At 39.8% G+C, this 72,089-nt stretch overlaps 2 protein-coding genes across 3 annotated transcripts; one reads left to right on the top strand and one right to left on the bottom strand.

Moving 5' to 3' along the window:
* Nucleotides 1-19,509: 19,509 nt before the first annotated feature.
* Nucleotides 19,510-20,417, top strand: dio3a (iodothyronine deiodinase 3a). The gene is given in 2 exon segments (XM_020919576.2): nucleotides 19,510-20,183; nucleotides 20,185-20,417. Coding segments are annotated over 2 exon segments (777 nt in total). The 5' UTR covers nucleotides 19,510-19,530; the 3' UTR covers nucleotides 20,309-20,417.
* An 18,834-nt stretch (nucleotides 20,418-39,251) lies between these two features.
* Nucleotides 39,252-71,633, bottom strand: LOC110155432 (protein delta homolog 1). Of its 2 annotated transcripts, XM_055158240.1 has the most exons (6): nucleotides 71,506-71,633; nucleotides 71,107-71,183; nucleotides 70,916-70,979; nucleotides 69,510-69,640; nucleotides 61,393-61,534; nucleotides 39,252-42,234 (listed from the first exon to the last, which is right to left on the bottom strand). In XM_055158240.1, the coding sequence occupies exons 2-6, from the start codon at nucleotides 71,171-71,173 to the stop codon at nucleotides 41,433-41,435; spliced, it is 1,206 nt and encodes a 401-aa protein (XP_055014215.1). In that variant the 5' UTR covers nucleotides 71,174-71,183; nucleotides 71,506-71,633; the 3' UTR covers nucleotides 39,252-41,432. The 2 variants fall into 2 exon arrangements, with proteins under 2 accessions (XP_055014215.1, XP_055014211.1); XM_055158236.1 differs by lacking the exon at nucleotides 71,506-71,633 and having other exon boundaries at nucleotides 71,107-71,491.
* Between the last annotated feature and the right edge of the window lie 456 nt (nucleotides 71,634-72,089).

The following is a 72,089-nucleotide window of genomic DNA, read 5'->3' as shown; positions in this document are numbered from 1 at the left end:
GCCTTCTTAGGAGTTCTTCTCTCAAACTGAAGACACTTGTGATGTCATGTGGTAAAACAGGAAGTGCTCCATTGTGTTTTTGACCTCATACACCTACATATTTTCCATTATTTCAGCCTTGGAATTGCGAATCTCTACTGAACTAAAGGTAATACGTAGCCATAACCTTAAAACAACCCCTAAATGGCATCACAAGGTGGAACAGAGCATTTTGAGCTTTGGAAATGTAGACAGACTAATTATAAAGGATTACTCAAACATGTGAGAATGAAACAAAACACAACTCCTGGTATGTTTTTGAGGAGGTAACAATATTATAATCTGACATTAAGCTCATAAGAGTCAGCTTTGTGTAATATCGGACCTTTAAAAAAAAGAACACTTTTTTGCACTCTAACTTTCCACTCCAGACTGTGCAGTGAGCTCTTTGTTTTAGATAACGTAGACAAATAACTCAGTTTACTTAACCTTCCTGTGACAAAGAACATTTCCTACTGTCCAGGTGGTCTCGTGCAGTATCAGGAGGAGCTTCTGAATGAGGAAGATGTGACGGTCTGTAAAAGTTAGCTTTGGAGAAGTTTTACTGCTGACAACAGAGAAGGATCAAATCCCCAACCACCTGGCTTTGTGGAGTATCCTCTTCTCCTCCTCTTTTCCTCTTCAGTGAGACATGCTGAGCCAGAATTATGACTTGTCTGGCAAATCCAAAATCATATCTCTTTATATTTTGTATCCAGATCAATATGAGTCTGGTCCCTGCAGCCTCTGTCTCAAGCCAAATGTAATCGTCCAGCCAGATTTGTTTTTTTCAGTGATGCCTGTGAAACAAAGGAGCTCACTGGAAATGTCCTCTGTGCTAATTTATTTCCTTTATTTTTATATATATATTTTTATAGAGAACCTGTATGTGACGTCATGACCTTGCCCTGATCCACTTCCGCCATAGACCTCCATTGTAAAGTTAGCACATTTTCCAGCCGTTCCTTTAATTTTCACATTAAGACACATGGTATAAAAGTGTTGTGCACAGAGCTGTAATCAGCAGAGAGATAAAGACATAGGGGTTCAGTTGCATCAGATCCCGGTTGAAGCTGACAGATGAGACAAGCGGAGCTGCCATCAGTGTGCCAAATACCCGTCAATATTCAGGGGGTCCTCATCTCCGAATTGTTGAGCAATACAGACTCAAATGTGAAAAAGAAAAAGACACCACAGAGGAAGTCACAGACAGCCTAAACAGCTGTTCATTTTATAAGTTGATTCGACTTATAAAATGAGCAGCATTTAGCCTCGTGTGAGAAATGCTACAGTCGGACTAGATTCAAACCAGAGTCCTTACCCAGTGGGAGCAGCTCTGGTTCAGGCTGGACTCAAAGGAGCTGGAGCGGGGCGTGATGTTAGGTGTCTCAACCCAGAGCGGCCCGCCCGGACCTGCAGTCCACAGTGCATTCTCGCTCACGCGCAGACGATGGCACAGAACTGCCCAGACCCAGTCTGTTGCGCACTGATCTTGCTCGCCCCCATCTGCAACCAGGACATGGAGGACGGAGCCTCCAGACCGATCTGACCAGTGCAAGCTGCGGTGAGTGCTCCTGTGTCTTTAGCGGTGTTACCCAAACTCCAGGCTGATGTGCGGTGAGTTTGTACAAAGTTCTACATGCGGTTGTTTTATGAGTTCATGGTGATAACTTGAGATGAGGACGGCCAGCAGTTTTAAAGGGGAACATAGAAACCTTTCGCAATTGGGGATGTGATTGGTTAATTGAGGGCAGCCCCCGTATTTTGCTCACTGGCTGCCATAAAGCACAGACAAGCCATGTTACCAGAATGCTAGCTACCATCAATATGGCGGCCCAAACAAAAGTGGTCACGTGACTGCAAGTTCTCTATACAGGCCTATAGCATGTACATCTCTGACTGCCTAATCCACATGTCAATCACACCCATCTGAAAATGGGGAGACTCAACAGTGACCAGACTCACATCTTCGTAAAGTATTGAAGAAGAGAGAAGAGATGATTTAACAGTAGTGGAGCTACAGTGTCCTGTGACATCCTCTATGGCCAACATTAACGACACATGAATCTTGAGAATATTTGTGGAGGAATACCTTGCATCTTGTACTACGATTATGAATTAACTGAACATTGATTTAAGATGTACAGTACAGACAGCTCGCCTTAGTGAATGTACAGCATGTAACAGGTAAAGGAACTGGGTACATCCTGACGTTGAGCCCTGTGCAAGACACATTTTAACTCACATCCACATCACAGCTGACTGCAATAGGAAGGGTATCCAGTGTAAAAAATGCATTTGCTTCTATTCATCAGCAAGGCCTTATTTAACCCCACGTTTATGGCCTGTTGCCTTATTGGATTTCACTTTACAATTAGGTTTGTGTTGCCAAGAATGTTCCACTGTGTGTGTTTCATAGCTGCTCATTCACCACAGTTCCTCGTGAAGCTGAGAGCAAGTGAGGAACAGCCAACTTCTTCTGCCTGGATTTTTGAAGAGAAGCACTCGTTTCAGAAGTGGGCTACATCATTTTTCCACATTTTCACATTACATTACATTACCATGTGGTTGAATACATACTTAAAAAGCTTCTGAAAGCGCTGCAGAAGACCTTTATTCAGTCACTCCTCACCCTCTGTAGTGGTACGACCGTAGACTGTATAAAGAGGTGAACAAAGGGAGTCTGAAGTCGCCCATAGCATTCAGCTCCAGTCAAATGAAAGTCACCAAAGTGAGCAGTGAATAGGAGTATTGAGTTATGGCGAAAATAGTGAAGTAAAAACACCAAAATCATGTAGAGCAGTTAATACAAACATTTTAAGACCAAAATGAGGAGCCTGACAGCAGCAGTAACAGAGGAAGAGAAGACATTTTTAAAATTTTTCAAAATGAAGCTGGAAGCGTGGCCATGCTCACTTCCTTTCTGGAGCAGGTTAGCTGTGTCCATTTATTTGTACAGTTTATGGGTAAAATGAAAACACTGTTACAAATCTGTGCCAAACACTTATACACTAGAGATGGATTTGAACTGCCAATCGGCCACAACACTGACAGTTTGAGCCAGTCTATCATTTTTGGTCCATGGAGAGTTCCATAAGTCGCATTATCAGCAGTCGGCCTGTGGATACTTGTCATTAACATCCCCTGGGGCTGTGAGGCTAACTTTAAGCACTGCTCTGTCTCAGGCTTATTAGACTTTAGTTTTAGTTTTAGCACAATCTCACTGACTTATTTGGAACTACAACAGATGAGCTGATTATTTGCTCTCTCACACATGCAAGCTAGCATTAGCTAACAGGTTTTTTTTTTTTTGTTTTTTCCCCCCACAGTTTTCACAGGCTCCCCCCCCACCGTGATGTCACTGCAGATGATCAGTAAGTGTATTCTGTGAAACTGAAGCCCAAACATGACATGCACTGTGCATGTTTCCATACAACCAAAACAATATAAAAATGTCCAAATATCTACGTGACACTCAAGAGAAGAGACAAAAGACCCTGTGTGTCCAGTAGAGAGGAACTGGAGTGACCAGCACCTGCCTGATGGAGCCTGACCTCTGTGGGCTTTTTCTATGTGCTCATGTGCACATGAAAGAGAACAGCACCAGGAGAACACTCAGCATCACAGGGTTTCACTGAAACCAAGCTCCACCAGGGGTCGGCGGGGGAGAAAGGGAGAGAGAAGAAAAAGGAGAGGGAGAGAGGGAGCTGGAGAGAAAATATCTTTTGGACTTATTTGTCCACAGGTTTCGCCCTGTGCTGGTGTATGAGCCTGTGTGATTGTCGGGCAGAAGGCCTCCTGTATTACTGGCCTATAATCACTAGTGTAACTACACTCACACAGTGCTGTGGGGGCAGGGCAGTGCTGTCTCACTCTGACCTCTGGTGCTCTCCGCTGGCTGCATAAAGCTTCTCCGTGTCCAGCATCACAAATGCTGCCAGTTGATGTTTGTCCCAGTGCTTTAGCAGAGTCCTGCAGATACACATCACGTCCTCTTGTGAGCACAGTGCACTGTGACCTGTGGAGGACAGCCAGGCTCAGGGAGCCTCATTCGAGGAACTCTGGCTTTAGTCTAAGCCTGGCACAGGTGTACAACCTACACACTGAGGCCAAGAATGTTGTATTATCCAGAAGTCTATGCATGTAACACTCGAATGGAGGGGTCTTCTTAAGCCTCACCCTTCCTAGCCACCACCTGCCCATGCATGGCTCCCATAGGCAGTGGCGCCCGTGGGCGCACAGACAGTCAGTAATGAGCTCAAATGGGCCACAGTGTGGAGTCACACAAGGACACCTCCCACATGTGTCATAGAACAGACAGAGTGTACGGCCTGCTATGTGCTGTATATGTGCTGTATGTCCACATTTAGCGTGCTGTGAGACTGATGTATGTGTAAAGTAAAGTCCTCACTTCTCATTATGTTCTGTTTTCACTTTCACAATACTTGACTGTGACTGTGAGTGATGAGGAGAAGCCTCATCAGAGAAAATCAGCTTTGTTTTCCATGGCCCTCCTGCTGTTCCACTTCATATAGTGGATATAAGGTCTCACTGTCATGACACTAATCATCTCAGATTCCTCTCCGGCTGCACTTGTCAGCACAATGCCTCCGAGTGTCTGGATCTACTGACACTGGCAACTAAACAAAAGTGTTTGGATCTACTGACACTGGCAGCTCCACAAAGGTGCATGTTTAATTGTACAAACACATTTTGTCCTTCCCTTACAGTGACCCAGTCCAGGCACAGTATTGTACGAGTGCAAAACAGCCTCTGTGTCATCCTCGTCTTTGGTGTCTGCCCTCAAAACCCACTTTCTCATAAGAAAATATTCTCTTAATGTTAAAGAAACACAGAAGCCAACAGAGTGTAGCACAGTTTTACTGTGTTGAAATACACCACAATCTATGCTATCAGCTTCAATCCTTTTCCTTTAGATCCAACAGAAGAAGTCTGTCATGGAGAATAACATGTTGACGTGGAGAACAACATGTTGACGTGTCACAGTGGCGTATGTGTGTGTTTATGTTTGAACCTGCATCCTAAGGACACTTTTCGCTGAGCTGCAATGGTCATCTTTTGTCTGCAGTCTACAGACCTACACACACACACACACAAACACACATGCCCAACATTCTCCGCCACAGGTCATACCCTTTTGTGCTGGTATTGAATGGAAGAACATAAACACCCGAGAGCACAAACTACACATGTGGGTAGCAGGTCAGCCGCTCTGTAGAGACATTTAGAGGTTATATTTATTACAGACAAACTAAAAACTCACAATGAGGAGAAACTGAAAACAAAAGCGTTAGTTATGAATGAGGCCAGACTGCAGTTTAAAAGCTTGCTGTTTGCCTTCCCGTAGTGGGCAGAGCTATACTGGTATACTCTCAGATGGGGGTAAGGGTAAATTCACAAATGTTGAAACTGATCATTTGTATTAGTGACCAGACCTTAGAACTCACTATACTGCAACGGGAATTCTGACACCCTTGGGGATTGTTTGTGTACGTTTTGCAAACCTTTTATTTTTTCATCATTGAAAAAAAAGTGTTATGTTGCAGTTAGAGCTATCAAACCAGATAATGTTATTTTTGATCATATTTTAAAATGGCACCTTCAGCTCTCACTTCACCCTCCCATCTCTGTGCTCTGTCCTCTTTGGTGCCCATTGACTTCCATTATAAACTCACTTTTTCAGCCTGCTATAATGAAGACATTATATAATGTGATATCATAAAATACCATCTCAACCTAAGCTTCTGGGTTGAAAATTTAATAATTTGATATTTTTCATGAGGTGGCCCCTCTGGACCCCAAGGGGCCCCTATGCTTTTTTATATGGAGGTTCATCTGAAGCTCTCCTCTTTTATTGCAGAACCTTGAAATACATGATTGAGGTCACAAAACCCGAAATGTTGCTTTAGCTCATCATTTTTGAAAAGGGAGTTAACAGGGTCACAGAAAGGGTACACCTTTCGCTTTGACCTCTTTCTTTAGGTCTTGAGTTACATAAACAGAACAGAACACTGAACATCAGGGGTGTATGAACATGAACACATGGCCAAAAAAAAAAAAAGTATTTTCCCTTCAAGACTCTTGCTGAATTTGCCCTTACTGTATTAATGTAATACTTTTGTGTGAAGTAGACATGAATCTAAACCTGAATGAAGGTCTATTATCAGAACGGTCCACAGTCAGACCTATCGCAGGTGGCTTTGTTTGTGTAGACTTAATCAAAACAAGCCTGACTCTGCTCCTGTGATCTCATCACTTTACATCCAGCCAGTGCTCCAAGATGCTGGTAGAGGTGGAATTGTGGGTGGGATATATCTGCAAACACACAACTGTTATTCAGCACATGAACCTTGAGTCTGCAGCAGCAGAGATGCTCTGTGACAGTGACCAGGACAGAAACTGCAAAAGTCAAACTGTTGGTCATGTTACACAAAAACATCAGTGTGAAACGGCTCTCTCCCACACGGCTTCTGCGGATGAGAGCTTCAGTGAGCTGCTGCTGGGACCCGGGGCCACTCTCTTCAGACAGAGCACATATTGGATCATATTCTGTAGGTAAAAGACAAACTCTCTGTAGATAATAAAACAATCTAATGATCAGTAAAACTAAGGTTTAGAAAAGAATATGAGAATATTTAAATTGACATGTTGTTAATATGTTTATTATTAAAATAAAATCAGAAGTTACATTTAATTGCATACTCCTGCAGTAAATGTACTATATGTAAACAGTGCATGTGGCACTGAGCCATGGTAATGCCAATGGTTTAAAATGAATCTGCTGCTGTGCAAAACACAATAATGCTAGACATTTCTTGATATGTTTAAACAGAAGACAATTAGAAAAAAGGTTGATCCACTCAAAGTATAAAAAATGGTTAATTCTGTCTTTTTTTATAGCACTTTTTTTGTCAGAAGGGGTATGAGTGTCACATGGGAGGAGCTCGGAGTAGAGCCGCTGCTCCTCCACGTCGAGAGGAGCCAGTTGAGGTGGCTCGGGCATCTGTTCCGGATGCCTCCTGGGCGCCTCCCTCGGGAGGTGTTCTGGGCATGTCCCGCTGGGAGGAGGCCCCGGGGAAGACCCAGGACACGCTGGAGGGACTATGTCTCTCGGCTGGCCTGGGAACGCCTCGGGGTCCCCCCGGAGGAGCTGGAGGACGTGTCTGGGGTGAAGGAAGTCTGGGAGTCCCTGCTTAGGCTGCTCCCCCCGCGACCCGGCCCCGGATAAGCGGACGAAAATGGATGGATGGATGGATGGATGAGTGTGACCAAAAATATTGAGGTGTCAGAAAGTTAAATATTATTGACCTATACAGTGTTGTGCTGTCATCTGAAAACCAGTAATAGGGCGTCAGAGAGAACATGGTGTCTCAAATAGAAGCACATAAACCGTTACTTACAACTCAAGGTATGTTTTATTTTGAATGTAAAACGAAATTTTATCAGTGTACTTTCAAGAAAAGAAAGACCGGAAGTGGTACATAAACTCATCTGAGTGAACAGTTGAGGCCTGTATTGAGTGCTGGAGTCTGCAGTAATGAAATGCTTCTTTGATAAGCCCCATGTTGCTCTCACTGTCCTCACATACGTAAACAGGTGGTGTGCCCGGCCTCACCAAACGGATGATTATATCGACTGCAGTTGCTCAGATACACAGTGCCCCCTGGGTCTTCTGCGGCGGGGCATCTGAGTCGAGCCCAGACACTGCTGCCCTTTGAAGACCGGGGTCAGAGCGGGTGACACAGCGGTAGGTTTATCCAACGCCAGCAATTCCTCATTCAAACTTGACATAAATCTACGCTAAGGTATTTCACGTTTTCTCTTTTGCTTTCTAGAAGGATCAGCAGACAACGCGACTGCTTTCCCAGACCTGCGCTGTCCTCAATTGAACCGTGCTTCTGTGCCAAAAAGCTTGCCAAGTTTACGGGAGGTAAGCAGCAGGTTACGAAAGACCCGACAACTTCTCACAGCTAATTCAGACGTGTTGAATTTCCATCAAAACACTGCATTTTTCAAGGCCGGGATAATGGGGTGTTAATGGCGTTTTAGCGAGGCTTGCACTGGCTCTTGGCACAGGGGCAGGTGGAGGAGAGAGAGTGGTAGCCTGACGGAGGATGACTCAGCGCTGCAAACGGGAACAGTCATCTCTCTGCTCCTGCTCGTAAAAGGAACGCATTACACACTAACTACATCCCATTCACAACGCTCAGGTTTCCTCCACTCAATCACACGGGAGGCGCTGATAGTGCGTGCGCGGCGAGCTGCGCCCCAGACCAGCCGCACTGCACCGGAGAGCTTTACAATCAGGGTAATGACAACAACTAGCAGGCCAACAGTGCACTTCCTCTTTCTGGCTTTGTAACTCGAAGCAGACAGCACCGAACATGCTCATTTGTAACTTAAAGATTTTGCTCAGCTACACTAAAAACATTTAAGTCCAGTTACTTGTTTACTTTGGAGCTATGTTTTAATGTGATTTTATTGTGACATTCCAGACACATTTGTTTATTTTAGGACGTTTAGATGTAAAAAAAACAAAACAAAACTCTACTATTTTTCACTTTGTTGCGCTAAATCGGCTGTATCTGTGATTAAGTGGATAAACAGAGACTGGCTTTAGCACATGTATTTAGTTTTCGAGGAAACAGGCTGAGGCTGGCTCTACAACAACAAGTGGCTAAAAATAAACCATTCATCGGCTCTGTGCTCCGTGCACAACTGTACTCGGCCAGTCCGTAGTGTAACGTCTGTGAGACTTTTGAGTCGTGCTTAAGTAAGTAAATCCGGACAGATCAGAGGGTGGACAGAGAGCTGCAAGTGTGAAGTCACGTGTACATTATTATAGTCTTGTTATGAAAATATTTATTAGGCTCAGAATTTAGGATTAGCACCAACACAAAGACAAAGTACTTTTCTAAAAGTAGTAGTGTCTCCGTTGAGGTTTCCTCTTCATTTGTGAAGCGTTTAATTTGCCACACTCAAAGACTCTCTCTCTTTCTCTTTTTTTCTCTCTCTCACCCTCTGTCTCTCTCTCTCTCTGTCTTTCTCTGTTTCTCTCTCTTTCTCTCTTTTGCTGTCTCTGTCTCTCTCTCCCTCTTTCTCTCTCTGTCTCTCTGTTGCTCTTTTTCTTTCTCTATCTCACTCTCTGTCTCTCTCTCTTTCTCTCTCTTTCTGTTTCTCTCTCTCTCTGTGTCTCTTCATCTCTGTCTCTCTCTTTGTCTCTTTCTCTCTCACTGTCTCTTTCTTTGTCTCTCTTTTTTCTCTGTCTCTTTCTCTTTTTTTCTCTCTCTCACCCTCTGTCTCTCTTTTTCTCTCACCCTCTCTCTCTCTTTTTCTCTCTCTCTCTCTCTCTCTCTCTGTCTCTCTCTCTCTTTCTTCTTCTCTCTCCCTCTCTTTCACTCTTTCTCTCTTTTGCTGTCTCTGTCTCTGTCTCTCTCTCCCTCTTTCTCTCCCTGTCTCTGTTTCTCTTTTTCTTTCTCACTCTCTGTCTCTCTCTCTCTTTTTCATTGTCTTTCTCTCTGTTTCTCCCTGTGTTTTTCTCTTTCTCTCTCTCTTGTTTCTCTCTGTCTCTTTCTCTCTGTCTCTCTCTCTCTCTCTCTCTCTCTCTCTGTCTCTCTGTCTCTCTCTGTCTCTTTCTCTCTGTCTCTTTCTCTCTGTCTCTCTCTCTCTCTCTCTCTCTCTCTCTGTCTTTCTCTCTGTCTCTCTCTGTGTCTCTTTCTCTCTCTCTTTCTCTCTCTCTCTCTCTCTGTCTCTTTCTCTCTGTCTCTTTCTCTCTGTCTCTTTCTCTCTGTCTCTGTCTCTCTTTCTCTGTCTCTTTCTCTCTCTCTCTGTCTCTCTCTCTCTCTCTCTCTGTCTCTTTCTCTGTCTCTCTCTCTCTCTTTCCCTCTCTCTTTGTCTCCCTCTGTCTCTTTCTTTGTCTCTCTCTGTCTCTTTTAATCTCTTTCTCTGTTTCTTTCTCTGTCTCTTTCTCTGTCTCTTTCTCTCTGTCTCTCTCTCTCTTTCCCTCTCTCTTTGTCTCTCTCTGTCTCTTTTAATCTCTTTCTCTGTTTCTCTCTCTTTCCCTCTCTCTTTGTCTCTCTCTGTCTCTTTCTTTGTCTCTCTCTGTCTCTTTTAATCTCTTTCTCTGTTTCTCTCTCTTTCTCTGTTTCTTTCTCCGTCTCTGTCTCTTTCTCTGTCTCTCTCTCTCTTTCCCTCTCTCTTTGTCTCTCTCTGTCTCTTTTAATCTCTTTCTCTGTTTCTCTCTCTTTCCCTCTCTCTTTGTCTCTCTCTGTCTCTTTTAATCTCTTTCTCTGTTTCTCTCTCTTTCCCTCTCTCTTTGTCTCTCTCTGTCTCTTTTAATCTCTTTCTCTGTTTCTCTCTCTTTCCCTCTCTCTTTGTCTCTCTCTGTCTCTTTCTTTGTCTCTCTCTGTCTCTTTCTTTGTCTCTCTCTGTCTCTTTTAATCTCTTTCTCTGTTTCTCTCTCTTTCTCTCCCTCTCTCTCTTTCTTGGTCATTCTTTGTTCATCTTTTCCTGCTTGAGGACCCAGACTTTCTCGTTTTCCTTTAAACTAAACCTCTGATATTTGCTTTGATAAAAATGATTGAATTTGTTGATTTGTGATAAAGCGTCTCCGTTTCTGTAAAATGGACTGAAGTGGGTTAAACAGAGAAAAGACCTGAAGTCACCTCGAAGCCCGGCCCTCTTCTCAAACTCCAGGCATATCATTAAACACAAAAGTCCAATAATAAACCTCTAATATTACAAAAGAATTTCCTTCGTTTTTTTTTTTTTTTTTTTTAAACTCCCTCGGCTCTCATGCGTCACTATCACCGTGATTTCCTTAAACTCTTTCCCACTTTCTTCCGTTCTTCACATCAAGTACAGAATGTTCATTGTGACCAGACGAAACAGAACATTTTTCCTCCCTCTCTCTCTCTCTTATTCTCCCGCTTTCTCTCTCTCTCTCTCTGCTGCATTCGTAGTGTCAGCTCGGGTGAGAGACTCTTCGTCCTCCTCCTCCCTTCCTCTCTCTCCCTGACTCACTGTGAGCGCTGATTGAGTGACAGCTTCCCTATGGCGCTGGATTTATTGTAGCGGTAACACTGAAGCGCACACTGGAGCGTGTTTATGGAGCGCGGGTTTCGAACTTTCTATAAATCCAGAGGCTGAAGTGGAACACCTCGGTTTTGGTATTTTGTGAAAAAAAAAAAAAAAAAAGCTTTAAATGTTCTTGTAAATACTTAAGTTTGTATCTGGGGCCCTCTGCTGGAAACAATAAAAAGTCAAGCAAGTTGAAGAGACAAATTAGCAGCATGGTTAATACAGTACATCAACTAGTTTATTATAAAAGATTTTCTATCCAAAAGACATTTGCAAGACCTTACTCAGGTCCTGTAACTTTTATTAATTTTAAACACTTCATCTTTGGTATTTCTTAGAGTGTCTTAATTGTCCCCATAGATATTACAAAAAATCAAATAACCAGCAGAGGACGCAAGATCTGAATATCTGATACAGTGGAAAAGACGGCAGTTTGTAACGAAAAGCTAAAAACAAGAACTAAACAAAATTTAAAAATCACCAGTAAAATCAAATAACAGCTGACAAAGACACCGAAGGGAGTAGATTTGAAGGAGTAAATATAATTATAGATAAAAATGAATCATCTCAGTCATGTTTTTTTTAATGTATATTGTCTTCTTTTTAGCACATTTATGAAACTTGATTCAAACATGTATGTGAACACAGACTCAGGTCACATCACTGAGGACATTTGTCATCAGGTCACACAGTTCTCAGGCTCAGGGACGCTCTCACTTTTTTCTCCTGGGGAGAATTTAAACATTCATTTAAATTCAAAATAAAGGCAATTCTTAAAGATATTTACGTTATATACTATCGTATGTACTTCACAGTTTTTTTTTTCAATCACTTTCTCTCATAAAGAAAATGACATTTTCAAAACACAAAATACACACAGTTTTATTTATAAATAAAACACAATTTTATTTATCCAAAAGACAATTTAATTTAATCAAAATTCTGTTTTACATTCAAAACTGATCAATCATCCTTCAAAAGTGTTTCACCATCCAAACTCTCAGACTGTGGTTGTGTGTTATTGTGTTTTCTCAGCTCAGACGTCACAGAGAAGCACACAGAGGTTTAGTACAGACTCACACTGGGCGTCACACTTTACATACATGAACTTGGGTCTGCAAAGCTCTATTGTATTTTGTAAAAACTGGAAGATGTTGAATAGCAAATACATCAACACTGCTTTTGTAATATATAATGTATTCTGGAAAATCAGACATTTACACAATTGCACATAAACAGAACAGTCTGTTCTCAAAGCCAAGACCTTCTCCCTGTTTGACTTCTGTGTGAAATCCTTTGCTCTTAGATTTCAGGTGCTCAGAAATGTGTCGTTTTTTTTGCTGAAAGTGAATTTTGTGAGTTTATTGAAAAAACAAAATGAATCCAATGATTGTATGTGCTTCTGAATGAGAGCTGTGTCAAATGTTCTGAGAAAGAGTCTGAGGACTGAAGAGAAATGTTGTGTAGGATTTGAGCTGTGCTCCACTTCACATACATGTTTAACCAAACCAAGTTTCAAAATGTGCTAAAGTGATTGAAAAAAGCTGTAAGCTTTAACAAGTCTATTTTACCCAAAGGAGCCTTTAAAGCTAAATAAAACATAAAAACACAACGTCAGTTTTTCCTAATAAAGCTGTTCTCGTTGAACCCCGGTGCAGTCTATAGGCTCCAGCGCAGAGCCCAGCTGGCCTGCATGTGAAATATATCAGGAATGCACTGACAGAGAGAGAACATGCAGCTATCAGACTCACTGGTCATTACAGTGTTCTGGAGCCTCGGCCAATCACGTGCTGCATCTGCTCCAACTTTGACCTCACAAAACCTTGGCTCCAGCTCCTTCAGCACAGTGCTGCTGAGAGGAGCCAAAAACTTTACTCAGGTAAGAGTAATGTTTATATTACTCAAGTACAAGTCGAAAGTACTGGTCCAAGAAATGATTCAAGTGAGAGGAAAAAAAAGTATTTGGGAAAACTATTACTCTTGTAAGAGTCCGGACATAACATCTGATTTATGATAAAGTTAATTGTAAGGACAAAGCAATTAATAATGCACAAACTCTGGTATTTTCGCAAAATAGACACAAAAATGAGAACATTTGAATCAACATAAAGTTTTTGTCACTTGCAGACTTACATTGGAAAGAGTAACTAAAACTTTTACTCAAATAAGAGTACTGTTTTACTCTCAAATATGTTACTTAAGTAGGAGTAAAAGTATGCTGCTAGAAAAGTACTCTGTAAAGTACATTTTCTTTCAAAAGTTACTCAAGTAAATGTGAATGAGTTCTACCCACGTCTGTCCTTCAGATATAGTCCAATGACATATGACAATGCACAGCGTGTACTGTAAACATACTCCGTGTTCTCTCCATGTCCCTGCCTCCTGCCTTTCAGCTGATTATGGTGGAATTTATGGAGTCAACTTTTGAACTACTCGTACGCTTTTAGGAAAGATAACCAGTCTAGGAGAGCTGCCAGACCTCTGTACAATGTGAGGAAACAGGGGCTAGTGAAGCAGGAAGCACAAGAGATAAAGGATAAAGTCGATTTTTTTTTTCTACTATGATGTACTCTATATGTTTGAAGCATGTAACTATGACATACTATGTTTTATTTTTCTTTCTTTTTGGTGAAGTTGTCCTGAGGTAAACTCACTCACAATTATATTTGTTGTCAAAGTCAAAGATTAATTTCCATCAAAGCCATATCTGACGCTTCATTATTGTGTTGGGTTTTTAATGAACTGTTCCATGTGTAAAAGAATGTGCAGTCGATCCTGTGTCTCATCTTTTTAAAGTGGACCTATTAGTGGTTTTCAGATTCAACACTGTGATGATTTCATACCCTCAGATGGGGGCAAGAGCCAGAGTTGATAACATTGTACTTTGACCTGAAATATCTAAGAGGAAACTTGACAAATGTTGAACCTGGTTATTTATATTACACCCAAGAAATCACTATATTACAACAATAACCCCTATTGTCCTACACCCACTGCTCTGTCCTTACTATGAGCTCCACTTTGATTCCCTTAAGCAGAGCTACATGTTGGACTCCACAGCCCTGTGTCGTCATTTTGGTACAAATGAAGTGATTTCTCACATTAACAACCACCTCGATCTGTAGAATAAAAGACATAGAGAGACTAACCCTGGAAACATCCTCATTTAAATATATTCAACACAATTATATTAATATTTTACTGAAATAAAAAATGACCACACATTTATTTTTTTAAATCAAAGTTTAAACTGTCAGAAAAATGCCTTCTTTGCTTTTAAATTGTCTCTCCATTTTTGATGGAATCAATATCAGGACACAGGCAGAGGGATTCTGATTTACAACTCACTACTTCCTGTATTTTCCAACTTTTGTTTATACTTCACAAACTTCCACTTAACTGAAAATTATGATGAATATTTACCTCAGGTACTATCCCACCAAATCAAGTCATAATTAGAAAAACATGAAGAGCTTACAGAAGCACTTGAAGCTCAGATAATAACTGCAGTAACACTGTATGATCAGTCAGTCCTTGTACGGCAGACTTCAACAGCTTCTGTTCACAGGTATGTTGAGCAGCTCTGCTGGTTCAGGTGAGGACACAGCACTAGTATACATAAATATAGTGTAAGCATGGACCTTGGACATAGGCCAGTCCCTCACGCTCGGAGCAGACAGCTCCACTGTTCAGTTCAGCTCTGGTTCAACATGTTCTGTTCCACTGCGTGTTCCACTGTGGCTCTGCCATAATCCTCTGATAATGGTCTCTGTGCTGATAATGGACTATGCACTGAGAGGGGCAGAAACAGGAACTTTGCCCCTGCCACAGAAGGCTCAGGAGACATGGGGCAGTACATGCACAGAGAGTGGTTGGACAAGAGTGAAGGCAAAACTAATGAGGATCACACAGCAGCACTCATTCATATCACTCAGATCATTGTAAAAATGACTTGATTGGCCGCATTACTTCTGTGGTTTGAACAAAGTCAATGGAGCAGTTTCTTTTGTAAACCTGTTTCAGATCAATGTTACTCTCACAATCATACATGTAAAATATGATTGACACAAAATCATAACCAGTGGTGCTCTGATTACTTTGCAAATCTGATTACTGGCTACTGATTACTCCGTCTGAAAGCAATCTAATTACTAGTCTGATTACGTCTTCAAAAGTAATTTGATTACTCTGTTACTTTGACATAAATTAAACACACATCAGGAACTGACTCATAAAAAGCTTGAATTCTTCACAGTAAAGAAGTTTTCTGTTAGAAGCATTTATTTTAGATCATGATCTGTCTGATTTTCACATCAGATGTAATATAAGTGTTCTTACAGGTCCAGAAATCAGATTACAATCACATTTCAGTATTTGGACATGGTCACTGATAATAACAATAATGCACTGGATTTATAGAAACTTTCAGAACATCCAAGACACTTTACTTTGTATTATTCATTCACTACACCCGAGGGTGGAAAATTAGCCTCGGCTGTCCTGGGATAGACTGACGGGAACAAGGCTGCCAATCTGCACAACACATGTATTCATTACACATTCTGTGTCCTTTGGCAAGTGTCTTGTCAAAGGACACAACAACAGTTTCCACTTAAGCCACTGCTGCTTCATTGTAGCACCTTATATGTCATAGTTTAATAGACAAAAAATCTTAATATGTCTTCATCAAGAGAATAAAGTGATATTTTTCTACACTTGTGCTTTTAATTTGACAGTCCTCACACTGTACATGACACTTGACTGGACTGTGACTCCACAGTCCAGGAAAGGTAAACACACTGAGAAATATGGTTTAGCTTAAGCCACATGCTTTTATCTCCTGTACCTCCCGTCTCCAGACATAATCATCTACAGCTCCGAACTTATGGGGAACATTCACAGAATCCCAAAAATGTAAACTTTTATCTCTGATTTTCCCCGATGTGATCCATATAGGAAAGACGTGAAGCTGTCACCTCTCATTATATACATTTTTTTCAAGTTTTTAATGTAGTTTAAATCCACTTTATTTACACATTTTAAAGTTACAGTAGCTTAAAGGTCTTATATTGCACAAAATGGATTCTTGTGATGATTAAGGTCGTTTTCACACCGCTAGTTCGATTATTTGGTCCGCACCAGGCAATAAAATTGTTATTATGTAGCAAATACACTCCAGTGTGGTCCGCGTTCACACCGGCAAACGAACCAAAACTGGTTCGATTCACGTGTCTCTGTTTCCCCGGTAAAACAGCGAAACCTCCAGTTACCAACACCGATGTTCCTGTTAATACCACGGGCCGTCCTCATCTCAAATTATCACCATGAACTCATAAAACAGCAACATGTAGAACTTTGTACAAACTCACCGCATCAGCCCAGAGTTCGGGTAACAGCAGCAGCCAACAGCGCTCACAGTAGCGCGCAGCTCCTCAGGACGGGGCTGGGGTCTGGTCCTTGGTCTTCTGTTACAAGCTCGTTGGTCAGATGGTCCGGAGGCTCTGTCCTCCATGTGCTGGTTCCAAACGGTGGCGAGAAAGACCAGTGGCGCAATGACAGGGTCTGAGCGGGTACGTTCCGTCGTCTGCGCGCTGGTTCTGTGCGGGAAAAGCAAGAATGCGCTGTGGACTACAGGTCCGGGCGCTGCTCCTGTCCTCCGCGCTCAAGAACCGCGGCTGGTTCCGAGGTGGTGCAGCATCCGGACAGAAGCGTGAGTCCAGTTTGGTTTGTTATATGTTGTTCTGAGCGTCCGTCCTCCGCGCATTTGGTTCTTCCCGGGGAAAGCGCTTCCTCAGGTCAAGGCTCCCCGCTCCAGCTCCTCTGAGCCCGGCCTGAACCGGAGCTGCCCCCGCTGGTTCAGGACTCTGGTTTGGATCTAGTCCGACTGTATTTCTCACACTAGGCTAAAAACAGGGACTTTTTTAAGTTGTATCAATTGAATGGGCGATTGCCTATTGCCATGAAATTATTTGGTTAATTAAAGCCTAAAATAACAAATGTTGGTTGCTGTGTGATCACGGGGAACACCGGGTCGTCTCTGTGCGTGTAGGTCCCGAACAGGGGTACGCACCCCCAATTTTGACTCACTCTGGAGCCACACGTTCGCACACTGATACTTGCTCTGATCTTCGTGTGTTTCATTCTCTGTATTGGCCATTGTTGGTAAAATAATTCGAAAATGAATCGCGGCTGCGTCTGGACAACAATCTGTTACTGCGCTGGAGTCGTACAGCGCGTCACTTCAGGCAGAGGAGACGCGTGTCCCTCCCATGATGCATTTCGAATAGTCTGTTTGTCCATACTGTCTATGGTTTGGACCCGGGTTCGCGTTCATACCAGAGGAACCGCACCAAAGTTGGTCATTTGGTGCGGATTCAAGCGAACCGAGACCACCTCATTTTTGCGGTCTCGGTCCGCTTCATTTGGCTCGGGTCCGAGTCCGATTGACGCTTTCACACCAACGCAAACGAACCGAACTAACCACTTTTGGTTCGAATGGAACGTTTGGTGCGCACCAAATCAAAAACAGACCTGTAGTTGTGTTTTGTTTCATTCACACGTGTTTGAGTGATCCTTTATTAATCTGTCTGCATCTCCAAAGCTCAAAAATGCTCTGTTCCACCTTGTGATGTCATGTGGTGGCAGTTTAGTTCATTAGATATGGGCAATACCAGCACTAAAATTCTCCAAATCATTGTAGAGTCTGAAAACACAGCGGCGCACTCTCTCTTAAATATGCAGAGTTTATGTGTTGAACGTGTGAATAAAACAAAACACAACTCCAAGTATGGTTTTGATGAAGAAACATTATAACACAGATCAGAAAACAGCGTCATAAAAGCTCTTTAAATAAAATATTCAGCAATACAAACCTTGCTATCTGTCTACGGCCTTAACAATCCAGTGGTAGTAACTTTTTTCATTTATAAGACACTTGGAATGGAGCTTGTCTTGTTTGGACTCTCCCTGTGCTGTGTTATAAAACATAGAACGCACATTGTCTCCAAGGAAAATATTGCTTTGTGCTGATGCAACATATAGTTAAACATACATTAGTTCTGGCTACACGGCACATCCAATGCCTGTGGAATGTGGGGGCAGTATGTCTTTATTATTTATGAGCCCAAAAAGTACATGCAGTGAAGTTCAGAATTATAATATTTTCATGGGAACTGTTCAGTAGTTAGTGTTGAGACAAATAGATTTATAGTGCTCAGCTATATTTACTTGAGTAACTTTTTAAAGGTCCTATATTTAAAAAAATACTCTTGTGAGCTTAAGTCATGTTATAATGTTGTTACCTCATCAAAAACTTACATGGAGTTGTGTTTTTTGTTTTCATTCACACATATTTGAGTAAAACTTTATTATTAGGCTGTCTTCATCTCCAAAACTCAAAAAGCTCTGAAACTTTATTACACAGACCTGAAAATAACTTAATATGATCCCTTTAAAAGAAATTGTACTTTTCATAGCACTTTTCTTGCAGCATACTTGTATTCCTATTTGAGTAATATTTTTTATTGAAGTAACAGTACTCTTACTTGACTTGAGTAAATGTTTTGGTGACTTTGATGACTTTGAGTACATCTACAAAGTGACAAAAGCTTTATGTTGGCAATATGAAATGATTTGAACATTTATATGATTTAGTTTCTCTTAAAATAGCAGATATCCACCTCTGTAGATTACTAACAAAGATAGATAAATAGATGATATGATGGGGAGGTTTTTGTGCTGCAGTGAACTTCTAATTATCCACAAGTACGTTCAGAGGGAATCTGCCGCGCTGCGACGCAAGTGGGGTCTTTGGAGGCCTATTCCGTTTTGACTGAGAGACATCTGGTGGCAGAAAGCTCACACTGCACCCTCAGTCAACACCATATTCACATCTTAAAATAAACTGGTTTCTCACTGTGACCTTTGTGCTACGCGGAGTCAGCGTATGGCAAAACTGCAGAGTTTTGTTCAAATACACATTCTCCATTCTAAAGAAAAGTTTGGGTGATTCTCTGCTTTGGTTCAACGATATGGCAAAATACATTTTTGGAGATGCCAGACAATTTGAAAATAATATCACAGAAACATCAGCCAAGAAGTCATAAATACATCCTCCTCGTGCGCTTAACTTTACGCACTTGTTACGCACGGCCCGGGAAAAGCTCAGGCCTGACTCGCACATGACTCTGGACTCTGGAGGTGTCTGTGGTCCTGCGGACTACAAACTTTGGCGCATCTTTTTCGCGCTGTTTTGGCTGCGTCTCAACGCGGTGGAGTTGACGGAAGGTAATCCCCGCCATGTGAGGCCACGGCCCCACTCCGGAGGCGGGGTGTGCATCCTCCGAATGTGCCGGTGCTATAAAACCAGGCCAAAGAGTTGAACCTGAGAGGGCACCACGCCGGTCCGGGGACATGAAAAGGATGGAAGCGGTGAAGAGCGCGGTGGTGTGCCTGGTCCTCCTGCCCCGTTTCTTCATCACCGCACTCATGTTCTGGCTGCTGGACTTTCTGTGCATCAGGAAGCGAGTGTTTTTCCAGATCCAGGAGCAGGAGGACTGTTTAGACCCCCCTCTGTGTATCTCCGACTCCAACCGCCTGTTCAGCCTGGAGTCTCTCAAAGCGGTGTGGCACGGGCACAAGCTGGACTTTCTCAAAGAAGCGCACCTCGGTCACGGGGCGCCCAACACCGAAGTAGTTCAACTGGAGGACCAGAAGCGCGCGCGCATCCTAGACTATGCACACGAGAACAGACCTCTCATCCTCAACTTCGGCAGCTGCACCTGACCTCCGTTCATGGCGCGCCTCAAAGCGTTCCAGAGCGTGGTGCAGCAGAACGCAGACATTGCGGATTCCGTGCTCGTGTACATAGAGGAGGCGCACCCGTCGGACGGGTGGATGAGCACGGACGCTCCGTACCAGATCCCCCGGCACAGGTGTCTGGAGGATCGGCTACACGCTGCGCGCCTGATGCGCACTGAGGTGCCCGGCTGCCTGGTGGTGGTGGACAGCATGGAGAACACGTCCAACGCCGCGTATGGAGCCTTCTTTGACAGACTGTACATCCTCCGAGGGGAGGATCGTGTACCAGGGAGGCAGGGGACCAGAGGGCTACCGCATCTCCGAGCTCAAAGACTGGCTGGATCAGTACAGAGAGAGCGTGGGAGCCACCAGCAAGATCATGGAAGTCTAGTTTACATTTATAACCAAGAACCATGTCCAAGTCTTGTTTTTGAACTGTATTTCATTTTGATTAGATCGTATTGTTAAGTGCTTTTAAAAACGCCACTGAAGAGTTGAATATGTCCTTTGTTTTCAGTCAGTTATTGTATCAGCCTTTGTAATGTCACACAAGTAGACTCGCATTCTCAGGTCAAGATTTGATGTTTAGTTTTAGTTTGATAAATGTTTCAGAATTTGCCAAACTTTAACAGTAAAAAGGTCACACTGTTACTAAAACTGTGCTATTGACTCCTAATACTTGAATGGACTCATGTTGAAGAACAATTTAAACAGTCCTCTTTGTTGGCATTGAAAACATGTGAAATTCACATCTGAGCTCCACACTGCCGTTGGGGATACGACCTCCATTGTCTACAGAGCCTTCCATAGCATTAGACTGATATTTATTTCATTGAACACAGTATTTGTACTTTACTGTTATATTTGTACACAGTTGTGTCTTCTTATGTCTTTGGGATAGTACGACATGTCCCCCCTCTGTCCCCAGTGCTTTTGTGAAGTTCGGCTCACCAAGGGGCCAGTCCCACGGGGTCGATACTGATGTCCTGTACTGGGGAGCTGAGGCTGGGGGCTGTTCTTGTCCTCACCACTATTTTTTTGTACACGCTGTTCCAATTTATTGATATATTTTTCATACAATAAACACTTTTGATCTATACTGATACTGTTACTTCACTTAAAATGCCTATTTGTAGTATGACCATTTATTTATAAGAATGTGTCCTTAGTCGTGTGTTCTTATACATCACAATCCAGTTAAAGGTACAGTACGTGACTTCCAGTAGTCGTCTCCATAGAGATGCTATTGCTTTGCCTTGAATATTTCACACTGTGGCATTACATGCATCTATTTTGTCCGTGGACACTGTGGAAAGGCGACGCTGCTCAAAGTAACAATACAAGTCACAATTTAAAAACACATGGACTGAATATGCATGAGATAGTTAATGATACACTGCGGAACATTTCAGACAGAACAGTAACTTCTCTATAAGAAGTTAGGACATTTTAACTAATCAGTCCACTTTACACTTTGGATAATAAGAACAAAATCTGAATTATTGAATTAGAAGCGTAACATTTGTTGAACCTGACATAGATATTGGGTGAAAGGGCCTGTATTTAGTATTTCAGTATTTATTTACAAAGACAGCAAATAATAAATCTCAATTGTGACATATTTAGAAGTGATTTATTTACATTGGCTCAACGTATTCTAGAAAAATGCCTGTCCTGATCTGACCCGTCACCAGAACACTTTTGTACATTATGTTCTTTGTTAGTGTTTACATATATAGGGCACTGTACCAAGGCAGGTGTAACAAGTCAGATATATACTCTGTCTATACTCTACGACTTATTTATTAATCAACTTTAGACATGATTTAAAGGCACAATTTATTCTGTCTATGTATAAAAATATTATGTTTTTGTTTTATTTGGTAAAACTTAAAAATATCTACCGCTACAACTTAATTAGTTCTAAAAAAGCACAAACAAAGACTTAAGAGCTTAGTATGTTAGTATGCGGGGTTATACTATAGTGGAATGTTCAGCAGTTACCATGGTGACACAATACAGGCACTAGCAAAAAAAAAAAAAAAAAAAAAAAGCTTTAAGATGGTTGGACGTTCAGCAAAAAAGTAAATAGTTGTAGTTGTTGTAGTTCCAGCTAAATCAGTTCTTTATGGTCAAAAAAGCTTGGGTTAAATTGTTCTTCTTCTGACAGAACGGTGCCCACAGTTAGCGTCACATCCCCATTGAACACTGACGACGACATCAGCGGCAAAGTACATATTAATTGAGTCTTTGTTTGTGCTTTATTCAGACTCATTAAAGTGCAGTTATGTGGTTGGATGGCTCCGGCGCATTACGCTAGAACAGAACTTACATTTTCTTTATCCCCACCAGAGCAAAATTACTTGTTCAAATATTGCAACATAAACATAATTAGTAACATTTGACATAAGATATTGACAACGCCCAGTCATACAAAAAGATCAGTCAGCAGTCGCTAAATAAACTTTAAACAATTGTGTCCCTTTTTGTGTCTGAGCAGCGTGTCCTTGGTTAACCCTCAGTGCTGTAAGTTACTTTGAGGTGAATGAGTGAGTCATAAGTCCGGCGTTGTACTCTACTGTACTTTCTCTAGTACTGACAGAAGACTGAAGTACTCTAGAGCTTACCCGGCTAAAAAATGCTCAGAGGCTTAGATTAGTTAAAAGTTTGGAGTTGAGTGACTTTTAAAAGTTGGTGTGGAGAGAGGGGTGAGGATTGTTTTATTTTTATTTTATGTTATTTTATTTCACTTTTTATTTTATTTATTTATTTTTCTGTTTTTGTTTAGTAAAATATATTTTAAAAAACAGTTTAAAGTACTACAAGTATTTATCATAAAGATGCACTACTTTTTCTGGTGGAGGGTGCGCTACCTGCTTGTCTCATGGGGGAGCTGGTTATTGCATTGTCTGGAATGTTACACAGTATGGCATTAAACATATCTGTCAATTAGAAGTGTTTTTCTTGCCCCAAAAAGACTTGATCCAGCTTGCCGCTCCACAGATTTGACTTGTAACCTGCCCTTATGGCGTCAGCAATTTGTCTCTATACTATAACAACAATTCAGGCAATCCACTGTCATCTCCATGGAGACCAGAAGTTACATATTGCAATTTTAATTTCAGATTATTCAAATTTGCTTCAGTGCATAACTTTTAATCTCGAGACAAATTATTAAAGGAGCAAGAATTAGATTTTTTGCATACTTTCTACTAGCCTGATTCATCAGCCGGTTTCACTTTGTGGAAACCATCTGACCTTGCAGCATTAGGATTAGTTCGATTGACAGTAGGTGGGCACTTTTTTAATTTAACTAATCGCTGTTATTTGGTCGAGACGTATGTAACGCTCAATGGTGTCCAAGTAATTGTCGGCTTCACAGCTCTCCTAGTCGATGGAAATAAATGAAATCGAGGGGAGGCACTAGGTGGCGCCAGCCTGGCTAACACTCTACACCCCCAGTAGCTGAATTTTATGTCTGAAATCTTAAAGCTATTAAAGTATTGTCATAGCAACTAAACCAAAATACTCAAATCTAGATTAATATTCTCTGTAATACTTTATGTAACTACACTACATTAACCTTAATAAAGCATGAACAAATACTTATATACCTACATTACGCAAAATTGAGTATTGTGAGAACCTCCTCAAAAACATACCCGGAGTTGTGTTTTGTTTCATTCACCCATGTCTGAGGAATCTTTTATTATTAGTCTGTCTACATCTCCAGAGATCAAAATGTTCTGTTCCACCTTGTGATGTCATATTGTGGTACTTTTTCAAGTTAATAGCTCCTTTTATTTTTAGTTCTGTGGAGAGTGGCAGTTCCAGGGTTGAAATCATCCAATTCTAGTGGAGGTGTATTTGTTTTGCTTTTTCTCTTTGTGCAGCGTATGTACTACATCAGAAGTACACAGAGAGAATGCTGTCAATTAGTGTTCCCCGTAAAGATAGAGGTATGTGAGCGTGTGTGCTTTGACGTCAGTCTCCCACACTGCGGGATATAGGGTACCATGGGGCCTCATCAAACGTCAAATGAAATATATATAAGTTACATACATACTTGATAGAAACAGCTCATGAATTTTGATTGCTGTCCTCATATGGCCATAGGGGGAATTGTGAGAAAGAAGGATATGAACCCGGGTCTTAAGGACAGTGTAGAGAAAGTAGAGCATAAATTGTATAAGAAGGCTGCACTGTAAACCATGCAACTGTGATTTTAATCCCTATATAGGTTAAAAGTGAGTTGGAGGAAAGGTCTATGCTGGAATTTGCTGTTTAAAGGGTCCATATTAAGCTAATTTTCTGATCTATGTTATAATGTTGTTTCCTCAACACAAACATACCTGGAGTTGTGTTTTGTTTCATTCTCACGTTTAAAGAAAAGGAAAAAAAAAAAAAAAAAGCATATTTAGGTTTTAACTTCTTCTCCTATACTGAAAACATGAAAACACTTTGTGATCCATCCATTCATTTTCTTCAGCTTATCTGGGGCCTAGTCACAGGGGCAACAGTCACATCGTCCCTCCAACATGTCCTGGATCTTTTCCGGGGTCTCCTTCCGGTGGGATATGCCCGGAACATTTTCCAAGGGAGGTGTCCAGAAGGCATCTGGAACAGATGCCCTACCTCAGCTGCTCCTCTCAAGGTGGAGGAGCAGCTCTACAGGAGCACCCAGCCACTCTCCAGAGGAAACTCATTTCAGCTGCATGTATCTGCGATCTTGTTCTTTTGGTAATTAGCCAAAGCTCATGACCATAGGTGAGTGTAGGAACGTAGATTGACCGGTCAATCGAGAACTTTGCCTTTCAGCTCAGCTCCCTCTTCACCACAGCTGTTCGATACAGCGACCTCATCACTGCCGACGCTGCATCGATCTGCCTGTCAATTTCACGCTCCATTCTCCAGTATCCTAGACCGTACCAGGGAGGCTGAGGAGTGTGATTCCCCTTTAGTTGGAACACACTCTCCAGTCTCCCTTCTTATAAAGAGGGACCACCACTCAATGTTGCAGAGATGTGTCAGCCAAGACAGGCCCACAACATCCAGAGACTTAAGATTCTCAGGACGGATATCATCCACCCCCAGGGCCTTAACAATGAAGAGCTAGCAAACCACCTCAGTGACTTCAGCCAGCGTGATGGACGAGTCCGCCTCCGAGTCCCCAGCCTCTGCTTTCTTCTCGGAAGATGGTGACAGTGGGATTGAGGAGATCCTTAAAGTATTCGTTTGGTACCCCTCCCAGGGATTCAAAGAATCTCGGGTACTCTGCACTGCACTGCTGTTCAGCTCATAGGCTCACACAATAATGAGAGACCTGTCCCCGACCCAAGGGCGCAGGGATGTCGCCATCCTGTTCACTGGGGTGAACTCCAAAACATGGCAGCTGAACTATGGGCCAACGCCAGAGAAATGGAGAGTCCAGCCCCTTAAGGAGTTGGTTCCAGAGCCCAAGCTTTGCATGGAGGTGAGGCCCACTATATCTAGTCGGTAACGCTCAACCTCCCACACAAGCTCAGACCCCCCCCAAGCAAGGTGACATTCCATGTCCCCTGAGCCAATTTAGATGTCCAGAGATCCAGTTGTTGAAACCCCTGCCTTTGACTGCCGCCCACATCTCTTTGCACCGGCCCCTTACGGATCCTCCTACAGGTGGTGGGTCCATGGGAGGACGGTCTAATATTTCCAATCACTACTGAACTAAAGGTAAAATGTAGCAGTATTACCTATCTCTGCTAAACAAAATGTAAAAAGGTAGCTGTTAACTTGAAAATTACCACTACATGACATCACAAGGTGGAACAGAGCATTTTGAGCTTTGGAAAGACAGATTAATAATAAAGTGTTACTCAAACATATGTGAATGAAACAAAACACAACTCCAGGTCTGTTTTTGAGGAGGTAACAGCATTAAAAGATAACTTAAAGCTCACGTTGCAAGAGTTAATTTTGTGTACTAGAACCTTTAACTGTCAGACTGCAGGATTTGTTGACCTGGTTTATGTTGAATATCTCTGTAATTACTGGGTCTATATCATAGACTGTATTTGGGCTATATACATGAAATGAAAATGTTTAATGCCTTCTCTGTTAGAATAAATGAACAAGTGTTTTTTCACAATAGCTTCAGAAAGTGGTGCTATATTATCCAACTGCAATAATCTTTGTGAAAGCAGTCTATTTTAAAACCCAAAAATGTCCATGGTCATTTTATTTGAAATCCTATATAATTTTAGTAAGAATTATCTGCCTTCAAAATGGACTTTACCTGTCCAGATTTTCCAAGTCCTTTAACCCATTCTCAGCAATTTTTATGAACCTTTTTTGATCTTGCACTTTAAGAAACTGCCATGTGCTGATAGCAAGGACTTGTCTTAAAGTGGAGCTGCTCACTGAATGCCTTTACCTGAGCATCAGTGTGGGAAAAGTCTTGCCCAGGGACACAAGAACAGAATGGAATCTCACAGGTTAAGTTTGAACAATTGAGCTCACAATTGGACAGTTTTTTTCAATAGCTTTGGCACATTTATCAATTGAAAACTTTTGTACTGTGAGATGTACAAAGTGAGAGGGTTTGGGCCACAGTCCTTTAGCACTTGAGAACAGACCTGTAGTGCTGAAGAAAAACAAGCTGAATTCAGTGATCACATTTGTTTGAGAATGAGACCTGAGTCAAGAGTTATGAGGAAGAGCTGGAGAACTGTGAGAACCGATGAAAAATGTTCCAAATGATGTGAACACCTGTGCCTCTGTTCAGACGCCACAAAATGAAAATTTATGATTACGCTTCAGTCCTGATTCAGTCCTGGTTTATTCCTGGTTCAAGTCCTGGTTCAGTCTGTATGCAGCGCAGAAGTCCGGCATCTCGATTGATGTTTCTTCTGATCAGTAAATAAAGCCTTTGAAGTGATGACATATTTTTGACAATGACGTTGTGTCTGTGAATTCATATTCGGACTGAAGAAAGCATAATCATAAATTCATTTTGTGATTGTAATTCTTGATGTCGTAACTTTTCAATTTGTACTCTGATGAATAAAATACACACAACACATTTTATGTACGAGTAGACTCATTTGAGAGTTTACGAATATTTATTTTACGCTCAATTACAGACAAATATGCACAGATTTCTATTCTATGCACACATATATTTCTGAAAACTTTCTTACTCCATGCTAAACCAAGTTCCAAAAAAAGTGCTAAAGCAACTGAAAAAAACAAACAAAACTGTAAGTCACTGCCACCACTGCAACAATTTTTGCTACAGAGCAGTGAAAGCATTTACTGCTCTGCAACATGTTTGACCTGACAGCAAATGAATAAAACAAGTTGGACAGCTCAGGTTCAGCTGCGATAGTTGTGATGTCTATTTTAACACAGTAAGAGCACAGGCTGCACACGGTTCCATGAAAAGCTGTAAATACTCTTTAGTGGCATTTTGTTTACTACTGCATTACGTAACCTCGCCTCAGTAACAAAGTGTGGAGCTGGATTCTAGAGTCTACAGTGAGCATGGACCACTGACCCTCGGCATTCATCTGGATCCCATTTTTAGCTCCCAAACCATGTCAGCGTGGTACCCCGATGAAAAATCACTTGCGGGGGCCCCGGAGCTCAGACCGGCCCAAAACTATTTTCCGTGGGCTAGAGTCGGGTCTTGATGTCAGCCTGGAGACATTACACATTGAGCAGAGCTGTACACAGTGCACTTTTGTTTTACGACTTGCGGGAGAGAAGGGCCCCTCCGCGCTCCTCTGGTTTTAGCCTTGAAGTCGGAGGCCTCTCACTCCCTGGGGTCACTGGCGGGGGCCCCCTCGTGAATGTATGTTTCTGGGAAAGCAAGCACACGGGGACTGTGACAAAGGCCGGTGGTGATGGAGCGGCTGCATGTTAGCGTTTAGCTGGGGGCTCATTGTGGTGTAAATGAAGTCCAGACATATGGCTGTGTGCTCTGTGCTCCCAGTTCCAGGTAGTGGTTCTCAGTGGCTCAAAACGATGCAAAAGGGTCAAATGAATGTGGCAAAGACAATCATGAAAAAGATTTTAAAGGTCCTGCATTTAGTGCTGTCATGCGATTAAAAAAATTGAGAGATTAATTAATTATGATCTGTAATTAATTAATCTAATTAATCTCATTTTAATCTCACCTAAAAAATGCTGAGAAAAGCCTTCAATTTGAGGTATTTTCATTTAAATTCATTATTACATTATTGTGGCAGATCAAAAGACTGATATAGATTTAAAAAAGTGACTTTATAAAGTCATTTATTGTTTAACAAATCTCTCCAATTTGGCTGTTGAGCCCAAGTCTCCATGAATAAGAAACTGTTTGCTGTAAAGTAGCAAAGACGAGGAAATCTGAACATAATAACTTTTGTCTACTTAAAGACAATAAAAAGTCCAGTCTTTCCTTAACCATATGAAAAATATTATTGATAGAGAAATGCTTTATATATGAGATCACTGGTTTTAGTCCTTGTTTTAGTCCTGGTTTAGACCTGCTTTAGTCCTGGTTTAGACCTGCTTTAGTCCTACTTTAGTCCTAGTTTAGTCCTGGAATGGATTAATCCTGGTTTTAGTCCTGGTGTTAGTTCTGGTTTGGTCCTGGTTTAGTCCTGGTTTTAGTTCTGGTTTTAGTTCTGGTTTAGTCCTGGTTTAGACCTGGTTTAGACCTGGTTTAGACCTGGTTTTAGTTCTGGTTTTAGTTCTGGTTTAGTCCTGGTTTAGACCTGGTTTTAGTTCTTGTTTTAGTTCTGGTTTAGTCCTGGTTTAGACCTGGTTTTAGTTCTGGTTTAGTCCTGGTTTAGTCCTGGACTGGATAAGTCCTGGTTTTAGTCTTGGTGTTAGTTCTGGTTTAGAGGCGCACAGGAGGAAGCGCGGTTTACGCCGCGTACGCGAGAAAACACGGTCCACACGCGGCTCACGGGAGCACGTCGGTGTCCGCGCAGTGTCTACGGAAGGAAACGTGGTCCGCGCGTTCTCAGGTTAATGACGATGATGAAGGTGTGTGTTTGTGTGTGTTTGTGTTTGTGTGTGTTTGTGTTTGTGTGTGTTTGTGTTTGTGTGTGTTTGTGTGTGTTTGTGTGTGTGTCCCCTCATGTGGCAGGTCACTATAGGACAGTAGTGCAGACATCATGAGTCTATGCAGGTTGTTTTCACCAGTGACATTTAAGTTGTAGGCGATATTATATTAGTTATTTTCTTTTATATTTCACGTCGGGAGAATAATTTCCAAGACACGAATGCGTTTTTACCTGTGCACTGCTGCCTCTGTTCTACTGGCTCTTCGACCTCGTCCATTGTGCGACTGACGCCGCCAACGTTAACATGACGTTTACATCGTTTACATCGCTCTTACTGCGCGCGTTTTGTGTGGGTTTCCGGCAATGAGTGGAATTACCGAAATAAAAAAATGTATAAATGTGTTTTTTTTGTGTGTGTGTGTGTTGTTGTCCCAACAACACATAAAAACAGGTTTTATAATAAAGCAACTCGCATACAGAAACACTAAAGTTAGAGATTAAAAATGAGATTAACGCGATTAAAAAACATAATGCGCTAAATATGACTGTAATTAATTAATCGCAATTAACGCGATAATTTGACACCCCTACCTGCATTATGCTAAACTGATTATTGTGAGCTTTAGAATGTTTAGATGTTAGAAAGCCTTTACCTTCTCAAAAATGAACCCAGAGTTGTGTTTTGTTTCATTCACATTAATCTGTGTACATCTTAAAATGCTCTGTTCCACCTTGCAGAGATGCGACAAAGTCATCGTTTTGCAAGTCTCAAGTAAGTCTCAAGTCTTTGACCTCAAGTCCGAGTCAAGTCCCAAGTCAAATACAGGCAAGTCCAAGTCAAGTCTCGAGTCACTGGCCCTTAAGTCCAAGTCAAGTCCAATTCGCCTAAACCAAAGTACCAAATATAGCTTAGATTTTTGCAGTTTATATGACTTTTAAGATAAATTGTACTTCAAAAATCTAAGTACATTTATATATGAGTAATTATAGAGTATATAAGAGTTGTAGAAATTAATTTAGCTAATTGTTCCTTTTTAAATGTCTTGACAAGATCTTAGTGTGAATCATTACGGTCAGAAGAGAAAGAATTCAGATTTAAAAGTGCTTCTCAAGTCTTCTCAAGTCACAGGCCTCAAGTCTGAGTCAAGATACAAGTCAAGTTTCAAGTCCTAAAAATAGTGACTCAAGTCGTGACTTGAGTCCAAGACATGACTTGCAAGTCCCCACCTCTGCCACTTTGTGACATGAAAATCCAGGGCTGAAATCATCCAAATGATTTTACTGAAAGTGCATGAAGTTTAAAAACATATTGAAGCATTTCTTGTATTGCCCCATGACATCACAAGGTGCAACAGACTGTTTTCAGTTTGAGAGAAGAACTCAGCCTAAATAAGCAGGATTTCCGTGTTAAATCTGAGTGAATGAAACAAAACACAACTCCAGGTAATGTTTGTGATGACGAAACATTATAAGAAATATGAGACCTGTCACTATCACTACATTTGAAATGTTATTAGAGCTTTATAACACTACAAATGTGTTATTAAGCTCTAATAACGCAAAATACTTTTACTTTTGACTCTTTAAGTACATTTTTAAACAGGTACTATAATTTTACTTATTTTTTGCTCCAGTATTTGCACTTTTAATTAAGAAACAAAACTCAGCACTTCTTCTTCCACTGCTGATTCTAGTTATGTGATGCACAGTAGTTTTCTATGCACACAAATGAGGGCACAATCACGTTATTCTTCCAGCAGAGCCACAATGTTAAGCTGTAAATCGTAGCTAATCAAAGGTGTCAAGACAATTCTTTTTATACGGCCCAACGCGGGTGACACTCAATGAATAATTCAGACGTGTGTGTACAGCAAAGGTCTCCCAGAACAACTATACTGCATAATTTCTATACTGCTATTTCAATGTATCTGTTTTTGTTAGGATGATTTGCAACATAATACCTTCATAGTTTGGACCTTGGTTTATTATAACACGGATGCACGGCAAATGTGAGAAAAAGGCAACTTTCACAATTTCAAAGTAAAGCAGCTTGTATTCATACAATATAAGAAATATCAAACAGCAAATCTTTTCACATATACTGTAATGTGTAATGTATGTAAGTATGTATGTATACATATATATATTATATAATATTGATTAGACTAGTAAATTCCCTGACTTTCACATGACTTTCAAACTTGGGTATGACCTACATACAAAATCAAAGATGTATTAAATTATTCCAGTGGTTGGAAAACTCTAACTGCACGAACCATCGTGCGCATGTTCAAGATGGCTGCGCCCTGTGAGATGCTGGCAAAATCTAATCTACAAAACTAACAAATCTTACTAAATAAACCAGGAAAACGAACTTTTGGATAAAGCACTGTTGGCGATGCCCCCGAAGAGAAACGCGCAGATGGAGAACGACACTGAGGAGATTCGCAAGTCGCTAAATGTGATGACCGGGGAGATGGCCGCAATAACCCACCAGCTGACCAAACTAACAGACCTCGTTGAAGAGGTAAAACAATTGAAAGAAACCATCAGAGAAAAGGACAAAACGATCATGGAGCTTGAGAAGAGGACTGACGACTTGGAACAGTACACGAGAAAGGAGGATGTCATTATCACCGGGCTAAACATTAAACCCAAACGCTCCTACGCCAGAGCTGCAGCGGTGGGCAGAAATGTTGGTGAGGACGCGGAGCCTGGCGATTTGCAAACTTTGGAGGGGCAAGTCGTGCAGTTTCTGAAAGAGAGGAATATTCACCTGGACGCGATCATCATCTCTGCCTGCCACACCCTACCGCGGAAGGACAAAACAAAACCTGCCATCATCGTTCGCCTTGTGAGTAGGAAACACAAAATAACCCTAACCCAAGGAAAAAAGTTGAAAGGATCTGAAGTCTACTTGAATGAGCATCTAACCAAGAAAACGGCTGATATTGCTATTATTGAAGCCCGAATCCTGAAGAAAAACAACAAGATCAAATCGACGTGGACAAGAAACTGTAAGGTTTTCATTCAACTTCACGGAGCCACTCCGGAACAAGCCAAAGTGATACTGGTAAGGGATCGCAAAGATCTTGATCAACTTAGATAATGGAACTCTATTCACCAATGACTTCTCCTAGTGCCTTAGAAATGGAATGGAATGCACAAATGGAACTGGACACTTTTGCATACAGTGACTATAACAGCACAGAGCCAGCTGCAGAGATACACCCTGATTCTAATTTTCTCTCTTCAATTGTTAACAACTGTACTTATATCACACAAGACCAATTTGAAAATAGTGTGAAAATTGAGGGTAAGCTGTCAGTAGTACATTTTAACAGTAGAAGTATGTATGCAAATTTCAACTTTATCAGAGATTATTTGCAACATTTTACACAACCCTTTAGAATTATAGCAATTACTGAAACCTGGTTCAGTGATGATGAAGGCATAAACTTTAAACTTGATGATTATGAATTAATATATAAGAATAGAGAAAATAAAACGGGGGGAGGAGTTGCTTTTTATAGTCATAATTCTATCAACTTTATGGTCTTATCAAATATGTCGCTTGCAATAAATGAAACTATGGAATGTTTAACAGTTGAAATCCCAAATGGGGAAAAAGGAAAATATAATTGTAAGCTGTGTTTATCGATCACCTGCTTCAGATATTGAAATCTTTAATGAATGGATGGAGAAACTGTTTTCTACTGTGAACCACAAAACATTATTTATCTGTGGAGATTTTAATATTGACCTACTAAATCCAGCCGAACTAAAAATAATAGATGACTTCTCTGACTACTTCTCTGTGTAGTATGTCTCTTTCTCCCACGATCACTAAACCAAGTAGAATAACCTCACGCAGTGCTACAATTATTGATAACATCTTTACCAACTTTATGAATCAATTAACCAGTGGCCTCTTTATATGTGATATTTCTGACCCTTTACCTGTCTTCATTGTTTTTGACTATGATCTCCAAAAAATCAAGAAGGGAAAGAAATCAATTTATAATAGAACAAAAACTGAAGAAGATATTAATTCTCTGAACAACAGTCTAATGCATCAGGATTGAAGTACAATCTATAGAGAAACAGACGTGGACCAAGCATATAATAACTTTTTAGATACATTCTTGTCATTGTATAATAAACATTCCCCAGTCATAGAACTATGTGTAAATAGCAAATGTACAAACAGCCCTTGGCTGACTAAAGGAATAATTAATGCTTGTAAAAAGAAAAATAATCTGTATAAAAAATTCATAAAGTCAAAAACAAAAGAAGCAGAGCAAAGATATAAGAAGTACAAAAACAAGTTAACAGACATAATTAGAGTGAGCAAACAATTATACTATAAGAAAATATTATATGAAAATAGAAACAATATAAAGGGAACATGGGAAACACTGAATAGATTAATCAAACAGGGACCTACAAAGTTAACTTATCCTGACTACTTCATTGACAAAAATGATGAAATTCAAAATGCAAATGATGTAGTAAATCAGTTCAATAATTTTTTTGTAAATGTTGGCCCAGAGTTGGCAACAAAAATTCCAGATCAGGTAACTTTACAATGTCACCAAAATGTCGAAAGAAATCCATATTCTATCTTCATATATGCAACAAATGTACAGGAGGTCACAAACATTGTTCTCAAATGTAAAAGTAAACTTTCCAAGGATTGTCATGATATAGACATGGTACTAGTTAAAAAAGTAATAACAACACATACTGTGTTGAAGTGTGGGGGACACTTACCAATGTACACTTCATCCATTGATCATATTACAGAAACGAGCTTTGCGAATCATCCATAAAGTTTTTTTTTATTTTTTTTAACACACCCACAATCTTTTTATTCAATCCAAGCTCCTCAAAATTCCTGAATTTGTACAATATTACACACTGGTCATTTTATTCAGAGCATGCAATAATTTACTACCACGTAATATTCAAAGCTTATTCAAAATGAGAGAGAGAACTTATAATTTTAGAGGGTATGGAAATTTCAAATTGCCTAATGTACGAACTACTCGTAAACGTTTCTGTGTGTCTGTATGTGGTGTAAAACTCTGGAACAGACTGGATACACGTCAAATGCCAAAATATCCATAAATTCAAGTTGTTATATAAACATATGGTTTGGTCACAGTATATGGAGAGTGGGTCATAATATTAGAAAAAATACTGCCTCTGTAGCGCTGGTTTATGTTTGTTGTTTTCTTACCATTGCTGGTATGTGCTGTCCATTACATTACATTTCTTACTATTGCTGGTATGTGCTGTCCATTACATTACATTTCTTACTATTGCTGGTATGTGCTGTCCATTACATTACATTTCTTACTATTGCTGGTATGTGCTGTCCATTACATTACTTGTATTTGTTGTTTCTTACCATTGTCTGTTTCCTTAACTTTACCATTGTTGGTGCACTTATGTTATACTGCCAAACTATAACAGTGACTCTTGTCTGCACTTGTAAATAGTTCATATAGTTTAATTCAAAATGTCTGAAAAACACAAAATAAGATCATTGTGTTCGATTATGAAGAGTAGGGGTGGGATTAAATAAGTTTTCTTCTTCCCACTCCTTTTTGGGCAAAATAGCAATAATAATAGTTATTAGTAGTTGTTGTTATTTTCATTTCTATTATGATTTCACTTATGTCATATGTTCCATTGTATATAAATGTAAATCTTTACTTACCCAAAATAAATGCATTAAAAAATATAATAATAAATAATATTTGAGTTGAGATAAATGAGCACTTTTAATTCAGCTGTTATCAAAAGGTATTAGTAGCAAGAGATCCTTTTAAGTTCTGGAAGATTGTGATATTTAAGTTTGTCAACTTAAATTAATTGAGACAATCAATTGCCTCAATTTTTTGGAGTTCTGGTAACTTATTCGGGCTTACAGTGTATGCAAGTCTTACAGTGGAAGTAACCATAAATGATTCATTGTACTTAAAGATCGAGCCATGTTATAGTGTTATTACCTCACTAATTTCAATTTAAATAGTAATAAAAACAGCAATTTAGATGAGAAATGGTGTCCACTATCTATAAATGTTGATTTAGTTGTGTTTGCTTTTGCTTATGGCCCCACCAATTTGAGAATGCCCGATCTCGTCTGATATCAAAAGCCAAATAAGTGTGGGCCTGGTTAGTACTTAGATGGGAGACTGTGCTGATTATCTCAAAAACATAGTCGTTTCATTCACACATGTTTGAGTAATCCTTTATTATTAGTCTGTCTACATCTCCCAAGCTCAAAATGCTCTGTTCCACCTTATCATGTAGTTTTCAAGTTAACATCTACCTTTTACCTTTTGTTTAGTGGAGATTGGCAATTCCAGGGCTGAAATCATCCAAAAATAATTCTCGTGAAGGTGTGTGTAGTTTAAAAACACACCGGAGCACTTCCTGTATTACCACATGAGTGTTTTCTGTTTGAGAAAAGAAGCTCAAACTCATTTCAAACTCGTCTTGCAAGATGTGTGCGTTAAACTTGTGTGAATGAAACAAAACGCAACTCCGGGTCTGCTTTTAATTAGGAAACAACACTATAACATAAATTGGAAAACAGCGTAACATGGGCCCTTTAAATGCGCAGTAAAAATACAATAAGAAAGTACTTGACTCCATATAAGCAGCCATGCGCAGTCAGCCTGTTTGGTTTGAGTCTGTTTTATATAAGGGGCCCCTTACAAACATAACATAGACCGTACAGCTCAGAGCAGATCCTGCAGATGGTTCAGCTGACTGAGGCTCTGGTGCCCCAAATGTTCCAAAACCGAGTGAAGAACTGATCTTAAATTATTTATTTTTCTTATAAATACAATAAAATGCACATGCCCACTTTATGAAATATTACTGGAATTGGCCAATAAGTTGCAGGTGAAAGGTGGTAGAGAAGGGTTGGATGAGGTGGGTAGAGAAATTGTAATGTTACTCTAGCACAAAGTAATGGTCCATGAAATTACTTAAAGTTGCAATATGTAACTTTTTAGGTTGAGGGTCTGCCACCATGGAGATGTTACTGTTTTGCCTTGTATTAAACGTATTGTAGCAACCTATAAACTTGGTCGCAGTGCTTTATGGGAAGGTTTTTCTTTGGGCTTAGTTAGTAACAGGGAGTCATTTTCAGGTGGAGTGTCCAGACCATGAGTTAGGCAAAAGTTTTTGAGACATAACCCTGCAGTGTTTATTATTTTGCTGGTTTTAATAAAGCCGAAACGTAAGCTAACCTGCTCTCACGTATTCTTCACGTAGTCACAGTGTATAAGATGCATTTATTCAACTATTGGTGTTTTTATTGCTCAAAAATACAGTACTTTTAGAAACATGCCTTCTGACTGTGATTGGGGTCGCCTCTTCACAGATTTCACCTGTAAATCGACCTGGTGTCGTCTTTTGCTTGTCTAAGTTTAATGCCATACTTTGGAACTTTGCAGGCAGAAGCAATAACATCTCCATGGAAACAAGCATCTGCCTGGCCATCTACCAGAAAAGTTACACAGTGCACATTTAAAGCTGCATTCACTGGTAATCATCAATTTATTTTATTTTTTTTATTGCATTGACAAACGTATATCTCCCAGGACTTAACTTAACTTAACTTTATATTTACGTAAAATCATGCAGGTGACGTGCTCCCTCCACACGGTCGCTGTACCTTTAAGAGTAAAATAAAAGTGTTGGGGAAGAGAAGTTGAATGGACTGAACACTGGCTGATGTAACAAAACAAAGGCAAAGGGCAAAACTAATGCACAAGATCTGGTATTTTCAAAGGACAGACCGTAAAAATTAGAAAAAGCTAAATCATATCAGAAGGAGCAGAGCGAGAAACAAACATGTTCAAATCATGGACTTTTGCCAATATAAAGCTTTTGTCACTTCTAAACTCACAGAGGGGGGAGAGTAACCTAAACGTTTACTCAAGAGTACTATCACTTCAATAAAATATTACTCAAGTAGGGTGCTAATTCTAAAAACGACTACAAGTACAGCTTAATTAAGAAGTTACTATAAAACTAAGCAATTGCCCACTACTCACTTCTCAAATGTTGTGAGTGACTGGACGAGCTTGCACTCGCGCTATTATTCTTTTTTTGAGCGATTGTTTTGTAAGGCTGCCATCTTGTGGACATACTACAATATTACACATAGATTCTGCGGACGCACATACAGCTGCATGAAAAACTGGTGCAGGACCAAATGTCGGCTGTTGCAGAGAGCAGGATTTCAAACTGTGGGGCGGGACTGTGGGTACAAAGTCTCTGGGTATAATTTTTTTTTAATTTTTTTTTGTCTTGTCCAGCAATTTTTAAGTTGCTTTTTAAGTTTTTTTTTTTAAAGTAACCTCTTTCTTTCTTCATTAGAATTTGGGTCGTGTGAGTGTTATGTGCATTTTAACCACAAGAGGGAGCCACAGACTGCAGTAAGAAACAGCACACTGTGGTTTTGTGTTGTCAGTTGTGCTGTTCTGTCTCCAGGGATCCTCCTGGAGCTCTGAGCTGTAGAGCAGATGTTCTGGGCTCGCGTCAGGTTAACGGAGGCACAGACCCGGAGAACGTGAGCTGTTCTCGGCCTGTGAAACATCTGATGGGACAGCTGTGCCAAGAATCTCTCTGTGCTATTTTTACAAGTTCTTAGTAAAGTTTAGGCCAACTATTGATGTCTTGCACTGTGCACTTTTTTTTTTTTTTTTTTTTCAGTCGCTTTGGCATATTTTTCAATTGACATTTGTAAAACTGCCCCACAAAATCCCAAACAGACTTTTAATCTTCCTTAACGAAATGTAATCTCAGCAAAATGTAGTTTTACATTCTGAACTGTTCAATCCACTCCAACCGCAAGTTTTACGATCCAAATGTTGTTTGTGCTGAGTAAACATTATAACATAGATCAGAAAATAGTGTAACATGAGCCTTTTATGATATGAGGTTATTCTAGAAAAGTGATTTGGCACATTTGATGTTCACATTCAAACTCTCATGTGGAAGTGTATGCACTAGTGCCTGATGAATCTGCTCAGCCTGATGTTATCAGGGAGGATGATGTTGAGCGAGTGGTCTGGCTCCTCCTGCACTACTGACTGATCATCTCCCAAAAGCAGATTTTACCAACAAAATATTCAAACTCTCATTATGTGTTTTTTCATTCATTTGACAGAGCAGCTCAGAAGTGTTAGTCCTGCTCTCAGAAACCACAAAGAATCAGTGGTTTAGTGCAGGCTTCATACTTTATGAATTTTGGAGTGGAAAAGCTGTGCTTTTTTGAAACCCAAATGTATAGTATTATATAAAATATAAATACATATATATGTACATATCGTAATATTTGATATTTATGTGGAAGAAAACTAAAAGAAGATACATCAATAGTACTTTTGTGATGTAATATGTAATTTGTCTTCTTGAAAATCAAACAGAACTGTTTGTCTCTGAAACTCTGTATGTAGTCTATACATGTACTTGGTGTCAGTACTCAAAACTGAGACACTTCTCCATGTTTGACTCCTGTGTGAAACCTTTTCATGTTCCAGTTTTGGTGCTTACAAATTTTAATTTGCCGTTACATTTGAGTTTCTATATTGAAAGTGACACAGTTTGGGCTGAAGTTCTATAGCCTGTGAGAACAGCTCTGTAGTTTTGAAAAAACAAGATGAATTCAGTGCTCATATGTTTGTGAATGAGACCTGTGTCAAGTGTTTTGAGAAAAAGTCTGAGAACATGGATATAGTCTGAGAACTGTGTGAACTGATGACAAATGTTCCCAGTGATGTGAACACCTGAGCCTCTTTTCAGATGCATGTTTGAATTAAATCATCAAACTGAACCAAGTTTCAAAAAATGATTGAGAAAAACTGTAATCAAATTGTAAGTGTACAGCATTGCTGATAAAACTGTAGAAGAGATTTTTTTTTTTGTTCAGAAAATAAATTAGCATTTATTGGGACCCAGCCCTGCCTATGATTTATATATATATATATATATATATATATATATATATGTATAAAAACAAAAAAACATTGTAAGCATTTTTTTTCAAAGCTAAAAGGTCTCAGGTTCCGTTCCCCTGTGGCCAGCACAAGAGGTCACTCCAGTCCAGTTTCCCTCTGAAGGACGAGGGCTAATCTCATCAAACGGCCGCCTGCCTGAAACAAAAGGCGTTTTTTTTTTTTTTTTTTTAAATCACATTACACACATGCCTGAAGAAGAAATTGCTGAAAGAGATTTTATTAGAAGAAATCACATGAAAACATGGTTTGACCTGAAGCACTACAGCCACTGGACATGGCCCAGTCTCACCCTTCACCTTCTGCTCAGCATTTACAAGTCCAATATTATTCAGGGAGATTATACAGAATATATGACACTGACATTGACACTCAAATGTGCCGGGTTTGTGGAGTCTCAAAGAAGATTATGTCTGATGTTTTTACATAGGCTACAATCTGCTGCCCATGGTGTTTCAGTATGTTCAAATCAGGTCAGTCCTGCACAGGAAAAATAATTTACATTTTACAAAAAACAAAACAAAACAAAACAAAAAAAACATACCTTACATTTCTAACATGTTTTGTTTACAATCACCTATCAGTATTTCAACTATGATGACTTTGGAAATGACTGAAATTGAAAACTTAATGGGAGTATAATATAAAGTATAAATATATTTACACTCAGAGACTTGGAGTAGTTTTGTATTTGAAAGAACTGTAGGCTGCTTGGCAGGAGAGACTCTTTGTGAGCAGATGTCTTTCTGGCTGCTCTATTCTTTGTTTCATTCAGGTGTGGACTGGACTGGATGGTTTGCTCAATTTTATTTGAATTCTAGTCTTATTCATAGTCTTTTAGTGCATCAGCAGAATATGAATATATATTGAGTTTGTTTATGGTTTGGGGCTCTGAAACTTGGATCTACTCTCCACACCATTTCTTTTTCATTTATGTTTAAATTTCATTGCTAAACTATATCAGTACTCTTAAGTCAATAAAAATATGAACTTTTAATCAACAAAAATATAATAAATAAAATATAATTGTAGTCATAGTCACATAGTCACGTGAAATGAACTCTGGTCTGAACTTCTGATCTGACATAGAAACATTCATGTCAGCGTTATACATAAGACACATTCAATGTACATTCAGAAATACTGGAAGTACGGCGGCTTCTGTGCACAATGCAGCTGTCTGCTAAACCAAATCAGAATCATGTTGTGGTATAGGCAGCATTGTAGGAAATAAATACAATGACAATGACATCTTCTCTTTTCAACTGCTATTTGGTAAATGGTTTTACATATTTTACAGAAGATGTTTGAGGACGAGCAGACATTACATTCATAAATCATCCAAGGAATGAGTCACATTCAACTGCACAACAGTTAGGGAACTCTCATATGCAGCTCCATCAGGACTAATGCATCCAGAGCAATGCAAATCATGAGAAAAGCATCTATCTACAAGGAAATATATCGACAATAAAGCGTAAAAGTAAACAGTATGTATGATGTGTCAAACATTTTCAACTAGAACCGCAATACATTTTAAAGTGATCATCCGGAGTATTGTTAAAAAATAACTAAAGAAAACAGAGCAGTGGGATTTAAGCAATGACTTCGTCTGATCAGCACTGAGGTATCATGAGAAGAAATGCCAAAATTAAGAGTAAAAAATTGGGGGAGCTACAACTCAAGTAAGAGAAGCCTATTGTAAGTAACTGTCTGGATTATAATATATATATAATAATGATTAATTATTTATGTTCAACTATTTTACAAGTATCAACAAAACTTTTGACACTTGTAGATTTACTCACAGTGGGAAGAGTAGCCAAAACTTACTTAAGTAAAAGTACTGTTACACAATAGATTATTAGTGGTAAAAGTTTGTACTCCCCATTTGTGATACCTGTGATACTTCAGTTTGCCTAATTTTATCCAGCCTTGTTTTAATGTTTGAAGTTTTCCAATAAATTGCAGTGATGATGACAGAAATCTCCAAGTTACAATTTAAAAGACATGAATTTTAAGCCATGTTATAATGTTGTACATCCTCACAAACATATCTGGAGTTGCATTTTGTTTCATCACACACGTTTGAGTAACCCTTTATTATTAGTTTGTCTTCTTCTCCAAAGCTCAAAATGCTCCGTTCCACTTTGTGATGTCACGAAACAGTCATTTTCAAGTTAAAAGCTAAAAGTTCAAAGCTTGAAATGATCCAAATGACTCTAGCGAAGGTGTATGGAGTTTAAAAACCCAGTGGATGTGGCAAAGTGGTCTTTCCATTTGAAAGAAGAACTCTAAGTCTAAGTCTAAATATGCAGAGTTTGTGTGTTAAACATGTGAATGAAACAAAACACAACTCCAGGAAACAAGTAACATTATAACATAGATCAGAAAATAGCGTAACACGGGTCCTTTAACTGATACGTGGTCATCCAAACACTCATATGGAAGTGTAGTGCCTGTTGAAACTGCTCAGCCTGATCTTCTCGGGGAGGATGATGTTGACCGAGTGCTCCGGCTCGTCCTGCCCCTCCTGCCCTCCTCCCCCCGCCTCCTTAAGCAGGCTCTCTCTCTGTTGCCTCACCAGCTGGCTGTACTTCGCGTTGGCCATCCACGTCTCGCACCGGCCGAAGAACACGATGCCCGTAGTGCCCAGGATTACCAGGCAGGTGAGCAGCGCCAGCATACCGAAGCACACCAGCTGCCCGTGCGTCACCAGTACCCCCTGCGAGTGCACCGTCTCCTTTAAGGTGATCTTCAGGAGGTCACGTTCCGGCGGGCGAAGCAGCTTGTGGAAAGCGTGGGCCGGGAGCGAGTAGTGCTGGGGGGTGAGCGAAAAAACACGATGCTCGACTGGTTTGGGCGCGGCAGGCTTGGCACGCACCCTCGGCCTGTGCTGGAGGGAGCAGGTGGGACCCGTGAACCACTTTTGGCAGACGCATCTAAATGTTCCGTCGGTTTGTCCAACGCAGGTGCCTCCGTTGGCGCAGGGTCGGCCGGCGCAGGGTAACAGGTTCAGAGTCTCGTTGCAGGTGAAGCCCGTGTAGTTGCCCGGGCACTGGCAGGTGAAGGCCAGGCCGTGGTTGGAGCAGGTGCCCCCGTGCTGGCAGGGGTTGGGCTGGCAGGTGTCCATGTTGACCTCGCAATAGTCCCCCGAGAAGCCGGAGGGGCAGACGCAGGAGGAGAAGGCGGGGGCAGAGTCATCCACAGCCGTGCAGGTGCCACCATTCTGACAGGGAGATCTGAGGAGCAGAGAAGTGGTTAGTCTGTGCTTCGGGGGAACAGGGAGCCAGTGGTGATCAAGACTCAAGACAGTACTACAGTTTGACATCGTGACCTCGGTGTTGTGTGGACTTCTAATGAGCTGGTATCCTCCAACACCATTTTTTAAACCTTGGCTAGATTTGCTTTGGCACAATTTGAGAGAGAAATGTTACGGCATACAACTCCTCGATCAGTAACGTTATTCTTATGTTCGATTTCTTTTGTAGTAAAACTAGAGTTGAGCTGTAGTTGGTCACATAAGATACTGAGTCACTATTTTTAGGACTTGAGACTTGACTTGATAAAATGGACTAAGACTTGGGACTCGACTTGGACTTGAAGGAATTCTTTCTATTCTGACTGTAATGATTCACACGAAGATCTTGTCAAGACATTTAAAAAAGAAACAACTTTTATATACTCTATAAATACTCATATATAAATATGATTTTTTAAAGTACAATTTATCTTAAAATCCATATAAACTGCAAAAATGTAAGCTATATTTGGTGGTTTGGTTTAAAGACTTGAAATGACTTGAAGCTCAAAGCAGACAACTTGGACTTGACTTGAACTTTTGGGCCAGTGGCTCGAGACTCGACTTGGGACTTGACTCAGACTTGAGGTCAAAGACTTGAGACTTACTTGAGACTTGTAAAACAACAACTTGGTCCTGCCTCTGCTGACTACTGCCTACTAAGTACTAAAGTGTTTCCTTGTGTTTTTATTTGTTGAAGCTCATGTTTTAATAGGAATGTAGAAACAAGATTACAGACAATATCCTGCTTTAGTTTAGTGATGCCTTCTATAGTAATATCCGACAGGCATGATGACATGCGTTTAAAAACAGATGGTGATAGGCCTGTATGTGCTGGCCTATCGAAATTATATTGAAACTGCTAGACTGCAAAATAAGTCTGCTAATACTGCACTTTCTGATCATGTCTCTCTAAACAATTATTACTCAAGTTTTAAACTATAAAACAGTAACTGAAGCAGCAATAAAAGGATCCATAAGTCGCCTATCTGGACATTAAATGTAGCCCATTTCTTTTTCTTTTCAATGTTCAATTGAACCAGCAATATTGGAACAAAATAGTCAATAACATATGCATAGTAATAACATACAACATTCAGTCAGCAGGTGTGATCAGTCAAGGGCACAGAAATCTGGAACAACATCCCTTTATCAATAAGAGACTCCACCACAGAAACCAGATCTGTGACCACTAATGTTCTATGTAAATGTCAGTGTTTTATGTGTATATGATTGTGTCTTATGGTGCTGTTTCTACCATGTTTGTCCTATGAATTGTCATTTGTCTATTGTGTGATGTTGTCTTATATTGTCTCTATCTCTCTGATGTACTACAGAAGTAGCCTTGGGGCTAACTCTCTGGTGTATTTTCAAGTACATGGTCATGAATATGCATTGTCCCTTTTAAATAAATAAAACAAAAAAATAAAAAAATAAATAGTAATATAATAACAGAAAGATTAGAAATTATGCAAAACATGTCCTAACATTTGAACATTTCTAATGAGATAGGTGGGCCTGTCTGTTTTTGTAGCGTGTTCCAGTCTGGGGTGAAGGAGGAGAGAACAGCAGTAGACCAGGCGCAGCATTCAGTCTGTTTCTCTGTTTTGTTTTCATTTTTGTGAGAACAGAAGATCACAATTCACACATATATGTAGCAGTGAAAGGAATTGTTATGACCCAGCTCTTGGGGTCAGAGAAGTAACAAAAAAAAAAACAAGGTGAAATATGTAATAAATTAAGTAACATTTAATTAACAGGAATGTAAAAGATGGGTGGGTGGGAGTCCCTGCCTCAAGTGGAGGAGTTCAAGTATCTCGGGGTCTTGTTCACAAGTGTTGGGAGGATGGAGCGTGAGATTGACAGGCGGATCGGTGCAGCGTCTGCAGTGATGCGGTCACTGTATCGGACCGTTGTGGTGAAGAGGAAGCTGAAAGGCAAAGCTCTCGATTTACCGGTCAGTCTTCGTTCCTACTCTCACCTATGGTCATGAGCTCTGTGTAATGACCGAAAAGATGAGATTGTGGATACAAGCACTCGAAATGAGTTTCCTCTGCAGGGTGGCTGGGTGCTCCCTTAGAGATACGGTGAGGAGCTCAGTCACACGGGAGGAGCTCGGAGTAGAGCCGCTGCTCCCTCCACGTTGAAAGGAGACAGTTGAGGCTCAGGCATCTGTTCCGGATGCCTCCTGGACGCCTTCCTCGGGAGGTGTTTCGTCCATGTCCCACTGGGAGGAGGCCACGGGGAAGACCCAGGACACACTGGAGGAACTATGTCTCTCGGCTGGTCTGGGAACACCTTGGGGTCCCCCCGGAGGAACTGGAGGACGTGTCTGGGGTGAAGGAAGTCTGGGAGTCTCTGCATAGACTGCTGCCCCTGCGACCCAGCCCCGGATAAGCGAAAGAAAATGGATGGATGGATGGAATGTAAAAGATAAGTTAACAAAACAGGCTAAAATCTGTATAGAAAATAACCTAACTAAGAAACAAAAATAACAAAATTAACATAACGAGTTTTGTGCCAAAAAACGAGTCACGCAGATCTATACAAAAACGAGTGATTAAACTAAGGGAAACACAACAAAACTAAAACAGAAGTGCCCCAAAGTAAAACCACATAAACCCACAAACAGAATCGAGTGACAAAGTAAGACACAAAAACAGATTCCAAGTGTCTCAACACAACAAACAAAGTCAGACACGTACTAGTACAAACGAGTGACGACTGACACTAAAGAGACATAGACAAACACAAAATGATTGGCCACAAAGGTCAGCAGCCCCGAACAGGTATGGAGCCAGGAGGTGAGGCAGGATTGGCAGGTGTAGAAGTACTCCACCAGTCAGGCACCAGGACTCTCACAACAGGAATCCATGGGGACAATAAAGAAATTAAAACACACAAAACAAGTCAAAGAACTGGAGACCTGGGGCTGTAACAGGAATAAGCATAGAAACACTGGTCCTACTGAAGAGAGAATATTCACTCGCTCTGTCATGTGTCAGAACTATATATTGCAGATCTGCATGCAGATTGTGACAAGGCGACCTAAAAAATGTCTTGTGCCCCACCTGAGGCCCACGACCCAGTCTTTGGGACACAATGTGAAAAGGAACATTACAACATGCTTAAAAGTGTAACCAGTTTTACATAATATCAAGGCCTTTACTAAATGAATATTGTGTGCATCTTTGGTATATTTTCTGAATCTGAACCCCTTTCATTGTCACATCAAAAAAGATACATGTTACTACTTACAAACCCATTTAATATGCAAAATCTGACATCGTACACAATTCTAATACACACACAAACTGCATACTTGTTAACATTTAAAACAGAAGATGCCAGATTTCAGTACAACCACACAGCAGCTTAGAGGAAAGACAATAAAGCACATATTTCCGAGTTCAGCTGTGAGAGATTGTGTGAAAAGACACTAGATAGACCATTTCAGTACCCCCCGGTGTTACGCTATTTATAGACAAAGCTCTACACAAGCCAAGATTTCACTGTCCCCAAAGCGCTCGCCGTGGACCGTACTCACGATGCAGGCGGAGTGTCTGGCATCAGAGTACACTTGTTTTAGCTTCAGTTTGCCCCAAAGAGATGGCACACATTTAGCCAATATGTATTAAAAAATAGGTTGCCAATTTGCTATTCTAGTGGAACCAAACACTAAATCCAATTACATTTTTTGCTAATAAACATGTATATACGATTTTTTAAATAGCATTATCTACTATATTTAACAAAAAATCCATGTAAACTATGAATTTGCAGGAGGGAAGCACTGATACAGATACTGGTCTTGGATTCTGTGCTGATACTGAAATTTTTGCTGGATCGGGCATCCATAATATTGATTAAGCCAATATCAAGATTGGGCCTTTAACTGAATGTCATTTAACCGAATGTCTTTAACTGAATGAACATTTACAGACTTATGTATGCTTAATGATTGAACTTTTACTCTTACAAACCTGCTCCGTCATGTTTTGAAGGATAATTAACAGTTGCGTAAGACAACTGGACCTCTTTTGTAATAAGTTATTAGGTCTCTACACTGGTACCGGTTAATATCGGGTATTGGCAGACATTTAAAGATGAAGTATCGTATCGGGACAGAAAAAGCTGGATCGGTGCATCCCTAATTTGCAGCTTTTTGGTCTAAAACTAAGGCTACATCCACACAACAACACACAACCTGGATTTTTTATTTATTTATTTTTTTGGAGGTTGAAAAAAATGGGCATCCAAATTTATGTGAGAACAATGTAATACATATGCCACACCTTTATGTGGTGCTGTTACCAGTGATAATAATATTTAATAATACTAATAATGCAGATCTCATCATCGTTTTTTTAAACTTTAAGGTCATTTAGCCTATTTTAGATGTATCTCAGAAATAAAGCCATTTTGTTTGGCAAAAGTTGAACATAAGTTTTCGCTTTTAGCCATAAGATTTGGATGAGAATTATTAGAATAACTTAGTCTCAAAATCCAACAGTTTAATTACCAGTGCATAATCTTTGTTACTGATCCGTGTGTGTAATCTGTGTGGAGCGTGTTGTTAGCATTAGCGTTAGCAGCATGTCTTGGTTGCTGGGTGACGGGAGCAGCTCTGTGGGCTACACCTGTCACATTTCGCCAACAGCCATGCGGTCCGCGGAACTAGTTCGAGGGCAGCAGCCTTCACTGCCTTCGAAGGACCCAGGCGATGACGGGGTCTCAACATCATCGTTTTCCAAAAGCTGCAGTTTACTTGTCCACACGACAACGCAACGCCAGCGTTCTCAGATTTCTCCACTCTGGGATCAGTTTTCAAAAAACACTGTTTTCGCCCACCCAAATAAAAACACCGGCTCTGTGTGGATGAAAGGCCAAAACGAATAAAATCTTCACAGTTTTCAACCCAAAAAATATTGTCGTAAATCTATATATATAATATATATATATATATATATATATATATATATATATATATATATATATATATATATATATATATATACACACACACACACACACACACACACAATTAAAAGTGCATTATGTGACTTTTCCTGGTCTGCCACCCGCTTTTCTCCATAGAGATGTTATTGCTTTCCATAGTATGACATTGGAATTTGATCAATTACAGATGTTAAAAAGATGCCTACAATATCATGCATCATTCATCATTCTTAATTGGGATGGACTCATCCCTCCACAGATCTGACCTGTAGCTTTGCCTGGTTCTGCTCGTCTTCATGGAGATAAATAGGTTTGAGTCCATACTGTAGAATTCATCAATCTCCATGGTGACCTGTGTAGGACCCTTCACTAGAAAAGTTGCACAGTGCGCCTTTAATACTAGAATTGTTTAAAGTACAGAATCCAGGCATGGCATTTTGACAGCCCAAAGAAATACCCAGTTTATGCTAGAAATAAAATATACAGTCAACAGCAGGGGAAATCAGGCCATTTTGGAGAAACTCAGTTCCCAGCGTGGTCTGAAAATCTGCAAACATCACACTGTTATTTGAGTGGAGCCTGACTGCAGTGAGGCCAGTACTCTGCTCTGTCACTGCTCAATGGTAGCGCCGAAAAAACAGGAGGTGAGTACAAGACTGCAAAATAAATCGCAAGTCAATATATCTCAATAACAAGTCTCCATCTGACAAAAAAGCACTGCTTTTGAAAAAGAACTACGTGAATAAATATTAAAAGGCCCATATTAAGTTTCAAAGTTTTTTCCTCATTAAAAAGTGCACTGTGTAACTTTTCTGGTCTGTCACTTGCTTGTCTCTATGGAGATTTTACTGCTTTGCCTGGAATATTGCCCAGTATAACATTAAACTTCAGCATTTATTTTGTTATGAGTCTTTCAATTGAAAAACTACAAATCATGCATTCCTACTGTTACCCGGGTCACCTCTTCACAGATCTGACCTGTAACTTGGCCTGATGAAATCCATCTCCATGGAAATAAATAGGGCCAGGTCGCAGGTAAATAAATAAGTTTGTTATATTGTAGTAGAATATTCCAGCCCAAAGCTATAACACCACCACAAAAGAAGGTGATGGATAGCCAGGCTGGTGCCAACTAGTGCCTCTGCTCAATTTAATTTCTCTCCAGCGACTAGTCAGGAATCGGAATACACTAGATCAGACATGCCAAACTCAGGCCTGGGAGCTGAATTTGGCCCATGATATAATTATATTTGGCCCGCGTGATCATATCAAATATGTATTAGAGCTGCCCGCTGGCTACATGCAGATGTTGTTAACATTTTTCAATAAATATTTAGTTTGGCTCTCGACTTAGTCCCAGTTTTTAATTTTGGCCTTCTGTGAATTTGAGTTTGACAACCCTGACCCTGAAGGTTCTTAAAAACCCCAGAAGTGCAAGTTCGGGCACCAACCAATCAGCAAAGAACCAGACATTCTGTGTTGGCAACGATTCCCGAGATCGAGGATTTAAAGCCGGAACAAAGAGAATGTTTGGTGAATTTTATCAAGGGGAAAGACGTTATTGCTCTTCTTCCCACAGGATTTGGGAAAAGCTTAATATACCAGTTAGTTCCGTTAGCAGTGCAGTACATACGTCACGGCCAAATAGCAACGATTGGTTAAATGAAATGAAGTACCTGCCTACTGTTGAGCAAACGCTGCGAGATCAGACGGTTTCTACGAAGTGAAACCGTCTAAGTAATGGACCCTCTACCAGTAAAGTTACACAATGCACCTTTAAAGCATACCTGGAACTGTGTCAATTCTCAAACTGAAAACACTCTGTTCTGCCTTGTGATATCATTGAGTGGCAATACAGGAAGTGCTCCACTGTGTTTTTAAACTCCATACACCTAGAAACTAACTTAATAACTTCAGCATTGGATAAACCCAAATTTGAAACTCCAGCCAGTCTTGTTGAAATGTCTTCGCTTCTACGTACACCAGAAGATCTTATTGTAGCCTTTCTTTAGGTATTTCAAAAAGGTAAAAACTGAAATATTTTTAGAGAGGGCAACAATTTGTTAAATGTACACTACAAATACCTGATAATGCAGGATTATTCAAACGTGTGAATGAAAGAAAACACAACAGGTATGTTTTTGAGAAGGAAACAACATTGTAACATGGCTAAAATTTCACTAATTTTTGCATAAGATTAGGACCTTGCCTTGATTTAGTCCTAGTTTTTGACTAGTAAATAAAAGCATGTAATTTTTTTGTTTTATTCTAACAGTAATTATTGCCCCAAAAAGTATATCGAAATACTGCTAAAATGCAAAAATACCAATGCCATAGTTCTTAACAGCCATATCATATATCGCAAAAGTGTCCAATATGCCCTCGTACACCGTAGGATACAAGGAAGCACAAACACGATCCGTCTGTATTGGTGTGAAGTGAGGAATGCCATTTAGCTCCAGGTTAATGTCAACTTTGCATTTTGCCGCTACCATCAATAGTTTACACTGTACATTTGAATTATGCACAAAATGAGTTTGTCGTGATGAAGCAGGTGCTCTGTCTGAAATGTCAGATAATGGCGTGAAATCAGGAGCTGCACTAAAACTGCTCCAGGCTTTTCCAGGCAGACGGATAAAACTGATTAGATTGGCATTCCCTGTCGATTCATTTGATAACAGCATTTTGAATCAAGCAAAAAATGGAGATGCTAGATGTCAGTTTAGGATAATGCTAATTTAGGTTTGACATTTTTCTTTAAAATGTGTGCGTGTGAGTTTTTTTTTTTTTTGTCTGAACTAGCGTAAGACCATGAGTCAACAGTAAAGACACATTTTTAATATTGAAAACTACATTCTATATTATGAAAGAAGGTCAGTTATTATTTTGGTGTCAGGATTTCCCTTTAATACTGAAATAAGGCTTTATGGACCAAGTTTGAGTTGCCAATATTGGCGCCGATACTGAAACATTTGCTGGATTGCACATCAACTAATAATCATTTCAGTCGATATCCTGGTTAGACATATAAAAACTGATGTAATAAAACTATTTACTGGTTGTCGTCAGCCCAGAAAGTAAAAGTACAAAGTTCAGTAACAGCCACAGAACACATTTGGATCAGTTTTGTCTTATTTTATTTTTGTTTTACGGAAATAAATGCACTGGTATCGGTTGATATCGGGTATATGCTGATACTTAAAGCCATAGTTTCGGAATCTGTATCTGAACTTAAAAAGCTACTCTTGTAACTTGTAAATAACAACTAACACGCCAAACTTGCGTAGCTACATCATCACAAATTTTTTGGGGTGTAACGATATCCAAGTCTCACGATACAATATCGTCACGGTTAGGGATGTAACAATAAACAAAATATTGTAATATTGTATAGTTTTCACAACAATATCGTGGACCATCACAATATATCAAATTACAAGATAGAGGGAACTACATAAACCATGATCCTTTGCTCCATTTCAGTGTAGACTTCAAGAAGAAATAACAGTTCTAAGCACTTTTAGTCTCCACAAAATATTGCAATAAATATTGTACCGCATGATGTATATCGTGAAAACAGAGAGATTTGGATATTGTTACGTCTCTAATCGTGAGCCTCCCCACCATATCATGAACTTTCCCACGATATCGCAATAAATATCGATATTGTATCATGAGACTTGGATACTGTCACACCCATAGTCACGGTATGAACCTCACGGAACGATGCTTATTGCAATATCCTGGGAAAGCTCACAATATGGCGGGGAGGCTCACGATTAGGGATGTAACAATATCCAAATCTCTCAGTACGATATTTATTATTATGAATGTGCTGCTTTTTCTTCTTAAAATGCCTTGACAAGACTTAATCCAAAGAACTAAGACTTAAAAGTCTTAGTCTGCACTGAAATGGAGCAAAGGATCATGGTCTATGTAGTTCTGTCATTTTTTGAGCTATTGATGCACCAAAACTCTTAATTTAAGCAGAGACTTGTAATTTGATATATTGTGATGGTCCACGATATTATTGTGAGAACTTTGATGATACGATATCACGATATTCCCGTTATTCTTACAACCCTACAACCTTCTGTTACCTCGTGTATGGGCCATGTAAGAAGCTATACTTAATCAAATCACTGCATTGATTTCATCTCAACTAGCGTACGTATTGACATGTCCTATGTGTGGCAATGGGGAATCTGTACTGAGATGAAGGACATAAACATGCTTCCTCAGACACCCACGCAGCATTGATCAGCCCAGTGTCCACACTTCAGCGCCCTGACCAAACGCCTGGATTAAAATGATCAATATCCCTAATAGCAAACAGTGTAATTATAGCATCCTGTAGCATCTGGATCACTAGTAAGCCCTTCATATGTGCACGTCTTCTTCTAATGAGCCCTGATCCTGCCTCGAAAGAACATATGTACATAAGATAGTGTTGACACAATAATAAAATGTCAACTTTATCTTGATAGTAAACAACAGACTCGATACTCAATACAGTTTCCTATCATAATAAAAACACTATTTAGACAGTGCAATGTGATGTTCAACATTAAATTGTAGTACTTTCCTTTATATTACCATGTGGTCTTATATCTGTGTAATCCCTCAGTGGGCCAGGTAGGTTCCATAGGTCCATGGGCATATGCTAGTTTATGTGCTCTTATACTTGTTCTGATACAGATCAAGATCATTCTAAAGCAATTCAGGAAAGGTTCATTTCTGTGCTGTTGACAGGGGTGTAGTGAGCGTGGTGGGGCGTGAAAACAACCTGGACAGGCTCATGAGTGATACTGGAGATATCACTGTCCTACAGTGACCTACGACATGAGGGAGTAGGACTGAGCCAGGACCGATCCCAGGACCAATCCCAGGACCGATCCCAGGACTAAAACTGAACTGAACCAGGACTGAGTGTCAGGACATCCCCGGAGGAGCCCCTATGTAGAACATTGGGTGACTGAAGATGAAAGGACTGGGGCAGAGCTCCACGTCGAGAGGCTAAACGCAGCCGTGGCCCGATCGCACTTTATGGACATCCTGCTCCTTGGGCTTGGGGTTCTCCTTCTCTCTGTCAAATCTAAAATTAGTCCTGGTTTAGTACTGGATTAGACCTGGTTTAGACCTGGTTTAGTCCTATAATTCATGTTCTGTAGGTGATTATGAATGGCAATAATGTTAATAACATGATTCCATATCATTTTGAGTAAAAAAAACAGTTTTTTATGGTATATATGCTCTTATATATACTCTATATACTTATATATACTCTCAAATATACTCTATATACTCTTTATACACTATTTTCTGATCTATTTTATAATGTTTTTTCCTAATCACAAATATACCTGGAGTTGTATTCCACACATTTACCACACAAACCGTGCATATTTAGGCTGAGTTCTTCCCTCAAACAGAAAACACTCTGTTCCACCTTGTGATGTCATGTGATTATGACAGGAAGTGTGCCACCGCTTAATATCTGATTAGTATCCGATTTTCAACAACCCTAGTACTTAGGGCTGCATGATATCTCACAAAAGCGTTGATATTTACTGACGCTAGAGCAAACAGTGTAACTGCAGTGTCCCACAGCACCAACAGCACTGGCAGGCTCTTCATATCTGCCCCTCTTCTCTGGACTCACCACAGCGTCTGAGTAATGAGCCCTGATCCTGGCCTTTATTGGATATGAATTCCCAAGACGTGTGACCAGGCTCCCGTCCTTCCATTGTTCACGTTGTAATTACACTTCTAAAAAGCACAAGACTAGAGCTGCCAATTATTTGACACTCAGCTATATATGCTATTGGATTTCAAGCAATTCTTTTCAAGAGGATTACGAGCTCCCTGGCAGTACAAACAGACTCAGGTTTGAAAGTGAAGGGCCGTGTCAGCTGGTCGAGTCCCTGGAGTGATTTTTATACATTTATGTGCAGAGGGAGGATTTGCGCGCAGATCCCTCCTGTCCGTCAAGCAGCTCTGCGGAGATGTGAGAGGAAAGTCAAGGGTTTAAATAAATTTGCAGTTTTCTCGGAGTGGACATCTTATGCATTCTTGTGGCTTTAATTGGGTTTTTTATCAAGTTTTCTATCACCTTGGTAAAAGTACGTCTTGCTTTCAAACTTAAAATTTGGAAAATACACTTCAACTACACCTCAGTCTCCATTGCGGTATACAGCTGTTGGAGTGGCCTCTGTTGTCAGCTGTAGGAATGGATGTAAAATATTAATAAATGAAGTCCTTGTGAAACGTGATTGGTTTGCTAACACAATATGATCACAGAACTGCTCAAAACCAGCCTGGTGATGGTGCATGAGCTTAAAAATGTTTGATCTATGATGTAACAATCTAGGAAAGTTTAAAACCTAAGCGCTTGGCAAAGGTGACTCATACAGGATTATGATTCAAAGCTCAAAAAAGTCAATTTTGATACGATATTAATAATATTAAGGCTATAGATATATACTGTATACTGTATTTAAAGGTCCTATATTAAACAGTAGTGACTCTTTCGAGCTCTTAGTCATGTTATAATACTGATATCTCTTCAAAAACAAACCTGGAGTGTTTTGTTTCATTTGTACATGTTTGAGTAACCCTTAATCATTAGTCTGTCTACATTTCCAAAGCTCAAATGCTCTGTTCCATCTTGTCATGTCATGAAACTTTTCTAAATTGACAACTACCTTTTACCTTCAGTTCAGAGACTGGAAATTCCAGGTCTGAAAATAATCCAAATGCTTTTAGGTATGTAAATGTATGCAGTAAAAACAACAACAACAACAACAACAACAATGGAGCTCTTCTTGTATTACCACATGTCTTCACAAGGTGGAACAGAGTATTTTCCATTTGAGAGAAAAAAATCAGCCCAAATATGTGGTCTCTGTGTTAAAAATGTCTGAATGAAACAAGACACAATTCCAGGTATGTTTTTGATCAGGAAACATCAGTATAACAGATTAGAAGACAGCCAAATATGGGCTCTTTAAAAGTTTTCATTTAAAGCTACAGACTTGGTCAGGACTAGTAAGGCTGGCGCCACCTAGTGCTTCCACTCAATTTCATTTCTCTCCAGTGACTAGGTCAGGAACAGTGTTGGGAGTAACGCGTTATAAAAGTAACGAATTACAGTAATGCATTACTTTTTGCTGTAACGCAGTAATGTAAGGCATTACAGGGGGAAAAATAGTAATATTTTACTCGGTACAAATGTGAGTAACGCGCGTTACAATGTTTTTTTAACCTGGATTGAAGTGGTGGGTTTTTCTTCATACAAATTCGCTAAAATCACCTCGATATCAGCAGCGGTGAAACGCCGGAGACGCGCCCTCGTAGACCTTCAGGTAACCGCGGGCGAAAGGACTGACAAAGAACTCCACGCTGTTTAGACCTGGTTTAGACCTGGGTCAGTTCTGGTTTAGACCTGGTTTACACTCGTCCATCCCTCTATCGCAGTTCACTTTTCGCGGTCTCGCTGTTTCGCAGATTTTTATTTATTTTTTATTTTTTGTGCAATTTTGCATGCCCTTTTTTTTTTTTTTTTTTTTTTTTTTTACATTGTATGAATGTGTATTGCGTTCCTCCCGCTGCGTCCTGACTGGCCAAGTGACTCCTGTCTCCTGTACAGTACAGTACAGAATGTGTTCAGCTGCCAAATTTAAATACATGTTCAATCTCTAGCAGTGTGATTCTGAAGTGCTGTACGGTTGCAAGTTTTCTCCCCGACGAAACCCACAACGTCGACAAAATGTTCTGCACCGACAAAGGCTCCTGCGCTCGCACCCAAAAGGCAGAGGAAGATGCAAACCATCACACAAAAAGTTGGACTTCTGGACACGCTGAAGGAAGGTAGAAGTTACGCGCTGTAACAGACTCTTGCACCGGCTCGGGTACCTGCAAATAGTTGCTGAAATCAGGGCCGCGAGCCTGAGCAGCAGGGTCCATAAAGAGCGATCAGATGACAGCCGCTCTTACTTCCATGAGGTGCGGAGCAAAGCCAGTCCTTTCTCCTGCGGTCACCTTCGAGCCCGTCCCTACAGTGAGTCCTGTTTTAGTCCTAGTTCAGTTTTGGTTTAGTCCTGGTTCAGCTCTGGTTTAGTCCTGGTTTAGACCTGGTTTAGTCCATATACAGCGCAAAAGTTATTTTGGTGAGAGTAACTTAAAGTAATGCAATAGTAATGTAATGCCTTACATTTTAAATGCAGTAATATTGTAATGTAACGAATTACTTTGAAATGACAGTAATAGGTAATAAATAACGCATTACAGTTTCAAAGTAACTTGCCCAACAGTGGTCAGGAATCAGAATACACTAGACAGTTTGCAAGAACCTTGGAATTTGTAGACTGTGCACCGGCCAATCAGCGAAGAGCTGTGAAGCCATGACTGGGTCCTTTTTGTGGTACAGCACAACAGTAAACAAAGCGGTCAAGATGGATGTAGACGAACACATACATCCTGTGTTGGCAACGATTCCCGAGATCGAGGATTTAAAGGCGGAACAAAGAAAATGTTTGGTGAATTTTATCAAGGGGAAAGACGTTACTGTCCTTCCTGCAGGATTTGGCACATTACATACGTCACGACCAAATAGCAGCGGTTGGTTAAATTAAAAAAAAAGTACCTGCCTACCGTCGAGCGAATGAATCCTAATGCTGCGAGATCAGACAGTTTCCATGAAGTGAAACCGGCTAGGTCAGGAGTACCTCAGCTGTAGGTTTTTTACCCAAACATCAATGCACTGGGAGACAGCCAAAAAGGAAAATGTTATGTACCTTTTTGCACAAGTAAAGTATTTTCTGTAATATTGCATTTACAGCATTGCATTAGAAGATTGGCTTACAGTTCTGTGCCTATGCCAGTGCGATTTTAAAGGGGAGTTCTTGACGTAATGTAACCTGCCTGGACCAGTGCTATCTCCTCACAGATGAAGATGGATTAGGCCTGGCTGGAAATGGGTCACCTCTGACAAATGGCACGAGAGCAAAGACTCCAATTGGCTCAAACTGAATGGAATCTTGTTTGCTTTGATGGTAATGTTAGAGTTGAAACTAAAGAGCTGCCCGTTTTCATCAATCAAAAACAGACCATTACGTTACTTCAAATGTGCTCTGGGTTTTGAACAGTAAGGCTGAATGATTTGGGAGAAATACTGAATAGTGATTGTGTTTTGATTTACGATTTATGTTTTAATTAAGGCTGTAGTCGACTATGAATAAAAAGCCTTGTGAACCAATTAGTATGCAAAAAACTCAAAACAACAGACCATCTAAAAAAAATGGATTATCACAAAAACATCAATATTAAATCAGTATTTTTCTCATTTCAGAAAGTTTAATGTTCTAATTTTCTGAGACACAGAAATTTGTAAGCCATAATCATCAAAATGTCAAGAAATAAAGGCTTGAAAGCTTCACTCTTTGTGTCATGAATCTATGCGGGTTTCACTTTCTGAATTAAGTGACAAAAAATAGTGAACTTTTTCATGATATTTAAATTTTTTGGGATGGTCTGTATCATGATCTGACCATGTACCTGACCCAAACTCCACTCTCAAGATTACAATTGCACTCGAGTTCATTCAAAAACAACTATTTACACAGAAATGTACTAGCACACTCTGTATTTATAAGTAAAAAACAGATTAAACTCATAAATCATCAGTGAACACACACCATACATTCTCCTATCTGCTATTGTTCCATATAAACTCTTAAATTCTAAATAATATGATTAGGGATGCACCAATGCTGATACTGGTATTGAATATCAGCTGTATGGGATTTCGGCTCCAAAATATCGGTTCTGTCAATATCATGGTTGGACATATAAATCGATGTAATCAAACTTTTTACTGTTTGTTGTATCAGAAAGATTCAGAGTCCTTGAACTTTTATTTTTACCAAGTTGTTGAGGGATAAAGAACAGCTACACAACACACTTTGTCATTCGTGGACAAGGAAAATAAAGTCATTTTTTAGTGCCTGCACTGGTATCGGTTGCTATAGAGTAGTAGTAGGAGTAGAGTCAGTTCACATTTTAAACATCGTCCTGGAGAATTGACAAAAAGACTGAAAAATGAACTGACAAACTAATACGAGAATCCATTTCAAGTTTGTACAGATCTGAACAACAGGGTTAGCAGCTTTTACACAGAATAAGACAGGAGATGGTGTTGTTTGTGGAGGAAATTCAGGTCCTTAAAAAGCTGCAGCCTTTGCGATTTGCTAATTGTGTCCATTCAAATTGCAATTTCAATTAATCTCGCTCACTATAGTTCTACTCCATTTTGACTGAAAGCATTTTGTACCATTACTAACTCAAAACTAGAAGAATTCTTTTAGCAAAGCAATAACGGAAAAGTCCCAACACAGCTCGTTATCCTGGCCCTACAGAGCTCATCTCAAATATCTGATATGCAGGTTTGTTGTGTGTGCCAGCTTTATGGACACTACCGGGGGAAGAGGAAAATTTCTCATAAAATGTTACAAGCTGCTAGACTTAAAACTATGTAGATGTTGTGTGGATGGAGAGAGTCATGTCTGTGCAAACTAAACAGGGAGAGAAACATGTCCACCAATACTCAAGCTCTGCCTAATCTGCTCTTTGTTCAGCTTTGTTCAGAGAATTCTAATTTCAAAGGCTATTTCCTATCATGCATTCTTCATACACTGACCCAAGTTTAAGCAGAACCTACACACATTAACCTTTTCAGTCCAATGAGGTTCATTTGGTCTTCTGATTTTCTGGTTTTCATAGCCAGGCTGGCACCACCTAGTTCCTCCATTCAATTTCATTTCTCTCCAGTGACTAGATCAGGAATCAGAATATATTAGATGGTTTGCAAGAACCTCGGAAGTGCAAGTTCGGGCACCAGCCAATCAGCGAAAAGCCATACATTCTGTGTTGGCAACAATTCCCGAGATCAAGGATTTAAAGCCGGAACAAAGAGAATGTTTGGTGAATTTTATCAAGGGGAAAGACGATATTGCCCTTCTTCCTACAGAATTTGGGAAAAGCTTAATATATCAGTTAGCCCCGTTAGCAGCACATTACATGCGACCAAATAGCAGCAATTGATTAAATGAACAAAAGTACCCGAATATCGTCGAGCAAATTCTAATGCTGCGAGGTCAGACAGTTTCTATGAAGTGAAACCTCTAATGAATCAGGCTACTGTTTTCATACCTGACAGTTCTGACTGCTCACTTGCCCTCTTCCTCAGAGTGGTGACGTGATGTTGCTGTGACGTGTCCAGTCAGCTCCATCTCCAGTCTGACTTCTTCAGGACAATATCCCAGGTGTGTGAGACTAAAAAGCCCCCTCTTCCCAGTTTATAGTCCCGTGTGCCTGTATCCGTATTTCAATTGCCTCTTTAATCCAGCGTCCTGAAAAAGTCAGACTGCAGATGGCGCTGTCATCCTGCATCATCTGATAGGAAGACAGCACCAAAACCTGTATAAATCAGCTGACCAGACACGTCACAGCAACATCACGTGAGCACTCTGAGGAAGAGCGCTAGTGAGCAGTCGAAACTGTCAGGTATAAAAACAAACTCTTGGTCTGAAAAAAGAACCTAATAACATAAATGAACCTTTTCAGTTCTATTGAAGGTCCTGTATTACACAAAGTGGGTCTTGTGAGCCTTAAACCATGTTAGAAAGTTGTTCATTATCAAAAACATACCTGGAGTTGTGGTTCAACTTTTGGTTCATTCACACATATTTGTATAACCCTTTATTATTAGTCTGTTTACAAGCTCAACATGCTCTGCTCCACCTTGTGATGTCATGAAGTGGTAGTTTAAATTACTCTTTACCTTTAGTTCAGTAGAGATCGGCAATTCCGGGGCTGAAAAAGTCCAAATGATTCTGTAGAAGGTGTATGGAATTAAAAAACACAAGGTGAACAGAGTGTTTTCAATATGAGAGAAGAACTCAGCCTAAATATGCAGTTCGTTTGTTAAAACCTGTGTGAATGAAACAAAACACAACTCCAGGTATGTTTGTGATGACAAAACATTAAACATAGATCAGAAAGTAGCACAATATGGGACCAACAGTTTTTGAACAGTTTCACAGAAGGATTTGTTGACATCTAATTCCTAGTCTTATTATGATTGACGTTTCAAGGACTTCTTTTCTATTCACCTGAAGTGTTTTGCATTAATTGAAAAAAACATTCCTGTAGTGCTTTTTCCAACTCCAGTAAACAAACAAATCTGTTGTGATACTAGACAGATACTAGACCTTTAAACTTCACCTCAACACTATACCTCAACACAACTCATTTTAATTGTACTCTTCCCTTTCATGTTTGGGACCATTTGACTTCGAGCCAGGAACTTCAAAACAAAATCAACAACTTCCTGAACAACAAACTAGCTTTAAATTACGTGCTACAAGCCAATTTGTCACTTTCTATGAGACATACTGTTCTGGCTTGCAGCTAATGTGTAAAAACAACACAGTGAAGAGTCCCATTAACTACAACAGAGGACTACATCCACCTGAAATGACATCTTCAGGGCAACGAAAAACACCCCCATATTTTATCTGCAAACAGCTCAAATTACAGCAAACAACAGTGCAGGGGCCTTTTACGGGACGCCTCTATAAGCTGAGAGTCACTGAAGCCTGTATTGATACTTTGCAAACTGTAGGCATGCTCTGTCTGAGGTTTTGTTAGACTTTAATCTGAGCTTTATTTTAACACAGTCTGATAAGAAAGAACAATTTGTTAAAACTAGCAGTTAAATGAGGTTTTCAAACATAAAAATGACAGTCACAAGACAATCCTTTTTTTTCAGTTTTTTTGTTGAAAAACACCTAGACAAGACCATGAAAGCTCGCATTGCTAATGGGCTCCTGAAAAGGTGTTGTTTAAATCAGTTTTCATACAATCTTAAAACTTATTTGGTTCTATTTGTTAAAGGTAATTAGGGTGACCAAATTTTCCAACTAAGAAACTGAGACATCTCTGGTATGTGTTGGTTGGTAATAATAAAATTGTGACACAAGTGTGTAATTAAGGAAAATTGTCACACATTCAGCACTAATGTGAGTCAGTATAGTCACATTGTCTCTACAATTTGGTCATTTTTAAACATATTGTCTGTATTTTACCTAAACAAATGACAATTTATGCATCTCTTTACTGTTGGCAGGGATCAGATTGGTCAAAAATAGGGACACCTGGGACATTTCTTGTATAAAACCAGGACAAATCATTTGTTTTGGATCAATCTGCTGGGACAGGGGACACAGGGCTCAAAACTGGTAGCCGAATTCATCAATCAGTTTCACTTTGTGGAAACCATCTGACCTCGCAGCATAACGATTTGTTTGCTCAGTGGTGGACAGGGAACTTTTTTTATTTAACCAATCGCTGCTATTTGGTCGTGACATTTGTAATGTGCCAAATTCCTTAGGAAGAAGGGCAATAACGTCTTTCCCCTTGATAAAATTCACCAAACATTCTCTTTGTTCTGGCTTTAAATCCTCGATTTTGGGAATCGTTGCCAACACAGAACGTTTGGCTTTGTCTACATCCATCTCAACCGCTTTGTTTACTGTTGTGCTGAACCACAAAAGTGACCCAGACAACCACTTGAGTTTGACGTCATGGCTTCACAGCTCTTCACTGATGGCTGGTGCGCGGTCTACAACTTATGGGATTCTTGCAAACTGTCTAGTGTATTCTGATTCCTGACCTAGTTGCTGAAGAGAAATGAAATTGAGCGGAGGCACTAGGTGGCACCAGCCTGGCTACAAAACTGGCACTGTCCTGGGTAAATAGGGACGTCTGGTCAACCTATGCAAAACTGACTCTTTTGAGCTTTAAACTCAAAATGCTCTGCTCTACCTTCTATGTTTGAGACAAAAACTCAGCCTAAATATGTAGGGTTTGTGTGTTTAACATGTAGGAAAGCAAAACAAAACTCCAGGTATGCTTGTAATGAGGAAACAACATTATAACATAGATCAGAAACTGGAAAACCGCAGACCCTTTACTGTGTGCATTGTGTCTCCGTAGTAACTGGTGAACATCCCAATACAGAAAAAAAAAAAAAAAAAATGCATGTAGACATAGGGACACCTGTAGAAATAGGGCGTCTCACCTGTTCTCCGCACACAGGCCCTTCTTCAGGTGGCAGTAGTCCCCCGTGTATCCGTGTGGACAGACGCACAGGTAGCCCCCCTCACCTGTCTCGATGCAGGTGGCGTTGGCAGAGCAGGGGCTAGAGGAGCACAGCCGCGTATCTGTGGGATAACAAACAAACAAGTCTGGCTTAGAAATCAACTTAGTCCACATTTTATACAGGCTATGTAAATATCAATGCAGGGAGTAGAGATGTAGTGTTATGTCAAATCTGAAACGCTGGGTTTACAAAAAAGTTGGCTTACAATTTGGAATTAAAAAGGTGCTGTGTCGTCTTTTACCGTCAAAACTACAATTTCAAATAGGTGGCAGTGATTCAAAGTTATTCCACACTTACCTAGGGTCCCTATTTACCTGGGACAGTCCCAGTTTTGAGCCCTGTGTCCTCTGTCCCAGCAGATTTATCCAAAACCAGTGATTTGTCTCAGTTTTATACACAAAATATCCCAGGTGTCCCTATTTTTGACCAATTTGATCCCTGCTAACAGTAAAAAGAGGCATAAATTGTCAGTTGTTTGGGTCAAATACAGAAAAGCTGCTTAAAAAAATGACCAAAACACAAAGAAAATGCAACTATACTGAGTCACATTAGAGCTGAGTGCAAAACAATTTTCCTTAATTACGCACTCGTTTCACAGTTTTATTATTACCAACCAACACAAACCAGGGATGTCCCAACTTTCAGAGACCAGAGCAGTGTTTTGCCATGACAGTAAAGCTAACAACATCTAGCATGCTAACGTGCACTTCCTGATTATAGAACAGTTAAGGCTTTATAATTGGATGCAGACAGTATGAGGCAGACACATTTTGACCTCAAGAGCTGCTTATGCAATATGTCTGCATTGAGATAAGACAGATTTTGCTCATATAAGCGGGAAAGTCAGATATAGAGCCTTTAACCTTCATTTTTTTAAATTACAGACTGCGTAAAGTCAAGGAGCAGAACTGAGTATTGATTTAGCATTATGTAATATATGAAACGCTGGATTTACTGCTTCGAGAAAAAAAGTTCTACCACTATTTGAACTTAAAGGATAACGCATTCAGAAAGCAAACTTGTTCTGTTGATTCTATAGAAAATGTTGAATTGAAATGTGTGGCATAAAAGCTGTTTATGTTTACATGATTTTGGTTCAAGATCAGCAGAGAGCAAAAGAAAAAATGAGCGTCTCAGGTCCCATCCACACTAGTATGTATTTGAGTCGTTTTTGTTGCAGATGCAGTGTTCGTTCACACCAATCCGATGGAAAACGGCTCCAGAAACTGAACAATTTGGTGCTGCCAGCTCCCACGAACTCATCTGAGTACAGATCTGATCCGTGCGGATGCCTGAACGGTGATACGCTGATGTATGAGCTATAGTTGCCGTCCTTATTGGACCATGTCACTGTGATTTGCGCCTTCCTGATTCTCTGGGTTCGTGACATTGGTCATGTGATGTTATTGTGGAAAACAGTTCAAACAAACCAGAGACAAACAGGAAACAGCTAGAACTACTTGCACAGAACAAACTCACCATTAGCAGAACACCCCTCTGTCACAGAAAGAATACATATATCCCACTGAGTCGTGTCCTTTAGTCTGACAGAAGCTGACCCGCGCACAAGGAGTTGTGTTTTGAGTGCTCATTTTATGCAAATTAGCCATGTGGTTTTAAGTTTTGTTTCTGTAAAACATAAACAAATATGCTCAAAGCTGTGTGGATAGGGAAGGCTTGCAAACACAGAAACAACATGGTTGGAGGCAAATAGTTTCCGATACAGTGATACGGTGATTTGTTTCAGTGTAAATGTAATCTCACTTTGGATTAGTAACTGAAAAGTGCACTGTGTAACTTTTCTGGTGGAGGATCCTTCAAATGCTTGTCTCCATTGAGATGTTATTGCTTTGTGTGGAATGTTTCACAATATGGTATTAAACCTTTCTATCTTCATGGAGAGCAAACCATACCGAGTTACAGGGCAGGTCTGCGGAGAGGCGATGCCGCTCACTGTCAGAATGCATGTTTTTCTAGGTATTTTTGAGCTATAAAACAGCCTGTAACTCAATAAATATAAGGTAGAGCCGTTTCTTAGTGTGGAACATTCCAGGCAGAGCAATGACATTTCCATAGAAACAAGCAGGTGACAGACCCCAACCAAAAAGTTACATAGTGAACCTTTAAAGGAGCCGCCAGATCTGTGGAGAGGCAATCCCACTCACAATAAGAATAAATCTTTAGCAAAACCGACGCCTCATTAGAGCCTGCGTTTCAACAGTACAGTGAGCCTTCCCACACTGTCACTATAAATACCCTTAGACCTGAGTACAGAGGAGCTAGAAAAGAGTTCCCTTGTACTGCAGACAGACAGAGGACAGTGTACAGGAGGGAGGTCAAACTGTCACCAGTCAAACCATGTATTTTACTCTGTTCTACCATCCAATTCTCCAGGCACGGATTACTTTTAAGACAAAGTTTTCTCACTAACGAGAGGTTTTAAATTTAAACCATTGTAAGATATTGACCTTGAGTTCAACCTGCAGAACTCAAATAGCTTCTAAATTAGAGGTACAATATCGTTTGGGTTTAAGCACTGGTTTTTAACTAAATGTACTGGCTTGAGTTGCATTTTAGTTAAAGGTGCAACTTTACCGGTGGAAAATCTGTCAAATGCTTTTCTCCATGGAGATGTTATTGACTGGAATGTTTCACAGTATAGCATTAAAGCTTTCTATCTTCATGTAGATCAAACTAGACCAAGTTGGAGGTCAGATCTGTGGAGAGGCGACTCCGCTCACAGTCAGAATGTCTGTTTTTCTAGGTATTTTTGAGCTGTAAAAATAACATGTAATTGAATAAATATAAGGTAGAGCGGCAGAGGTGGAGACTTACAAGTCGTGACTTGGACTTGAGTCAGACTTGAGTCACTATTTTTAGGACTTGAGACTTGACTTGACTAGACTTGGGACTCGACTTGAACTTGAAGGTCAGTGACTTGGCACTTGACTTGGACTTGAGGCCTGTGACTTGAGAAGACTTGAGAAGCACTTTTTAATCTGACTTCTTTCTATTGGGACTGTAATGATTCACTCAGATCTTGTCAAGACATTTATAAAGGAAAGATTTACATTTCTCCAACTCTTACATACTCTATAAATATTCATATATAAATATACCATGACTTTTTAAGTAAAATTTTGTTCAAAATTCATATAAATTGCAAAAATCTAAGCTATATTTGGTACTTTAATGACTTGAAATGACTTGAAGCTCAAAGAAGACGACTTGGACTTGACTTGGACTTATGAGTCAGTGACTCGAGACTCAACTTGGACTTGCCTATATTTGACTTGGGACTTGACTTGGACATGAGGTCAAAGACTTGAGACTTAGGTGAGACTTGCAAAACAACGACTTGGTCCCACATCTGCAGAGTGGTTTAATGTCATACTGTGGAACATTCCAGCTGCGAACTTATTCACAGAAAAAAGCAGGTGATGAACCCTCAACCAAAAAGTTACATAGTGCACCTTTAATTATTCATAACTCCATTTAAAAGATGGATAACAGAATAGCCGTGCACTCTCTGGAGCTGCGCAATTAAACAAACTTAAAAGTGCGATTTCAATAATTAATCTATTCTGTTACAAGAATGTTTAATACAATTAATTACCTTCTGTTCAGAGCATTTGTTCAGCTGCTTGAACCTGGACCAAAGCCACATTTCTAATCTACATCAGCTTTGAAAACAAAGTGTCTCAAAACATTCCTAATAAAAGGGATTTGCTCCCACTATGTATAAAAGTAAAAGTTTAATCTTTTTCAGTTATTTATTAAACAATCTTGGTTCTTATTTTGTTATCATCAAGTAGCCAAACAATACACTCAAATTAAAAAAATGCTATTCCAATAACTGCAATATTTTATAAGTTTGTGTGTCAATTTCTTATTCATTCACAACAGTAAGCAAAGGTTTGAACTGGCGGCCGCTTGGTTAAAGGGCAAAGATATCGTAAAACCCACTGCATGCGCCAGTGTCACCCTGAATAAAGATAATATCTATGTGTAAGAGTATTAATCAGGTAATAATGATGGGGAGAACACCGGCAGAGTGGTTAGCCCTCCTGCCTGTTACTACGGAAATGATTCACCCGAGCTTTGGAGCACTCGTACCTCTGAACACGGCTGCATTCATTATGTTAATGAGTCCTGAGGTATGCTTTTTCAGATGAAATGCAAATTGAAAATTACACGCTCACATTTACGGTGGGGCCTTGAACATTATAAAATCGATAAGAGACAAAAATAACATTTCCACTCATGATTACGGCTGGTTTTCGAACAAATACTGCATATTATCTGTAAGTATTTTATACGCCAAGATTGTCTATTTGAAACAAGTTTGCGAGAAGACTACATTAATACCTGCTATAGGACAAAAGTAAAATGCAATTATAGTTAAACGGTCATATACAACAAACAATTTCAAATGATAATTTCCATTCAATTTCAATAAATTCTTCACTAGGCCTATCACGATAACTAAATTTTGAAATGTGATCTATTTCTGAAGTAAATATAGATGATGAACAATAATATTTAAACAAATTTATGGCACTGACAGCAGATTTACAACCACAGAAACGATTCTAAATGTACTAAAGTGTTAAGAAAAAAACCCCAAGTTGCAATAAATAAAGAGTAAAATGAAGTTTTTAAATCAACCTTTTATTTAAACCAACTTAAATCTTATTATATATCCAAAAAATAACCACAAATTCCTCAGTAAAGCAAGGAAATGTACACATGATAAATACTGACCCCAAAAGTATTGTTCCAGCTTTCATATGTTGAACGATAAGTCGAGTAATTATGGGGACAGGCCTATTCTTCAGCCCTGTACTGTAAACAAGTGACGTCTGCAGCTTGGGGGTCCATAAAGGTAAAGCGTGAAATGAGATTTTGAAATTAAAGACGTGCATTATATCAAAACTGAAATCCAGAACAAAAACGATTGAATTAACGCAAATGGCTTCAACCAGACCCACCTTTACTAGAGGATCGGTTCAAATTAACTGAAGAAACTCAGAAAATGGAGCATTTGACATACGTGTTAACGCTTCAAGATGATGTTTATTACACAAGACGGAGTAAACAATCGTACCTTGATAAGATTTTGGTGTGAATTATTTCCATCATAATCCCAAGAATTCAAGTCAAAAACATATTTCTTCATGTTGTCTGCACTGAAATTAATCATGGGATATGTAGTTCTCTAGGTTTATAAGATGTTGCTGTTATAAAACCATGCATTTAAGCAAAGGAACTTGTAATTCGATATATTGTGATGCCCCACGATATTACTGTGAGCCTTTTGACAATACGATATCACTATATTTCGGTTATTGTTACTAGGGGTGTCACATTATCGCGTTAATTGCGATTAATTAATTACAGTCATATTTAGCGCGTTATGTTTTTTAATCGCGTTAATCTAATTTTTAATCTCTAACTTTACTGTTTCTGTATGAGTGTTGCTTTATTATAAAACCTGTTTTTATGTGTTGTTGGGACAACAACACACACACACACACACACACAAAAACACATTTATAATTTTTTTAATTTCGGTAATTCCACTCATTGCCGGAAACCCACACAAAACGCGCGCAGTAAGAGCGATGTAAACGTTATGTTCATGTTGGCGGCGTCAGTCACACAATGGACGAGGTCGAAGAGCCAGTAGAACAGAGGCAGCAGTGCACAGGTAAAAATGCATTCGTGTCTTGGAAATTATTCTCCCGATGTGAAATATAAAAGAAAATAACAAATATAAAATCGCCTACAACTTAAATGTCACTGGTGAAAACAACACACACAAACACACACCTTCATCATCGTCATTAACCTGAGAACGCGCGGACCACGTTTCTTTCCATAGTTACTGCTCGGACACCGACGTGCTCCCGTGAGCCTAAACCAGAACTAACGTAAAACCAGTCCAGGACTAAACCAGGACTAAACCAGGTCTAAACCAGAACTAAAACCAGAACTTAAAACCAGGACTAAAACCAGGACTAAACCAGGACTAAAACCAGGACTAAAACCAGAAACTAAAACCAGAACTAAAACCAGAAACTAAAAACCAGAACTAAAACCAGAACTAAAACCAGGTCTAAACCAGGACTAAACCAGAACTAACACCAGGACTAAAACCAGGACTAACCCATTCCAGGACTAAACTAGGACTAAAGTAGGACTAAAGCAGGTCTAAACCAGGACTAAAACAAGGACTAAAACCAGTGATCTCATATATAAAGCATTTCTCTATCAATAATATTTTTAATCTGGTTAAGGAAAGACTGGACTTTTTATTGTCTTTAAGTAGACAAAAGTTATTATGTTCAGATTTCCTCGTCTTTGCTACTTTACAGCAAACAGTTTCTAATTCATGGAGACTTGGGCTCAACAGACAATTTGGAGAGATTTGTTAAACAATAAATGACTTTATAAAGTCACTTTTTAAAATCTATATCAGTCTTTTGATCTGCCACAATAATGTAATAATGAATTTAAATGAAAATACCTCAAATTGAAGGCTTTTCTCAGCATTTTTAGGTGAGATTAAAAAGAGATTAATTAGATTAATTAATTACAGATCATAATTAATTAATCTCTAAATTTTTTTAAACGCATGACAGCACTAATTGTTACATCCCTAGTATGCGTACAATTCCAGAGTGATATTTTTCATGCAAACTTATGTAAAATTCCTAGCTCACTGTACTTGCTTTTGTTTATTATTGTGCAAAATTTTCAATAAAAAATGAGTGACAAAAAAACAATGGTGTTACGCACAATAAATCCAAGGGCAAAATCATGGCAGCGATTTCAATGCAGTGACATCTTAATAGAGGTCCGTGTAAGATGAATTATGATACAGCATCGACCTTCATACTCTTGACTTCACAGTGACTGATAGATACATGCCCAAATGAAACGCCACATCTACATTTAGCTGAGTCCTTGAGCAAGAGACAGAGGTAACTACCCACTGACCGTCTCCTATAGAAGTGACCTGATTATCCTGAACAGAGGGCGTCCTTGCCTCTGCCTCTGCCGTCTGTATGCCCCCAGTCTGCATTACAGTAAAACACCACTGCGACGAACTATAGGCTTTGGTGCGTACGCTTTAGTGCATTTTGTTTATTCTCTAATTTGGATATAATTTGGTGGGATAATACCTAACAAAGAAGTAATTGGATTGTAATTTACACACAAGAAACTTATTTTTTCTGACAGTTTAAACATTATTTCAGAAAAATAAATGTGTTTTCTTATATTTTTATTTGACAAATAATAATTTCTGTGTACAATAGAGGGATTTTGGTTTAATCTACTACACGGTTGCTAGGTAACAGTTATGGAATTCCCTAGTGTGATCCTGAAGTAAAATTTTCAACCTAATAAATGGTCAAACTGGGGAAGAAAATGTCAAATTTGTATTCAAATCTTAACTAGAAAGTGTGTTTTAGTGAAATGAGTCATCTACCCTGTCATACGCTGCTAATTCTTCAATTAAAAATGTTTCAATACCCTCTGTTACCATCAGAGGGCAGCAAACAGATAATCCAGGCATTCTCAGTGAAAAGGAAAGTCCATGTTTCTGATCAAATGCATTATTTGTCACAAATGTTAGTATATTTAACAAATGTGAACAGTTTGAATGTATTTTAAATGCTGCAATCATACATTAAGTGCCCTGTATTCAAACGAACATAAAGCATGTCTATTGTAAGATATAAAATATGAATAAGGAACCACGCAGAGATATTTACAGCAAATTGGTGACCCCCTCCCACGGTAGCCTCAATGACTCTATAAACCTCGCTTTAAAAAGTAAACATGGGGGTTCTGAATTTCAAAACGAACAAATAAAATTGATAATTGGTTTGAAAGTGAGCCCATTTGGAAACAGTCCCAAATCCACCTTGTTCTTTTAAGTTAGACTCTTCTGAACGTGTGCCAGTTCTAAGACGTGAGAATAAACCAGATAATAGTTTAGTATGATCCACTCCGTGTACCAGACTCACCTTGGTCACAGAGGCTGCCCACCCAGCCCTCCTCGCACACGCACTGCCAGGCCTTCTCGCAGGAGCCATGCACGCAGCCGGGGAACGCCACGCACCGGTCACAGTTCTCCCCCTGCCATCCGGGTTTGCACCTAAACACAAGTGGAGTGACGGTGAACTATTAATACCCCACCCACAGAGCCGAGTGGCAACAGTGCTGTCAGTGCATGCGCTCCAAGCAGGCGGTGGGGGACTGGGCTTGCTGTAGATCAGTAGGTTTTCTGTGTGTGTTTACAAGGGTTGATTCACAATTCTAGTTTTTCTCTCATAGAATTAAATGATATTTAACATGGAAACTCTATGTATCAATTTCACCTCTAAATAGGGTTGCACAATTTAAGAAAGAAATGTGATTTTTTTTTTTTTTATTTTTTTTTTAGAAAAGTATTGTGCTTGTGGTTAGATTTACAATTTATGAATACTAAAGTAAGATTCAAAAACACACCCAACATTAACATTAGCTCAAAGACTGAACTGCTGAAGTAATTAAAGAATTCCATGTATTTCAGAACATGTTTATAGAGATCTAAAAATGTGTTTGGTTTTTTTTAATATAGGATATTTTGTCATTTATAGTGGACATTCTATTACCTAAATAAATAAATAAATAAATAAATACATAGTATTTGAGATTTGATAATTGCACCTACTTAAATTGTAATGTTCTACAGACCTACTTCTAAAACACATAACACACAACAAAGAAGGGCTCCTCTGTGTTTTTAAAGTCCACAGGTGTTAAACAGACCAAGAATTCAACACTCAAATAAACACCATCTCTTGTGTCGTGTCAACAATGGCCATGCTGCTAATTCTTCAGTTAAAAATGGTTCAATACCTTCTGTTACATCAGAGGGCACCACACAGATAATTCAGGTAGTATCAGTGAAAAGGAAAGTCCATGTTTTAGCACAGTGCTCTCTGTACAAATGCATGATTAGTCACAAAGGTAGAATATTTCACAAATGTGAAAGGTCAAACGTATTTTAAAAGCTGCAATATTACATTAAGTGCCCTGTATTCAAACGAGCAGAGAACATGACTTATTGTAAGATATAAAATATGAATAAGGAACCAATTTTAAACCATCTAGAGATGTTTACAGCCAACTGGTGACCTATAGCCTCAATGACATTTATATGATCCACCTTAATGTTATCAGCCGTGAAGCCCCTTTTCACATAGCCTATTGTAAACAAAGGCAGGTTGTTTTTCTAAATTTCAGAATGAACAAAGAAAATTGATCACTGATTTGACAGTGAGCCCATTTGGAAACAGTCCCAAATCCACCTTGTCCTTTCATGTCAGACTCTTCTGAATGTGTGCCAGTTCTAAGATATGAGAATAAGCCCGCTAAATCCACGCACCTGCACTTTCCTGGCTTCTCACAAAACCCATTCTCCGTGTTGCATGCTGGGCTGCACTCCCATCCTGTAACCAGAACCCAATTTTAGTACAAGCAAAATTCACAAAAACAAATTCAACGATCAAAATAATTTTACGCAGTAGTACTACGCGTTTCATAAAGTGTGTGAAAATGTTTCCAATCTCATTTTACCTTTAGCGATGCCAGTCACGGTCAGAATAAAGACCACCGCTGCGAGGTGATGCATTGTAATTCCCATTCGCTTTATCCTGCCAAACATAAAGCGAATCAGGAGTAGAAAAAGAAAAAGAGCAGCTTCGGTCGGTCTTTGAGATTGCGCGCCGTTTCATCTACAGAGCATACATCACTTAAAAGTTGCTTTAAGGGTAGGACAATGGGTTCAAAGCCAAACGGAGCCCCATAGATGAGAGATACGGCAGCTTCCTGTGTAGCTCCTGAAGGAAAGGTAAAGGCGTCCACGCGCTGTCTCCTTTTACGCACCTGAACCGTGGTGTTCTCAGGGCATCATTACGCACAGCGGTACATCCAAAGACAAAGCAAAACAAGCACACGAAAAACCACTCGCTTTACCTATGTGGGGCCAGGTTTCCACGTGGCTATGCTCATTCTTAATTCACTCGAACCCGCGCGTCTTAAAGCGATAAATCCCTGCACGTTGTCCACAGGTGTAGCGGAGCTCGTGTCCTCCTCGCGACCGGGGGACCTGACGCTTTGGACAGGACCGCTCTGTGCACACGGTCCCAGCGCCGAAGGCTCCTCCCCCAAATGAGAGAGGCTCTGCGTGCTCCACCGACGTGACCCCTCGAGAGAACAAGAGAGATGTTAGTGGAAATCTGGAAATCTTCACGCAGAACATGAAAACGTACTGATTTTAACGTTAACTGCTCTGCAGGCTATTTTTAACAAAGAGGTATGCCAACTTTGCAAAAATAAATGGCACAGTAACGTAAGCAAAACATAATCCACAAATTCACAACACATTTTCTTCTTTCTAGCTCATTAAACTGTGTTAACTGAACCAAAAATTAGATTAGATTATCTTTAAAGGTACACCATGTAACTTTTCTTATGAAGTAGTCCAATGCGGTTCAGTTTGTGATTATTTATGTTATTAGGTTCTTTTGTCAAAATATACTGTGTTTCATTTACACTTG

The sequence above is a fragment of the Boleophthalmus pectinirostris genome, unplaced genomic scaffold (genome assembly GCF_026225935.1).
Source record: "Boleophthalmus pectinirostris isolate CB_2022bp ecotype Guang Dong unplaced genomic scaffold, ASM2622593v1 HiC_scaffold_10, whole genome shotgun sequence".
Lineage (NCBI taxonomy): Eukaryota > Metazoa > Chordata > Actinopteri > Gobiiformes > Gobiidae > Boleophthalmus > Boleophthalmus pectinirostris.
Note: the sequence above shows the minus strand (reverse complement) of the source record. Positions and strands in the feature narration are given on the sequence as shown.

Excerpts from the sequence above, each read along its gene's own strand:
- LOC110155432 (XM_055158236.1), bottom strand. The coding sequence starts at position 71,194 with ATGTTTGGCAGGATAAAGCGAATGGGAATTACAATGCATCACCTCGCA. Across the intron at positions 70,980-71,106 it reads CGTGACTGGCATCGCTAAAG|GATGGGAGTGCAGCCCAGCA; the intron begins GTAAAATGAGAT and ends TTCTGGTTACAG. Across the intron at positions 61,535-69,509 it reads GGGCAGCCTCTGTGACCAAG|ATACGCGGCTGTGCTCCTCT; the intron begins GTGAGTCTGGTA and ends GTTATCCCACAG.